The sequence below is a fragment of the Monodelphis domestica genome, chromosome 8, assembly GCF_027887165.1.
Source record: "Monodelphis domestica isolate mMonDom1 chromosome 8, mMonDom1.pri, whole genome shotgun sequence".
In the NCBI taxonomy this organism is placed as follows: domain Eukaryota; kingdom Metazoa; phylum Chordata; class Mammalia; order Didelphimorphia; family Didelphidae; genus Monodelphis; species Monodelphis domestica.
In genome coordinates, this window is record NC_077234.1 from 22709706 (window position 1) to 22781794 (window position 72089).

General features: G+C 37.2%; 2 long non-coding RNA genes across 3 annotated transcripts; both read left to right on the forward strand.

The window, feature by feature from the left end:
* Window positions 1-11353: 11353 nt before the first annotated feature.
* LOC130455988 (uncharacterized) lies at window positions 11354-16432 on the forward strand. The gene is made up of 3 exons (XR_008914273.1): window positions 11354-11392; window positions 12291-12347; window positions 16059-16432. It is a non-coding gene; the product is annotated as an uncharacterized LOC130455988 (long non-coding RNA).
* Window positions 16433-18104: 1672 nt separating this feature from the next.
* On the forward strand, window positions 18105-58420 carry LOC103096711 (uncharacterized). Of its 2 annotated transcripts, XR_001624469.2 has the most exons (6): window positions 18105-18436; window positions 23727-23812; window positions 32351-32400; window positions 39499-39554; window positions 53724-53903; window positions 58240-58420. It is a non-coding gene; the product is annotated as an uncharacterized LOC103096711 (long non-coding RNA). The 2 variants fall into 2 exon arrangements; XR_472057.3 differs by lacking the exon at window positions 23727-23812 and having other exon boundaries at window positions 18106-18436.
* Window positions 58421-72089: the final 13669 nt, after the last annotated feature.

A 72089-nucleotide genomic window follows, 5' to 3' on the forward strand; every position in this document is an offset into this window, starting at 1 on the left:
ATGAGAAGAGTTCTGAACTTGGAGTCAGTGGACCTGGTAAGCTCTATATTACCTGCAGGACATCAAGGGTAACCATAACCTCCATGAATGTCAATTTTGACATTTACAAAAAATCCTAGATAATTTCTGAGGTTCTCTTTATCTCAAGATCTATGATCACTTTGGATTTCATTCTGTATGAATGTTTTTCCTTAAGTCTGGCTCCCATTTCAGCACTTGATAATATCTTTGTTTATTTAACATCATCATGAAAATTCAAAATGGAGGAAAATGGCACAGTGGATAGAGAGCTCATTTTGGAATCAAGAAGATCTGGGTTCAAGTCCCAACAATTAGCCATGTAAATCTAGGAAATCATTTAAAACCCTGAATGCCCTAGGAAACCATATCTACAAGTTACAGAGAAACTGCTGTACTCTATTGGTAAGGAGAAATTTCTCAATGAGATGGTTTCTATATCAATGATGTCATAGCCACAGCTATGATCTTTCTAACCCTTAAAAACCTGAATCCTTGATTCCATGAATTCAGGCCTTAAAAAGCAAAGGGAGAATCCAAAAGGTATTTCTGGAACTCTTTCGCTGATTCTTTAATACAATTTCAATTGTTTCAATATTTGATTGAATGAACATTTAACTGCCTTATTGATGTCTTAGGAAACAAACTCAGTTATAGCCATACAGATCCCTCTGAGATATGATAATATTACATTCAACTTTTTTGATGCCAAACACTCCTAGGAAAAATGCTTCTGCTGTCTTCTAAGTATTGAATAAAAGCAGACTCTACCTTGGAAGAGTTCAAGAATGAAAGGTATAAGAGTGTGAAAAAATAATCTGTCATCTAATACTAATTAATTCACACATTCTTTTGAACCAATGTACCACACTTTATGGTCAGAATTAATTTTCCTGTGGGAAAAAAGGTAACTATCTCATTTTAAGAAGGTGTGGGTGATCCCTCCATCTGGCAAAGAATATTAAAAAAAAAACAACAACTTCTAAATTAGCATGAAATATATTTGAGAAAGTGTGTGTGTGTGATTCAATATGTACAAGAAAATGATTGATATTGCTTCAGAGAAGGTAGGGGCAGCTGTCCTTATTGATATAAAGGCATTTTGAATTCCTAATCTGGAAATGGGTTTTGGCAAACAGAGATAAAGGTCTAGTCAATCTCCACCTTGCTGGGCACCCTTCTGGGCTTTACATCATTAACATTTGTAAGACATGCATAAAACTTTATGTATTTCTTAAACCTATATAGATTGCTCTTTTAAAATATTCTCAATCATAAATTAAATTTGAAAGAATTTTACTTGTCTTGACTTGCCCATGCTGCTTCTCTATAATAGAGACACTCTAACTGGCAAGGAAGAATTTAGTTCAGCCTACTATCCAACTATTTTCTTTCAGGATTCTGTTATAAATGGAACCAGTAAGACTAGAGCCAACTGGAGCCAGTTTAAGAGACCTGATTGTTAAATTTTCTTTGTGAGTAATTCCACTTTGAATATTGCCGAATGATACAAATCAGGGCTTGAATTATTGTTTTGTTCATTGTCTAGACTTAAGAAAATGAAGGAGAAAATAGTAATAATATAGTAGTAGTAGTAGTAGTCTCTCGGTAACCGAGGATGATGATTGTCTTTGTGTGTTTTTGTGCACAAAGACACTTGTGCATGAAGATTTAAGTGGAAAAGCCGATGCACAGAGACAGTCCCACTCTCTCGGTGTTGGAAGCCTGGGTCCAGTGGCACAAAAAGTCGTTACGCCTGGAGACTTCCTCAGCTGCATTGGATGGCCGTGTTGTCTTTTGTGCTCCATTAAGCCCTAAGCACTCCACAGTGCTTTGCTGCATCGCCCTCTCAACCGTTCAACCTTCTTATTGGTTTCTTCCGCCTGTTCTGCCGAAACAAGTCTTCACATGCTGGGTGAGCAAAGCCCTGGTTCACCAGGGGTCGATGACCCGATGGCTACTCTCACAAGGTTTGGCCGGCTTGTCGAAGCCATTGCCCGGGGTGTGGCCGCTGCCTCATGCTGGCAGCTACTGGGAGCCACAAGTGAGAGCTGGGTGTCAGGTGAGGGTCAGAGGCTGGAGAGCTGCCCTAGGAGGGCACGACAAGCCCTCCATACCAAAGATATTACTCCTCCCTGAGCAACCCACACACCCCATTATTATTAGTAATAATATACTAATAATACATATAACTAGGGCAACTAGGTAACACAGTATCTAGAATGACAGATCTGGAGTCCAGAGGACCTGTGTTCAAATCTGACCTCCCTCAGATACTTCCTAGCTGTGTGATCCTGGGAAAGTCATTTAACCCCAATTTTGTAGCCCTTAGGATTGAGAGAAGGTAAGGGTTTTGAAAAAATAATACATGTAACTAATAAAAAGTCAATTGATATGGAATTCTCTCCTTATTGGTAGAAATGAAGATCCAGCCATTCATAAAGGGTGAGATAAGAATTTTAGTTCTCAAATTTACCTTTTGGGGAATCTGAATCTTCTTCAAGTCTTGTTGGCTGCCAGATTTGAGAGAGAAGATGGAAAAGGTCTACCCTACTTCAGGTGGCTGAAGGAAAGTCTTTGGGAAATCATAAGAGGATCCAGCACTCACCATCATGACCTTGTCTCCACCTTGGTACTTTAGAGACTTCATGGAGTTTCCCCTTGGGTGAGATTTAGGACATTTTTTCTTGGATGAGCTGTTAACTCACCCCCAATTACAGAGCTTCTTTATTCTGTATTGTCTGAAACATATTTTCCCATTTCTGATTTGCTATGATTTGGGCAAATGATCTTCATAATTGTTGGAAAGGGGTCAACCTTTGGATATTAAATTTGGGGTTCCCCTTTAACACTAAATGACAAAGTGATAAAAAGTTAGTAGTAAACTCATTCATATCTTCTGAACTAATAATATTTAAGGGAGAATATAGCCCAGTACCCCCTCTTTCTGAGGAGAGCACATAATTGGTCTGTGGTCCCAACCACAAAGCCTCCCTTGGAGAAGTATGGGGCAAGAAAATGCTAGCGATGTCCTCTTCTGCCTCCCTTCAAACTACACATAGGGGCAACCCCTTCACAACCTGTAGTCCTTTCTACATGTGGGCAACATCTCTCCAACTGAGAGCCCTCAATTACTATACATATTAAACTTAAAAGGGTCATTCATTCATTTTACTTTGGAGAGCTAGAAAGCATTTATCAGAATCCCATTGTAGATACTTCCTATGTTAGTATCAAATGAAGCATAACATGGAGAGACACACTTTCCAATTTTGTTCATCAGCACATGGATGTGAAACACATTTTCTTCCCTTTGGTTGAGTGAGGGACTATGAAGATTACAAATTGCCATATTATGGTGTAAGCACTATCTAATATGGCAGCTTTGTCTGCCATATTAGATAGTGTGTATGGTGTGCGAATATATTTTAAAAGACATTTATCCTTTTCCCTATCAATAAAAAGAACTTAGTATTAGAAGACTTTACATGGTTCTGAACTGATTTTTCTTGGGAAATCCCTGAACTTAAGTTTTATCATCATGAAACAGGGTTCAATTTATTAAATGTTTTTTCTCTTTGGTTCACAACTAGCCTTATTAGCACATGATATATATGTAAAACTAATTATTATGAATAAGAATAAGTAATAATGCTTGAACTATCTACTTCATAGGCATGAAAATATTTTGGAAACCATAAATTGCTATAGAAATTCTATTATATATTATGCCTTCCTTCTTTCCTTTGTTCCTTCCTTTGTTCCTTCGTTACTTCATTCTTTTTTTCCTTCCTTCCTCCCTCCCTCCCTCCCTCCCTCCCTCCCTCCCTTCCTCCCTCCCTCCCTTCCTCCCTCCCTCCCTTCCTTCCTTCCTCCCTCCCTCCCTCCCTTCCTTCCTCCCTCCCTCCCTCCCTCCCTTCCTTCCTTCCTTCCTTCCTTCCTTCCTTCCTTCCTTCCTTCCTTCCTTCCTTCCTTCCTTCCTTCCTTCCTTCCTTCCTTCCTTCCTTCCTTCCTTCCTTCCTTCCTTCCTTCCTTCCTTCCTTCTTTCCTCCCTTCCTTCCTTCCTTCCTTCCTTCCTTCCTTCCTTCCTTCCTTCCTTCCTTCCTTCCTTCCTTCCTTCTTCTTCTTCCTTCCTTCCTTCCTTCCTTCCTTCCTTCCTTCCTTCCTTCCTTCCTTCCTTCCTTCCTTCCTTCCTTCCTTCCTTCCTTCCTTCCTTCCTTCCTTCCTTCCTTCCTTCCTTCCTTCCTTCCTTCCTTCCTATTGTTTATGTGCCTCAGAGGTACTTCCTTAGAATATTCCTTCCCATTTGTAGTCAAAGATTATCATAGACCATGTATTGATTATGATTTGCTATGGGTGGAGAGATTTACATGTTAAATCTTGTGCTTATTAAATCATAGATCTTTTTCTATTCATATGACTCCATTTTGGTTATCAAAGAATATTATGCTTTCGATCTTCAGGAGAAAAAATAGAGAATGAAATAGGAAGAAAGAAATTTTCCCATACTGAAGTTCCAAAACTATGGTCTAATTTTTGTGAAGATATTATTGCTGAGAATCTATTTCAAAATTCACATGAGGGAATTATTTTTTTAAACCATTTCCTTCCATCTTAGAATCAGTAGCATATATTGGTTCCAAGGCAGAAGAGTGGTAAGGGCTAGGCAATGGGGTTCAAGTGACTTGCCCAGGGTCACACAGCTGGAAAGTGTCTGAGGCCAGATTTGAATCTAGTACCTCCCATCTCTAGACCTGGCTCTCAATCCACTGAGCTACCCAGCTTCCCCCTACATGTGGGAATTATTAAAGGCTAATTTTAGGCAAAAGAGTATTGGTATTTGGAAAACATGTTGTACATTATTACTTATCTAGTGATTTAATTTCAACTAAGTATTCAGTTTACCCAAAGAAGCTTATATACATATATTTGTTGTATATGTGTGTGTGTGTGTGTGTGTGTGTGTGTGTGTGTGTGTGTGTGTGTGTGTATTTAGAGTGCACCACCCTATGATTTATTTGATGTGGGGAACTCTTTGTGGGGAAGTTTTCTCTGTTGATGACATATTGACTATTCTCTGTGCTTTTGAATTATGGAGATCCCTCTAGGGCTTTGAGAGATCAGGTGACTTGTCTAAGGGAACGCAGATGAATTTTGTGTTAGAGGCAGGACTCCAACCTCATTCTTCCCGTCTCTAAGAAAACTCCATCTATCCATTGTGACATCTTCCTCTGAGATGGCTACATATATCTGTTCCTGGATGAATTCACACACCAGGGGGATTTATCTAATTTGGTCCCTCAGTGAAAAAATAAAAATGAAAGGGACCTATCATTACCAGGTTCCAAACTATATCTTGAAGCAATAATCATTAAAAACATTTTGTACTTATTTAAAAAATAACATATTGAGCAGAGTGATTAACCAAGACTCAGAAACAGTCAACTATAGTAGTATAGGGTTTGATAACCTCAAGGAACACAACTATTGGAGTAAGGAATGCCTATTGTAGAGGAAATACTGGGAAAAATAAGATCAGGTTGCTGAAAAGTTGATCTAGGCCAGCATTTTATACCATATAGCATGATAAAGCCCAGATATGCACAAGACCAAAATACAAAAAGTCATATGGAAAACTAAAAAAAATTCAGAGAATGAAAAGAGAGACCCTGTATGACTATGACTAGGAAGAAGAATTCATGAATAAGCAAAAGAGAAACATAATCTTAAATTATAAAATAAATAATTTATATTATATAATGTTAACAAGTTTTCTACAAAATCCCTTTAGTTGGAGTAAAAAGAAATGCAATAAATTAGAAATATAGATGAATAATCGCCCTTCCTTAAGAGGTAAGTGATCAAAGACTATGAAAAGGCAATTTTCAAAAGAAGAAATGAAAACTTTCAACATCTATTTAAAAAATCTTTTGGATCATTATTAATAAGAGCCAGGAGATTTCAGTTCACACCTGTGAGATTGGCAGTGACAGAAGATGAACATGCTAAATGGTCGATGGCTTGTGAGAAGATAGGAACACTAATACACTTTTGGCAGCACTGTGAATTTGTCTCCTCACTCTAGCAAATGATATGGAATTTTAATAAGTAGCATTTATATAGAGCTTAAGGTTTCCAAAGTGCTTTATGTATATTATCTAATATGATCCTCACAAGAAGACTGTGATGTTGGTGCTATTTGTTGTCCTTGCTTTATACACAAGGAAACTGAAGTTAAGATAGGTTATTTGACTTGCCTCTGGTCACATAGATAATAATAAGTGTATAAATCAAGATAGGAACTCAATTTTCCCAGTCCCACATCCAGTACTCTCTCTATTGCACAACTTAGCTGCCTACCATTTTATGCTACTAGTCTACATGCATACACAAACTTATATATCTGAAGTCATATTTTTGGCTTACTTATGTGTGTATGGATATAGGGTGGATGCATAAGTACACACACACTATATAGAGTGTTTATAGTGAATATATTATACACAAATACACATGGAGCCACTCTTCTGTCAGCAACACAAAATGGGAAGGAAAGTCAATGTCTATAAATTGGGCAATAGTTGAACAAATTGTGGGATATGGATACAAGAGCAGATTCCTCTCCTTTAAGAGACAAAGGAAACATTCAGAGGGATTTGGTAATACTTGCACAATGCACAATAAACAAAGTTGAACCAGGAGAATGTTTATATGGCGACCACAAAGACTACATTGAAGGGTTTCTGAACTCTGATTAATGCAGTGAACAGCTGTTCCATCAGAAAACTGGGGCTATAGCAGTTCACCTGCATATCACCAGATGGGTGGTGGACAATGCACACCAAATGACAAATAATCAGACTTGGCTGTTGTGTTGCCTTATTTTGCTTGATTCTTTTTGTGTTATAAGGAAGGGTTCTTTGGAGGGTGGTAATGAGCAGAGAGGAAACCATTGGGGAAATAAATCACAGCTGTATAATGACAAAGGACAGTTTTTTGGTCAACTTTCATTCATCAAACATGTACTATGTGCCAGATATTATGTTAAGTGCTGAAAATAGAAAGAGAGACAAAGAAAACCTAACAAAACAACCCCTGATCCCAAGTGTATCTAGTGATATTATAGTACATATATATGTATATATAAACATATATTAAACAAAATTATACTAGGTTTAGAGTGAACAGAGCAGGGGTTTAACTGCAGCTCTAATTCTTATTACCCACATACTAAATCCTTCCTAAGGAATTACTTAACCTCCATTTACTCTTTTAAAATGGGGAATTTGACTAGATGATCCTTAAGGTGCCTTTCATATCTAAACCCCATAATCAATTATAATGTATGATCCATGTCTTGAAAATTGTAATCTGACCGTGAAAATAAGATTTATTGTAATGGAGCTCCTGGGAGACCCTGGGAGAATGTGCTCTGCTAATAAAGAGGTATTTTGATACACAAAGTTCCAAGCATTCTGACAGCCAAAGCATCTCATCACTGGCAATCTGAGTCCCCTGCAATAAGGGGAAATGCTAGGTATCCTTCCCCAGAGTCTTTCCCTGGGCTTGGGATTATGACTTGTGCTTGTAGCATATGTGCTTAAGTCAGGCTGAAGATACAGCTCACATCTTTTCTCCATTTGCCTCTCCAAGTCCTACTTTGTTATTTATATTCCTTTTGCCTTAAATATTCTTTGAGTTTCCATGAAGCTGGAGATATCCAAGACAGCCCCGGCCTTCTGCTCCTCTAGTTACCACGTAAGGATAGGGCTGATGTACTTGACACTTACTCATAGAAAACTGTTAGAGAGGAGTACAAGACAGTCCATGATCATGTGCTTGGTTACAAGGTGTGTGTTTAAAGTTCAAAGGGAGAGCAGCCAAAGGAAAGGTTGATATAGGTCATAGAAGTTGGAAAAGATTCCAGGGAGATTTTCACTAAATTCTTATACTATTGTATCTATGGCATGGTACTGACCTTGGGCTCTCAAAGGATGTTCAGAAGGTTCGGCAGATATTCTGGAGGTTTTTTTAAGATCATACCCAGTTATTATTCATTTCAGGTCTATTTTTTGGGAGATTCAAATCACTAAAATGGCCCCAGAGTGATTATTTTTTGTTTTACCATGAAAGTAGAACAATGAGTTATAGACACATGATGGCCCAGATTAGTTGCTAATATAGCCACACCGGTGAAATTATAGATAAATGAAAAATCCTACTCTTGAGGTCAAAAAATGAACACCAAAATATGAGGAAAGAATAGTTAAATAGAAACTCCAATGATCCCAAAATGAAAAGCTCTGGAGTTAATGGACTGCAAGCTTCATATGAGTAACCAAAACAATATGACAACCCCCAAACTGAAAGTGATTTGAGATTGAATTAAGGGATATGTAGTGTCAGAGAGAAGGGAATGCAGTATTATATTTTACTCTGATCTTATATTCATTCATGAGCAAAAACCAAAACTGATTGTTGTAGGTTTGTAAATAGGGAAATAATCTAAGGTAAATAATCTCTGAAAAGGTGCATCTAGAGAGCCATCTCAGTAGTATAAGATATGGCAGGTCAGCAAGTTGATTCAGTTGCTAGAGAGCTAGGCATAGAGATGAGAGATCCTTGGTTCAAATCTAGCACCAGACACTTTTAGCAATGTGTCCCTGGACAAATCACTTAACCCCTATTTCCTACTCCTTACCATTCCTTCTGCCTTAGAATCAATACTTAGTATTCATGCTAAGATAGAAAGTAAGAGTTTTTTAAAGAAAGTTGCATTTAGTGTGATTTATTAGGACCAATATAATTGGACTAGAAAACTCCAAGACATGATTTCCCAATTACTAGTCGAAGAAAATAAGTTTTGTTGACCTATATATCAAAAACTTTAATAATAAGCTTCCTTATTATTTGGTACATATAAACTAAAATAAATACACTTCTCCAAGTGTCCTTTTCATCCTCTTCAAAGTCCTCATCCTAAAATACTCAGAAAGTTCATAGGAACATTATTCATCTGTTTATACATATTATATAATGTTATATAATATAATAAATATTATTATATTTATACATGTGCTATTGTAATAAATGATATTGGAGAGTATATTTGATGGATACTAGATAACTAATGGATCAGCTTCTGTGCTTTGTATGCATGCCTCTTCCACAGTTATACATAAAAATCTATATATTTACATAGAAATCAGCTATTTTACTGTCTCATGATGTTAGTTAGTTTAGGAAACCCAGCCCTGAGCTCATGTGGTCATTCTTGCTTTTGGCCATGAAGACAGACTCATTATAAACCTCATTAAAACAGAGAATGTTTTGGTGATGTGTAATTCTGGTATTGTTCTACAGATATCCAAATTGAGAAATGAAGAAGAGAAGCAATGTCTCCCTATCTGGAATAGTGGAAGGATGTTTCGGGGTTTGAAATGTTTCACAGAAGGGTAGAAGGTCTAGATTCAAGTTCCAGATCTGGCACTCACCACTTTTTTGACCTTGGGCAAATCAAATGACCACCTTGACCCTCATTATCCTTCTCTGCAAAATATACCTTAGGAGTTCTCCTCAACCCTTCACTATCTGTGACTTTTCTTATACAAGTTGTTGCTGAGGTCTTGAGTTTCACCTCTGGAACATCTCTCCTATGATTCCTCTTCTCTCTAATACTGGGTGCAGAACCTTGTTGCTACACACTTGGATTATTGAAATATCCTCCTCATGTTTCAGGCTTCAAGTTTCTCCAGGCAGCTACTAAACTGATTTTTCCTAAAATGTAGACCCAATCTTGTCACTTCCTTCTTCATTGATGGAGAGTGCCTCCCTATAGCATCTAGGAGCAAATGGAAAATGCTCTCTTTGGCATTCAAAGCCCTTTCAAAACCTTTCCTTCCTATGTTTTGAGGCTTTCTACTCTTGACAGGTACTCTTCCGTCCAATGACACTGGTCTTCTGACTGACTGTTCCATGAACTCCATCTCTCAGTTCCAGGAAAAGGTTCTTCTCCATACCTGGAATGTCCTCCCTCTTCAGCTCTGCCTACTGACCTCCCTAGCAAAAATCCCACCTTCCTTAGGAAGCCTTTCCCAATACCCCTTAATTATTCCCTCTGTTAACTGTCCCCTATTTTTCCTGGGTATAGCTTGTTTGATAGAGATTTGTTTTCTTATTATCTCCTCCATTAGAATGTAAGCTCCTTGAAGTCAGAGCCTATTTTTTGCTCCTTTTTGTATCTTGTCTCAAAACAGTGCCCAAAACATTGTTGTTCAGTTGTTTCAGTTCTATCTGACTCTTGACCCCTTTTGATGTTTTCTTGGCAAAGATACCAGAGTGGCTTGACATTTTCCAACTCATTTTACAGATGAAGAAACTGAGGCAAACAAGCTTAACTCACTTGCCCAGGATCACACAACTTATAAGTGTCTGATGATACATTTGAATTCAGAACGATGAGTCCTCTTGACTCCAGGACCAGCATTCTATCCACTTAGCCATCTAACTGTTCTCCTTGGAACATAGTGGGTGTCTAATGAGTGTTTATTGATGGTCATTATTTGTACTACCTACCTTACCAGGTTACTGTGGAGAAAATGCTTTGCAAACCATTAAGTATCATACAAATATGAACCATATAAACAATTATTAGAAGGAAAAATTATCATAATCAACTGGTTATTTTCTTTCCGTAATAATCACAGCAATAACATATTTAGAGAAAACTGGGACATTTGCTATCTAATTTGATTTGAAGATGAAAACACTGCTCTCTGGCTTGGGCAGTTGGGTAGATATATCCAAAATATACTTTTCATTAGTCTTGCATATTTTTCAGCTCATCTTTCCTTTGGAGGTCGGACTTTCTGACTGCTCTCCCTTCCCTACCTCTGTGACACCTAGTATATGCCATGAGGGGAGGTATTAAGGTCAAATCCTGACTCTGTCTCTGACTATACCTGCCTGACTTTGACCAAGGCAGTTTACCTATTGAGGCCTCAGTTTCTTCATCTATAATATGGGTGGGGAGGAAGCACTGACTAACCACTAAGCTCCCTTCTGGCTCTAAAACCATGATCTTGTGATTCCTTGTGTATAATAGATATGCGGCTACTACATGGTGATAGAAGGAAAGAGCATAACAGAGAGAAAGGAAGAAAAAGAAATTTGATGACACTCTTGTTGCAAAGAAAATAATTTTGTTTTAATATAGTGAGGCAGATGATTACATTAGGCTCGTAGCAATTGGCAGAAAATGTGCTGGTATGTTATAATTCTATGGCAGAGCTTTATATCTACGATGTCACGAGTGCTCCATACTCTTTTGTGGACGGGCCAAGATTCTCCAGGCATAATTAATTCTCATGGGAAGGTACAGCTTTGAAGTGATTGAAGGTTTTGTGAAGTACGAGGAGAGATTGTGGTCACTCTCCCTCAGCGTGGGCTCCAATGAGAGTTGCTGAGAACAGTTTTAACATCAAATTCCATAAATGCTTAGGCAAAACCATCAGTAATGTTGATATGCCTGACAACTCTGTATGTGATTGCCCATTTCTTTTCCCCTATGATGATCGGTGCTTTTAACTGCCACACGTCTTGTTTTATCCCCCCAAATGGCAGGTTTATGAATATACAGATTTTGATCTTGCCTCTGATGACATCTAGCTTCTATAGCCCCTTTTGGAAATGATGCTAGCTTTAATTTCATTTGTGCTCACATAATTTAATCTTTCTATGTTCTGGAGACTTGGGCAGGATTTAAGTGATCTTTTATGTATATCTCTTCATAGCCTTTCATTGATTTCCTTTGGGCTTTACCTACTTTGCAGCAGATAACATTTTTCCATGTGTCTGTGTGTATTGGGGGGATTTTTTAAAAATATAAAAGTAAAAAAAATCAAATTCATGTTATATGACTGAACAACAGCTGTCTTTAGCTGGGATGAATAACTAGCAAATTCATGAAACTAGAGTATTTCTACTTCTCTATAGAAGATTATCCATCTACTAGCTTAAGTTGATCATTTGCCTCATGGACAGGTATCAGCATATAAAAATATTGATTGAGAATAGGTCTCTGACATAAAATTGTGATATTGTCTTAAGCCTGAAATTCATATGTACTTTTGGATATTTTACCATCTATTGATGGGGATTAATGACTTTTAAATAAGATAAAACTTAAATAGATGGCAACTTAACAATAGAAGTATTGTCTAGTATTAACAATATTGACAATAGAATAGCATCTCTTTTTTGTTTCTCTTCAGCTATTAATTTCAAGGGATATCACCACTATGACATTGCTCTTCTTGGCCTGAGAGGATGTAAGTAAGAAAAATGGAAAGAAATTTCAGAGAGCTACATTGAGGTTACATGTTAGTAACAACTTCCTAATAATTAGAACCTTTCAAAATTAAATGATCTGTCTCAAGAGGCATTGGGTTCCCTTTCACAGGGGATCTTTCATCAAAGTCTGAAATATCCCATGTTGGGAAGGTTGGAAAAGGAATTTTTACTTATGTATCTCATGGATTAAATGGCTCTTGAGTTACCTTTCCACTTTGATATTTTGACATTTTGGGAATTGTCAATTTTTCTTCCTTGTCATAAATGTTAGTGGCTATGCATTTTTTAACTTGAGATGGATGGCCATGTAAATGGTTACAACTCTCTGGGTGATATGTTTCCTCCATAATCTTTCTTATCTTCTAAAACAGTTTCCTGAAATGATGTGTATGGCTTTCATACCTTAATTTAACATGTAGGGTCCAAGTATAGTCCACTGAATATAGCAGTATATGTATACAATGTAAGCTCTGTGAAGGTTTTCATTGTGTTGTGGCATTTTTAGCAACTATCATAATGTAATAATAGCTGTAATACCTAGGAATTTACCAGATGCAATAATTAAAAAGGGTGTTGTGTCAAATTGTAAGAGTTAAAAAAGTTGTGGTTGCCATTTATAATTAAAAATGAAACTATGAGTAGGTTAGTAGCTTTAGTAGCTTTATTATAGCAAAGTAGAGATAGTAAAGAGAGGGAAATGTAAGAAGGAGATAGGGAATTGTCTAGCCTACCATTCTAAGTTTGCTCTGAAGAAATCTAGCTTGATTCCCCCAACAAGGTTCTAATCTCTGGCCAGAAGAGTGGGAGAGTCTCAGCCTCCAGGTTCCAGTCTCTAGGTGGAAGTCTATGAAAGTCTCTTCAACCCAAGCAAGTCCCTGAAGCCAAACTCTTCTTTCAGCAAGAGCCACCATAGCAGACTGAATATTCAGCTCTCCAATTTCACCTTTTATAAGTCCTATTCCCACATCACTTCCTGTCTCTCTGGTTTCTACTTCTTTTCGGTGTGGACTATTCTATCAATGGTAGTAGTCTCTCAGTAACCGAGGATGACGATTGTCTTTGTGCATTTTCATCTATGTTGTATAGATGAGTGTGCACAAAGACACTTGTGCGTGAAGGAGATTTAAGTGGAAAAGTCGATGCACAGAGACAGTCCCACTCTCGGCGTTGGAAGCCTGGGTCCATTGGCATGAAAAATCGTTACACCTGGAGACTTCCTCAGCTGCATTGGATGGCCGTGTTGTCCTTTGTGCTCCAACACGCCCTAAGCACTCCACAGTGCTTTGCTGTGTTGCCATCTCAGCCGTTGAACCTTCTTGTTGGTTTCTTCCACCTGTTCCGCCGAAGCAGTCTTCACATGCTGGGTGAGCAAAGCCCTGGTTCACCAGGGGTCGACGATCCGATGGCTACCCTCACAAGGTTTAGCCGGCCTGTTGAAGCCATTGCCCGGGGTGTGGCCGCTGCCCCATGCTAGCAGCTACTGGAAGCCACAAGTGAGAGCTGGGTATCAGGTGAGGGTCAGAGTCTGGAAAGCTGCCCTAGGAGGGCACGACAAGCCCTCCATACCAGAGATACTACCCCTCCCTGAGCACCCCATACACCCCACTGTTCTATCTCTGCACATCTAAATGGTAAAAAAGACCTCCAGGTCCTTGATTAATTAAATTAAAAGAGAGGGAGGAGAAGTCAAGTCCCTGATTGATTAAGTTAAAAAGAACACAGGAAGTTTAAATTCCCTTTCATATTGAATTGAATTAAATAACAAGAAATCACTAGAATCTTCCTTTTCATTCCCCAATGCAAATAGTCAACTGCACTGAAACCTCTATTGTAGGTTGGAAACAAACTTTAATTCCCAATTTCTACTCTCATATAGTATGTAGTAAGGCAGATTAAAAAAATTCATCAGTCAGGCAACAGGCATCTATTATTTTTGAAGTGACTACCATGTGCCAGATATCATGCTGAATATTGAGGATAATCAGAAAGAAAAAAACACAAGTCTAACCTCCCCCAAATAATGAATAAACCCCCGGTTCCTACTCTCAACTTGCTCAAAGTCTCATAGTGGAGACAATACAAAACAACTGTGTACAAATAAAATAGAAACAGAATAAAAATTGAGGATTATCTCATAGATAAGACATTGAAGTTAAGGATAACTGGGAAAGACTTCTTGCTGAAAATGGGACTAGTTGAGACTTGAAAGAATCCAGCGAAACCAGCTGGTGGATATGAGAAGGGAGAGAGGTCCAGATATGGAGAAGAGCCAGTGAAAATGGTTAGAATTGGGAGATGGAGCTATGTATGAAGTATAGCAGTGAAGCCAGTATCACTGTATCACAGAGAATGTGGAAGGAAGCAGAGTTTCAAACTGGAAATGTGGGGAAATGGCAGGTTGTGACAAACAGAAGATTTCATATTTGATTTTGATGCAAATAGGGAGATGCTCATGTTTATTGAATGTGTGTATAGGTCCTCGTCAGACTTGCTTAAGGAAAATTATTTGATTGATGGGTGGGAGATGAATTGGAGTAGGGAGAGACTTGAGGTAGGGCAACCAAACAGCAGGTTATTGCAATTATCCAGGTATAACATGTTAAGGGTGAACATCAGAATGATGCCATTGTTAGAGGAAAGAAGGAGAAGTATCAGAGAAATATTCCAAAGGTAGAACTGACAGGACTTGACAACTGATTGTATTTAGAAGGTGAGAACTGGGAGCTGAAGTCTTGCATTAAAAACATGGGTGAAGCATCTGACACATAGTATGTGTTTAATTAGTTCATTTTGTTGTTATTGTTGTGTGTGTGTGTGTGTGTGTGTGTGTGTGTGTGTGTGTGTGTGTGTGAGTTAGGGGGATGTCACTCACACTGGAAGGATAAAAAAAACTACTGGGAAACTACAGAATGGCTATGATCTGGAGAAGGGTGCTTTGTCAATGGTTACCCTAAAGAAATCATCTTGAGAAGTGTGGCTTCAATTAGAAGCTGAATGGCACATTAACTGCTGCTAAATCAAGGCATCTCCATCATCTTGATGTTGCTAAGAATGCAGCATGAGGCAGCCAGAAGTGATCTTCTCATTAGGCTTGGCACTGGACAGACATTTATTAATGAGGCTCATTTGGGACTCCCCAACTGTGGAGAACAGGGGAGAACATATGGAGATAGTCTCAGGGGGTATCATGAAAGCAATTAATGAGTTGGGGAAAAAAGGGACCTATATATAGAGGATAGAGAGAATCAATGCATTTATAGTGAGAGATAGTATGGTATAGTGAAAAGGAAGTTGATATTAATCTCAGAATGACCTGAGTTCAAGTCCTATCTCTGGCATATACTTTTGTGTGACCTTGGGCAAGTAAGTCAGTTAACATCTTGGGCATTTTGGCAACTCTAAAACTACAAATTGCAAAAAAGATGCTGACCTACATTGGAAGAGTGGATTCCATAAACCAAAGAAATAATTCATTCAAGTCCCTTTTCTAACCTCTATAATAAAGGCAATTATCATGGGTTATTACCTAGAGGAAATGCTTTACTGGGGTCAGATCAAAGAATGTTAGTTGCATTAGTTGAGATTCAGGGCTGTGCATCAAGTGATATGGGAAAAGTTAATTACAAACTAGAAAGCTTTAAAGTTACCTTTAGTTGCATCTACCATCATTTTCTGTTATTTGGTCATAGGGTTCTGAGCTAGAGGTTAGCTACTAAGAGGTCATTTGGCTCATTACTTCCCTCATCATGAAGAAACTGAGACCCAGGAAGCTTAGCCAATGAAAATGATCAATGGTAAGTGCCCAAGGGAGATGGAAAGGGATAGTATCAAAAGACTAACTTAAGGCTATTATTATCCTTGGCAATGGAATGGGTTACTTTTTCTTAAAAGACTGGAGCAAAGGAAGAAAGATAAGGTAAAAGTAAGGTGTTGGTTTTGAGGTATGTACTGAGTAGAAATGATGAGGGAGCTCCTGATTTAAGGTCTTGGTTTTCTCAGCAAAGTAGAAATCATATGGTAAGAGAGAGAGGTATAGTAACAATTATGTTAGAAGTTTGAGGAGCCAGGGGAAAATCTGGAAAAGAAAACAGAATAATGACAGGGATCCGGTCATATAAGAGTAAAAAGGATTGTGTTGTGATGAAACTTTGAGATGAAAACCAACATGAGCTAATTTAATGTGATGGATTCTCCCTGGAACCTCCACTTTGAGGAATAGACCAGAGTAGTCTTCCTTTATTCTCTATACTTCAACATCATGCCTTGACTGCCTTCTCTTTTGGACTCTCTTCAGCCATTGGTCAGTTCTGCCTGATATCTCCACTTTGAGGAAAGGCCAGATCATCAATGCACCATACTAATACCTGCTGACCCTTTCTTCCATTGTTGAGGTTTTCTGGTAAGCCTCTTTTTGAGGAGTGATCCAGATAAGCCATCCTTAATTCCCTGGTCTTTGACACTAGGAACTTTGCATAACTCTCCACAGTTTTCAATTTCTTTTTATATGCTGTATACATTTAAATTCATTGAGATTAGGGATTTTCTTTCTTATTGCTTGTATTCATATCCTCAGTACCATAATACAGTGCCTGGCACATAGTCAGTGCTTAATAAACATTTATTGCTTTGATTTGGCATGAATTGGTAATGGACCCAGTCAGTAAAGTTGTACATCTTTCCCAAGTGGCATTTAACAGTTTTGAAATTGAAGAGTGAAAGTCAGATATTAGGGGATGCAGGGTTGAGGGTTGGCAGGAGGGAAATCACAGGAGAGTAAGGGGTCAAGGGATTCAAGTGCAGAACTGTGCAAAGTTGAAGAGGTTACCTATTGGTAACTTGTATTATGAGGATTTTGATGCAAATTAAATGAGACTAGAGCAGATGTGATAGATTGGGGGTTGGAGGTGGGAAGGGAAGTAGTAATTAAAGGTCTCAATGTTTATATAAGATGAAAAACAAATTATTCAAGAGGGAATGATGGAAAGGTAGGTTCACTTTTATCTTTGTATTATTAATGCCTAGCACAACAGTGGGCACATAGTAAGAGCTGAACAATTCCTCAGGAAATGACTGAATGATTATCTCTATAGATGTCCAAGGTAGAGGAGAAACACAGAAATTTAGAATCTTGCAGGACAATTCTGAGGGACTTATGAAAAAGAACACTATCCACATTCAGAGGAAGAACTGTGGGAGCAGAAACCCAGAAGAAAAACAACTGCTTGATCACATGGATTGATGGGGATATGACTGGGGATGTAGACTCTGAATGATCAACCTAGTGCAAATATCAATGATAGGGATGTGGGTCTTGATCAATGACACATGTAAAACCCAGTGGAATTGCACATAGGCTATGGGAGGTGATGGAGAGAGGGGAGGGAAAGAGCATGAATCTTGTAACCATGGAAAAATATTCTAAATTAATTAATTAAATAAAGATCCCCCCCGAAAAAAAAGAAATTTAGGATCTTGATGAGCTAGAAGGCCATGTTATTTGAAGGGGGATGTATTTAGGTGGATACTGAAGACTTCCAATAAGACACCAGGAATTAGAGAGAAGACTATGAGGTATTGATAATCAAGGAGAATGATGAGCTGTTTTAGTAAGTAACTTCAACAAGAATATGAATAAAACATCATGAACCTCGAAGGAAGTGAAATTGCTAAATCCTAATGGAAGAGGGAAGGTCTGGGAATGAAGTAGGATATAAAAAAATATGGCGACTCCTCTTCTTAGTTCCATGTTTGGAGTCATGTGAGACAGGACAGACAACACTAGAAAGGGAAGATAGAGCAGAAACATCTTCCAGAGGAATCTAGGTTTCCTTGAGAAGAATAAAATGGAAAGAGTGCATGAAATCTAGGACAAAGGAGAACTTGTGAGGAGGAATAGAAGGGATGTCAAGACTATGAGAAAGCAGAGGTTGATAGTGATGTCACAAAGGTCTAGAGATGATGTTGATAAGAATGGAATATATAGAGGTGAAGGTAAGGGAGCAAGAGGAGGAACGTGGATAAAAAGAGTGAAGCAGTTCCTTACTTTCATGAAGATTATATTCTAATGGTAAAGATGACAAGTCCATATGAGTAGATACAGAACAATTATAAATCAAATGAACACAAATGAATATAAATAAGTACAAGACAATCTTAGAGGAAAGGCACAATCATTTGGGGGAGATCAAGAAAGGAGTTCTAGAATAGCTGATATTTGAAATAGATCTGAAAAGAAGAGAGGTATTCTATGAGGTAGATATGCAGAGAGGATGGAGTACATTCCATACATTGGGTATGGTCAGGGCAAAGGTAAGGAGATGGGAAATAGAGTATCAATAGATGAGAAACAGAGAAGGCCAGTTTAGTTGGATCATAAAGTGAGGGAGGAAGAAAAAGATAAAATGAGGCTGGGAATTTAAGTTGAGACTAGATCATGAAGGTTTTTAAAAGTTAAAGAGAAATTTTTCAATTTTATCCTAGAAGCATTAGGAAGCAACTGGAGTTTATTAAAAAGCAGAGTGATGTGCTCAGTTTTAGGTCTAAAGAATATTTCTTTGGCAAATGAGTGAAAAATGAACTGTGGTGCAGAGAGACTTGAGACAGGGAGACCAGTTAGGAGATTGTGGTGAGAGGTGCCAAAGACATAAACTAAAGTGGCAGTTACGTGAGTAGAGAAAAGGATTTGGATGTGAGAGATCATGTGAAAGTAAAAATGGTATGGTTTGGCAATGGATTAGATATGCAGGGTAAAAGAGAATAAGGAGCTGAGGATACTACCTAAGTTACAAACACAGGAGACTTCTGAAGAAATAGGGAAGGTAAGTAAAATAAAAGAGTTTGGCGGGAGAGAAAAAGAGTTCTGTTTTGGACATTTTGAGTTTGAGGTGTTCCTGGAATATTTAATTTGAGATTTCTAATAGGCAATTGGAGATGAAGAACTGAAGTTAAGGTGAGATAACTGGCACTGGGTACATATATCTATGAGTCATCTCCAGACATATGATAGTTAAACCCAGGGGAGCTGATGAGATTACTGGGGGAAAGATGATAGAGAGAGAAGAAAAGAAAGACTAGGAAAGGAGCTTGGAGAATACTCTATAATTAGGGGGTATTATATGAGTCATGAGTCAAGAAGGGAGACTAAGAAGGAGCAGTCAGACAAGTAGGAAGAGAACTAGGAAAGAACAATGCCACAATAAGCCTAGAGAAGAGAGAGTATCTAGAAGGACAGGGTGGTCAACAGAGTCAAATGCATCAGGTCAATAAAAATGGCTGAGAAGAGGGGGAAGCTGGGTAGCTCAATGGATGGAGAACCAGGCCTAGAGACAGGAGGTCCTAGGTTCAAATCTGGCCTCAGACACTTCCCAGTTGTGTGACCCTGAGCAAGTCACTTAACCCCCATTGCCTAGCCCTTACCACTCTTCTGCCTTGGAACCAGTGCACAGTATTGACTCCAAGATGAAAGGTAAGGGTTTAAAATTAAAAAATAAATGGCCGAGGACTGAGAAAATACCATCAGATTTGGCAACTAAGGAATCATTTTAGGTGGTAGGTGTCAAGGTGGTAAAATGAATAGAGCATTGGACTTGGAACCAGGAAAGTCTGAGATCAAATTTGAACTTAGTCATTTAATAACTGTATCATCCTGGGTAAGTCTCTTAACATCTAGTTTCTTCATCTGTAAAATGGGGGAGGATCAAATGAGGTAACACACGAAATGTTCTTTGAAAACCTTATAGTGCTACATATTAGTTATCATGGTTACTTTGGAGAAAGCACATATTTTATCTTTCCAATAAATTGGAAGAGATTTAAGGGCAGAGAATGTTTCTTTAGCTTTATGTCCCAGCACCTAGGACAGCTCCACAAACATGGATCATTTAAATCACTTTTTTTAAACCCTTCCCTTCAATCTTAGAAACAATATTAAATATTGGTTCCAAAACAAAAAAGTAATAAAAATTAGACAATCGAAGTCAAGTGATTTGCCCAGAGTCACGCAGCTAGGAAGTGTCTGAGGCTAGTTTTGAACCTAGGATTTCTGGTCACTGAGCCTGGCTCTCTATCTATTGAGCAACCCAGCAACCTCTTAAATCACTCTTACCACTGCATAGTTGTTATTGGTCCTTTGATCAAGCATTCTCAATCTCAGTCTCATAAAATAACTTTACAAAAGTTTGGTATGTGGTTTTTTAATATAAACTATACAAAATAATTGAAAAAAGCTTGACTCCACTGGGCAAGGAAATCTTACAGAATAATTTTGCACTGAAATTACAATAACAAATTCAAGAGGACAGAAAAGGAATATTTAAATTTCTATCTTGAGACAGTTGAGTTAGTGTTGTTTTCACACAGTGTCCCAGTCCTTGCCGGCATGTCTCAGTGTGAGATATTTGATCATTTTACAGCTGGCAAAATGATTCTTATCCTTAATTTTCTGCTGGCTATTTCTAATCATAGCCCATGTCTTGATGAATGTCTCATGCCACTGCCTACAGAACAAAATTGGGAGACTGCGTAGTGATATCACATTGCAGCAATATGCATGATATGCAGGGGCAGAAGAGGGAAGTGGCATTTTGTTGCTGGACCAAGACATAAAAGGGAAATTTTACTAGGATGAAGTGGCTTGAGTAAAATCTAGAATCATGTTTATTTCCTAGGGTGGGGTAGGGGGTAAGGCCCCCCTGAACGAATATAGAGAACAACACATGGCTTTACTTTGGTATTCTCCCTGATGTGGGTCAATGAGGAAATCAGGGTCCAGGAATGGGAAAGCAATGGGGTTCACTGGTCAAATAGTTCAGGAGGAAGAAGCCTGCTTCATCTTCCTTTACAGCTTTACCTGTAGTTGAATTTTCTACCTTGTTCTCTCCTTCTTGTCCTCTGGAGGTACATCTAACCTCTTTAGATGATAATATTAGATACATTACCAATGGAAATTAATAGCGCTTTGCCTAGTTATACTTGAATTTATGATATATATTTGTGATGTTATATTTACATATTAGCTCTTTTGAACTTTACAAATAACATGTGAGTTAAAAGTATTATTATCCTCTTTATTTTTTTCTCAGAAGATGAGGTTTAGAGTATTTAAGTGATTTGTCCAGGTAGTTAAATATCATGTTTATAATTCAATCCTACATCTTCCCAATATTAAGTCTGGGACTCAATCTGCAATTTCCCTGTTATGTGACTGAATCACAGCTACTTCTTCATATACCAAATTTGATTCTCTGCAAATAGCATCCCATGGAAAGACATAATGAGGGATAATGGTCATCTCTGGATGGCTTGCCAAACCCCAACAGTGCATAGTAGTATAAAAAAGAGCACACTGAGGTACTAGGTTGAAATAGTGGCTCTCATACTAACTGTTTGATCCTCTACAAACCACTTACCATCTTTGTGCCTCAATTTCCTTAAATATAAAAGAATGGATAGTAATACCTATTTCACAGATTTTTCATGAGGATTGAACAAAACAATGTAAGTAAAGCCCTTTGTAATACATCAAAACCCTAGAAAATGTTGACTTTTATTTCATTAGAAACATCAAATAGGTAATTCATAGGTTTGTGTATGTTACCTATTAAAAAAGTTCTAGTGTCTTTCCATTTTTTCTAGAATGGGACACAAAATCTCCTATAGATATATAAAGTCCCATAAAAGTCCATTTTCACCTACCTGTCTGGGCTTATCTCTTTCATATATTTTAAGTTCCAGAGAAATTGATCCACTTGGTATTTACTTTATACAGCATACCTTTGCTTATCCCCCCATGCCTGGAATGTTTTCCCTCCTGGTGGAATGGATTCCTATATATCTTCTAAGATTAATTCAAATATTAACTTCTATATGAAGGCCATCTTTCTTCCAGCTTTCCTAACGAAACAGAATTATTTTATATTTCTTTTGCATTTATATTGCATGTGTATGATGGAATGTAAAATCCTTAGGTACAAAGACTCTTTGGAACTTGTCTCTTTATTCTCCTAAGCATAACACAATGTCTTGTACACAATTGGTGCTTAGTAATTGCTTTTCAAGAAAAGGGATAAATGAGAAGATATTGACTTTTCTTTTTCTTATTTGAATAAGCATTGTCATCAATACCAATAACCTAAACTCCCATGTCCAAACTGAAGGAGGCTAGACTATAATATATTCTAGCCCAGACCTATTCACTTTTTATGTAACTCAACTACCAATTATCCCCAGAAACCTATACTAAAGCATAAGATCAAATAAAACATGTTTTATATCACCTTCAGCTACCATGCTGATAACAAAATTTCTTGCCATGTAATTTTATAGCACTATATAAGCTATCAAGTTCCTACGATCCCCATATACAGTGATAGGAGTTTGAACTTTGTGGTCCTTTCAATCCCAGAATCCCCATTCCACCAGTATAAGTGGGGATGGGCCCCCTGCTTCTTTATACCTACTGATTCATTGCCACCATTGATGAAATTAAATAAAATCTGTCATTCCGGGAGGTCTAGAATTAAATGAGAAATTTCATGCCGATTCTAGCCTAGGTCTAAAGGTTGATGGCTTTGCTTTGCATTCCACAAGGAAAAGGGAAAAAAAAAACTTTTGCCTACAATAGCTAAGGACTGGCAAGCCAAACTCTTTACCTATTTCATATCTTTTGCAGGACTTTTCAGAGCAAATGACCTGATCATTCAGAGTGTGTGTGTGTGTGTGTGTGTGTGTGTGTGTGTGTGTGTGTGAGAGAGAGAGAGAGAGAGAGAGAGAGAGAGAGAGAGAGAGAGAGAGAGAGAGACAAACAGACAGAAAGAGAGAGAGATGTGAATGAGGGAGGAAAGAGAGAGAGAGAAGCAGAGGCTTGCTGTTAAGAACTTTGCATGGGATGTTTGTCTTTGAAAAACATAACCAAGCAGATGCAACTTAATTTCAAAGAACAAAACTTTCCAGAGGTAAGGATAATTTTTTTCCATTCAGAACTAAGCTTATGACAATCAATACCTGTCATAATTTAATTTATGACCAGATTGCAGAATCTGAGACTTGAAACAGCTATCAAAGGGATGAGGATTTACCTGTTTGGTCTTAACATGTTAAGACTTTCCCTAATGGAATGAGTTCATGAGAACAATTTCTTCCAGTGGCCATGAAGGCAACTCAAGTAGCCATTTAGTACTTGGTCAGACATTGAAGAAGCCAAGGTCATCCACTGTATCACAGGCTATCACCAATCTTGACTTTTGTTTTGCCACTGGACTTCAATGACCGGAAGAGAGTGAAGTTCATGACTTTGTGTAATTATGTCTTATTTCAATCCAATTCAACCTCGATGTCATTGATCTTCTTTGAAAATAAAGGATGAACAATAAACAAGCATGCCTGATGATTGATCCAGCAGCTTCACAGGACAATTTCTAAGCTCACTTATTCACCCTCCAAGGAAGTAAGTTATAAGAATTTCTTAAGTACTTTCTATATGTTGAGAATTTTGCTATATTCTGGGGACAAAAAAAAAACCAAAAAGAACAACAGTCTCCATCCTCAAGGAGGAGAAATGAAAAAAGACAACACGTTAAAGAAGACTGAATGGGATGGAGAAAGAGTGTGCTTATGTAGGGCTTTGAAGGTGAAATCTGGAAGGTGACAGGGATAGGAATAAAATATGGTCAGCTTGGGTCTTACTCAAAATGGAGGGTGCCAGAATCAATTAATCAATGAGATCAGTGCTCAGCTTTCTCTTCTTTCCAAATCCTGACCTCCTATGAGGGGACATCTATATATATATATATACATATACACATACTATATATTGATAGTGCCACACATAATCTAACTTCTCAGGTCCTCAGCATACTATTTTCCCATTACCTAAGCCTCCACCCCACCCCCAGTTACACACAGAAATGGCAATACCATTGACCTTGCAATCACCCACATGTATCCCACATTCATGTGCATTAACTCAGAAATTCCTTCATCTGGTCACAATCTGTTAGTCTACTTCTGTTGTTGTTTCATTGCTGGTTGCTATATTTGTAAATTGCTAATATTTGTAAGTGCATACTTAGTAAAATACCTGGCGTACAGTAAGTGCCACTTAAATGCTTATTCCCTTTCCTTCTCCCTCTGCCTTTCAATCCCCAAATCTGGTCTTTATTCTCACCATAATCTCCATTTACTCCACCCTATTCTTTCCTAAATTATCAACCTTGCCCTTGCCATTGTGTCTTCAAAGTCTTCCTTGGTTGTGAAATGACATGAGAATTATATATTCCATTCATTTATTTATCAGTTACTACTTAAACTCATCATGTCTACAACAAAACTGACCATATTTCCCTCAAACCCTCTCCCTTCCTACTTTCCCCATTACTGTAGAAAGCAACACCTTCCTTTAACTCCCTCAAACTCACACTCTAGATGTCTTGGACTCCTCACTCTCTCTCACCCCCCATGTACAATATGGTGCCACAGACTTTGCAACATCTCTTAATCATCTCCCTTCTCTTCTCTTCTCTGACACTGCTTCCACTCTGTGTAGGTCCTTATCACTTAACACCTGCATTGCTGCTATAGCCTGCTTAGGGATCTGGCTGCCGTAAGTATCTTCATCTCCAATCATCTACCATTTAGCCAATTGAAGTGATTTTCTAAAGTGCAGGTCTATTCATGTTAACCCCCTGTTCAATCAACTCTAGTGACTCCCTGTCACCTTTAATAAATTCTCTATTTGAATTTGGAAGCCTTTGATAGCCTGGTCCCTACCTATCTTTTCAGTTTTCTTATACCTTACTCTTTTCACATCTTCTTTGATCTGGTGACAAGGACATCATTATTTTTTCCTCCATTTCTTGTCCCTGACCATTTCATGGTTGGCTCCCTATTCTTGGGACTCTCTCCCTTATCTCCACCTACAGATAGACATTACTATTTTGTTTATCCTGTTTCATGGCCTCTAGTTCTTCACTTTATTTGATTCATTCTGAACATGGAGACCCAGTGAATTTCTCATAAAGGATCTTTCGTCAAGCATTTTGCTTCCTTATTCCCAAAACTTTAGTAAATATTTTAGTAAATAGGATAATGTACAAACTTTGTTACTTTCTCTTCTCTTAGGGTTCAAATAAGTAAAATCTTTTCCCTAAACAATTTAGCTAAAAGATAATGGAAAAATGACAGCACAAGTAAATTGGCCTGAGGATTGGAGTTCAAATTCTGCCTCTGTTTCAATTAATCAATACATATTTATTATGTCCCTACTATGTTCCAGGATAGGTATCTTCTTGTAACTCTTCATTGGGGTCAAGCTTATTCTTTTTAACTTAATCATTTGTGTTTGTTATTTGGATTTATATTCTTATGGTCTTTATATTTAATTTTCTATCTTCATTGACATGTTTTGTGTCATTGTAAAAAAAGCCAATGGTATTTTCCACCAAGAGTTAAATAGTAAATGCTGTGGAATCCTAGTCCTAGTTCAATGGGAAAAGATATAATTTGGGATGATGATTTTTATCTATAATTACATTTCTCTCTGGCTGTCAAAGTGTATGAGCCTTATATAAAATGTATTGTTGCTTCTGTGATAAATTACTTAGGGAGGGGAAACCTTTGTTTATGGTTGGAGGGGAACTTTGTAATTACTGCATGAAGATACTTGAAACTTTTGCCACATTGAAAGGCACCGGATGTTCTAAGAAAATCAATATGCCATATTCCTCTCTGAACCTAAAGGGAACACAGTTATTGAGGTCTGAAATAGCTTCCCCCCAAATCATAATTCCTGCACCACAGGGATTTGTGAGTGCTCTGTGCGGCTAACAGCTAATCATACTGTACTTGGTGAATTACTTTCATTATGCAGAATAAACTTAGTCATTGCACATTACAAGGAATTCTGAAATCATTCCATTAAATAAGCAATGCTAGGCAGGCTATTCATTTTCAAGATCTATTGCCAAAAGGTTCATGAATATTAAGTGAACACTTGTTTTATTCTTTTTAAATTCAATTGTGGTTTGGGCAGAGACTGTGTAAAACAGAGGGCAGAAGATCTAAATATCAGCAATAATCATCCTAAGAATTGAGTCCCTTCAAAGATTAGAACAATCTCCAGTCATTTATGAAGCTCGGCACATCTGTAAAGGAATGTGTTAGGAGCTGTTATTCATTGATTTCTAGCTCCAGATAAGCCTTTCTTGTTATTTTGTGGCTTAACAGATTGCAAAGTCCTGGGTTTGCTAACTGGTGGGTTGTATTTCAAAATCAACCCTTAAAATATAAAGAATGTCTTCAATCTAAAAACTGTGAGCATCAAGATCAGCAACAGTAAGGTTGTAAAAATAAGAAGAAAAATACACATAACATATCTTGGGAAAATTCAAAAAGGATGTAATTTTTAGTTACTGACTACTGGATTTGGCATGAACATCAATAGTTCTTTTTAACAAAATGAAAGGTCATTTTCCAGGGATATATATAGTGTTCCTTCTTGACTTGAATTCTCAGCCCTTTTCATAGTGCTTGATGCACAGTAATCACTTAATAAATACTTTCAAAAAAATCCAGTATTTGATAAAAACTTCTGGGAAAATTGGAAGACTGTGGGAGAGATTAAGTTTGGATCAACACCTCACACCCTACACCAAGATAAACTAAGAATGGGTGAATGACTTGAATATAAAAAGGAAACTATAAGTAAATTAGGTGAACACAGAATAGTATACATGTCAGACCTTTGGGAAGGGAAAGATTTTAAAACCAAGCAAGACTTAGAAAGAGTTACAAAATGCAAAATAAATAATTTTGACTACATCAAATTAAAAAGTTTTTGTACAAACAAAACCAATATAACTAAAATTAGAAGGAAAGCAACAAATTGGGAAACAATCTTCACAACAAAAGCTCTGACAAAGGTCCAATTACTCAAATTTATAAAGAGCTAAACCAGTTATACAAAAAATCAAGCCATTCTCCAATTGAAAAATGGGCAAGGGACATGAATAGGCAGTTCTCAGCCAAAGAAATCGAAACTATTAACAAGCACATGAAGAAGTGCTCTACATCTATTATAATCAGAGAGATGCAAATCAAAACAACTCTGAGGTATCACCTCACACATAGCAGACTGGTCAACGTGACAGCAAAGGAAAGTAATGAATGCTGGAGGGGATGCGGCAAAGTGGGGACACTAATTCATTGCTGGTGGAGTTGTGAATTGATCCAACCATTCTGGAGGGCAATTTGGAACTATGCCCAAAGGGTGATAAAAGACTGTCTGCCCTTTGACCCAGCCATAGCACTGCTGGGTTTGTACCCCAAAGAGATCATAAGGAAAAAGACTTGTACAAGAATATTCAAAGCTGCACTCTTTGTGGTGGCCAAAAATTGGAAAATGAAGGGATGCCCTTCAATTGGGGAATGGCTGAAAAAATTGTGGTATATGTTGGTGATGGGATACTCTTGTGCTAAAAGGAATAATAAAGTGGAGGAATTCCATGGAGACTGGAACGACCTCCAGGAAGTGATGCAGAGTGAAAGGAGCAGAACCAGGAAAACATTGTACACAGAGACAAACACACTGTGGTACAAGAGAACATAATGGACGTCTCCATTAATGGCTTTACAATGTCCCTGAACAATCTGCAGGGATCTATGAGGAAAAAAAAAAACTATCCTCAAGCAGAGGACAAACTGAGGGAGTAAAAACACCGAGGAAAAGCAACTGCTTGACTACAGAGATTGAGGGGACATGATGGAGGAAAGATGCTAAATGAGCACTCTAATGCAAATACCAACAGCAAGGAAATGGGTTCAGAGCAAGGACACATGTGATACCCAGACGAATCACGTGTTAGCTAGGGGAGGAATGGCGGGGGGAGGGAGGGAGGAAAAGAAAATGATCTGTTTCCAATGAATAATGTATGAAAATGACCAAATAAAATAATGTTTTAAAAACAAAAAACATACTTTCCATTCACTCATTTATTCATTCAACAGATCCCTTCAGTTGCATGGTGGCAGGGGGACTACCCATCAACAGTCTATAGTTCTGGGTGAAACTACACAGATCCTCTATTCTACCTGAACCATGGAAAATCCCCAAACCAAGATTCTGATCCTTGATTTCTGAGTAGGGATTTACTCCCTGAATCTTCCAAAGTAGTACTTATCCATCATCTGCTGTGTTGGCCCTGTATGGAATGTCTTGATACAAGAGAGAAATTTAAGACATTTATTTCACTTAATGAGCTTGAAATCTACTTAGACTGGCATGATTTAGTCATATTAAAAGATAAATAGCCACCCAAAATGGCATGCCATAAGTGCTCAATGTGGTACATTGATTATAGTAAGGATAACAATTTAAAAAAATTCTTCTTTGTGATAGAGAAAAACAACATTAAGGGCTCTGCTTCATTAAGGGATTTCCAGTGCAAATGCTAAGATAATCTGTTTCTTCATTAGATCCAAGAAAAAGAGATAACTGTCAAGAATCCAGTATTTCTCATCTCTTGTGATATTCCTCCTTTGATAGTTAACAGGTAACAAGTCCTGAAGAATAGTCTCAGCTTTTCTGTTTGGGAGTAGACTCATAGTCAGTCATATATCCTCAAAATAAGATGCATCAAATGGTATTAACCAATGACCCTCCAGGAAAATGTAAGTTTTTTCAAGAACAAAGGCTATGTAATTTATTTACCTTCATACCACTGGTTTACCAGAGGACTTATGATTTAATTAAATTTAATAAGATTTTATAAAATGTCTACTACATTCAATGGCAAGTAGGTGACTAAGTGGATTGAGAGCCATCCTTAGAGATGGGAGGTCTTGGATTCAAATCTGATACTTCAGATACTTCTTAGCTGTGTGACCCTGAGCAAGTCATGCAACCCCACATTGCCTAGCCCTTATCACTCTTCTGTCTTGAAACTAATTCTTAGTATTGATCCTAAGGCAGAAGGTAAGGTTTTTTTTTAAATACATATAAATTTTTAATAATGTCTACTATATTCCAGGCACTGTGCTAGGTTCTAGGTCTGTCTGCTTACCTACCTATCTCTCTATTACCTGAACTACTACTAATCCAATGCTTTAAAATCTGCATAGTGCTTTATAAATATCATCTCATTTATCTTCACAACAACACTGGGAGTAGGTGCTGTTATTGTCTGCATTTTGTAGATGAGGAACTTGAGGCAGACATTTGAAATGATATCACAGCTACTAAATGTCTAAGTCTGGATTTGAACTCCTATCACCCTGATTCTAGGTGTAGTGCTCTACCCATTATGCTGCCATAATACATAGCTGCAATATTTAGACCTCAAGCTTTTCCTCTTCTTCATCTCTCTCTCAGACTTATCATCACTTAATATATGAACACACACACATATATTACAATATTTCATGTGGAACATTTATGAATTGGTTGTATTTATAAAAGCAAATATAAGAAGCAGTGTGGAGTTTTAGTTAAAAGACTGGACTCACAATGCAGAAGACTTGGGTTCAAAACCTATCTGTGATGAATACTATCTCTGTGACTCTTAGCAGTTCATTTAAGTTCTCACTATCCAAGGCAAATCTCTAAGACTATAAAATGCAGAAAAAGATGCTGATCTTCGTTGGGAGAAGATGTTATTTACTAGGAGCTTCCTATGCCAATAAAATCATAGGTTGACCTCAGAAAACAAAATAAACACAAAATAATGTTAGACATAGTAGATATTTAAATACAGCTTGATTTGAAGTGCCAAAGTTAGGTTAAATTTTTTTCTCTGTAGAACCTGATATCATTTTATTTTACAGTAACTCATTAAAGATAGTAGAAAGGGTACCAGAGATGCAAAGAGATTGGGTGAGCATCCTCAAGTCATATAACTAGTGGCAGAGCCTACTTTGCTATAGCCTTTCCCTCTCACGCTAGGACTTTTCCCACTAGAAAGATTACATGACCACCCAGAAGGAAATTTTCAAAGCTACCCTCAAGGTAAGATTCAATCTTTACAACGAGTCTGGAATTGCATGGAAAGATTTTACAACATACTTATTAGAAGCACAATTTTAAGAGACTTGGAGTAGTTCCTGAAGCAATCCATCCACAGTAGAATAGATGTCTGTTCACTTGAGCAAAGTGGAAAAAAAAATTGGAGTTGGTTCCCACCTGCAGTACCTGCATGACAATAAAGGAAGATAACTGTTAACAAAGAAATAGCTTTCATCCATCATCAAAGGAGTAAATGGTACCTCTCTCCGATCAGCTACTGATTTTCACCTTCTATCATCCATCTTACTAATGGTAGATTCCATGATGTTTTAGAGGCTTGGCTGAGATTGGTTGATGATTAGCAATCTTTGGGTCTCCCTTCAAGTTTTTGAAATTTTAAAAGGTCAAACAAAAAGAGACTTGGATATTTTTTCATGGTGGTGATGGTGATGAAGTACACAGTGTGGAAAGCCTATTCAGTTATAGAAAATCAAGTCTCTTTATCTATGCCATTCATTAATCTTAATTTTTTTTGTTTCTTAAATCATACATGTTTCTTAAATCATACATCTTGCTTAATGATTGTGGGAAATCAAGGGGGAGGGGCAATTATGAAGGTGTGATACCTTACACACAATGTACCATGAGGCTTTCTTTCTTTTTCTTCCTTCCTTCCTTCCTTCCTTCCTTCCTTCCTTCCTTCCTTCCTTCCTTCCTTCCTTCCTTCCTTCCTTCCTTCCTTCCTTCCTTCCTTCCTTCCTTCCTTCCTTCCTTCCTTCCTTCCTTCCTTTAAACCCTTATCTTCTGTCTTGGAGTCAATATTGACTCCAAGGCAGAAGAGTGGTAAGGGCTAGGCAATGGAGATTAAGTGACTTGTCCAGAGTCACACAGCTGGGAAGTGTCTGAGGCCAGATTTGAACCTAGGACCTCCAATCTCTAGGCCTGACTCTCAATCCACTGAGCTACCCAGCTGCCCTTCTTTCTTTTTAAAGTTTTTTCCCATGGTTACATGATTCTTATTGTCTTCCTCCCCTCTCCCCCACCCAGTTGACAAGCTATTTCATTGTGTTATACACATATTATCACTCAAATCCTATTTCCATATTATTAATTTTTAAAGAGAATAATCTTATACAACCAAAACCCTAAATCATATCCATATAAACAAGTGATAAATCATATGTTTTCATCTGCATTTCTACTCCTATGGTTCTTTCTCCAGATGTGAAGAGCATTTTTTTCTCCTAAAGTGCCTCAGCATTGTCTTGGATCATTGCATTGCTTTTGGTAGCAAAGTCTATCATATTTGATCATTCCACAATGTTTCAGTTAATGTATACAATGGTCTCCTGGCTCTGCTTATTTCACTCTGCGTCAATTCATGAAGGTCTTTCCAGTTCTCTCTGACATCATCCTGTTCATCATTCCTTATAGCCCAATAGTATTTCATCACCACCATACACCACAATTTGTTCAACCATTCCCCAATCCAGGGATACTCCCTAATTTTCCAATTTTTTGCCAGCACAAAAAGTGCAGCTATAAATATTTTTGTACAAACAACTTTTCCCATTTTTTCTCTTTGGGATACAAACCTAGTAGAGGTATTGCTGGATCAAAGGATATGTATTCTTTTAAAGTCATGGGGATTTCTTCAGAAATCTGGCAAAATATCACTTTGTTCATCTTGAAGTTTTATATGAAATAATTGGTATGTCAGAATATGACCATGAGGTACAAGCGGCAGAGTAATTTGGTTAGTACCTTTAAACTCTTCTAGGTCTATCATTTTCATCTCATGGTACTCCCTTCATTTGAGCAGGTCATGCATTTGTCCTCAGCTTGAGCATTTCTGCTTCAGATGAATAGAATTCAATAACTAAATTATGAAATGAAAAAAAAATTAAAATGCAAATGATCTTGATGGGAAAGAAAGAAAGTGCCCCAAGAAAATTGGTGTAGATTAATCTATCATCTTATATTTTTCAGAGACAATCGAGAAGATGAAAGTGAAATCAGATAACTAAGAATGGACACAGGTATAAGAATAATGATAAGAGCACTAAACCCAGAGGAAACCAATGATTGCAATGAGTATGAAGGACCATCAAAAGAACAAAAGAACATGTTTAACTATACTGTAGGCAAGCTCAAATTCAAAAGGGGAATAGGTGGTGGGGCAGCAAGGTGGCTTAGTGGATAAGAAGCAAGACCTGGCTTGGAGAGGTCTTGGGTTCAAATCTGACCTCAGATACTTCATGGCTGAGTGACCCTAGGTAAGTTACTTGGTCCCCATTGCTTAACTTTTACTGGTCCTCTGCCTTGGAACCAATATACAGGATTGATTTTAAGACAGAAGGTAAGTTTATTTTTGTTTATTTGTTTGTTTTGTTTTGTTTCTAAGGGGAATAGCTCTGTAATTGTGAGTGCATTGAATGAGGTAGAAGACAGTGGTATAATAAACAGAACCTTCAGACTTGTGACTGGATTTTGAATCAAGAACCTGACCTTCAAATCTTCAGTCTCTGCCCCTTGCTGTCTGTGTGACTAAGAAGGAGTTGTTAATCTCATGATCCTCAATTCCTTAATCAGCAAAATGAGATAGGCTGAGAGAGAAAATAAGAGAGAAAGAGAAAAAGAGAGAGAAAGAGAGAGAGAAATAGAGAATGAGAAAGAGACAGAGACAGAGTCAGAGACAGACAGACAGATAGACACAGAGATCCAAAGAGATGGTGAGCAGGGCAGGAATCCAAGATTCTAAGATAACTTTTGGGGTATAAATCTGAGGCACTGGCAAGGAGAAGTCTGGAAAATTTATTATAGTACACTGTCTAGAAAATTAGAATTATTATTAAGAAGACATTCAAATCCTTTCTCATATCTTTATTAGCTCTGTGATTTTGGGTAAGTTACTTTACCTCGACCAGCCTTGATTTCCTCTTCTGTAAAATGGTAATAGTAATGTTACTCAACTTTTGAGGTTTTTAGAAAATGAAATGCAATAAAGTTTGTACAGCACTTTGAAAACTGCAAAAGTGCTGCATAAATAGAAGGCTGATTGGATGCCTTATTGAGCAAGTCTTTCAGAAGCAATATGGAGATCTTTGGATTGCTGGCTCTTTATGAAACAAATTGTCCTTTGCTTTCTAATGGACAAGAATGAATCCAATGTCTAAGCCTCAGCAGAATCACATATCAAATTCCTACACTTATCATGTTAAATATTTAACCAATTTTAATTTTTTTTTTTGCTGGTGACAATTTAATGTAAGGCATGAAAGGATGCCTTTCCAATTTTTCACTCTAATACATAAGAAAATGAAATGTTCCATTAAAAAAATAATTGAACAACTTCTATGTGATTTTGTCACTCTTGTTACTGGCTACAGCAAAAGCTCAGTGACTAGCATCTGTTGAACCCTTTGGAACACTGGAATTAGAGTCAAAAGGCAAATAAATGAATATGGATTTTACTTTTTTGGCAAGATCTGGCAACATTCATGGGGCTGATATTTTTGATGCATGAAATGAATAGCTCTCCTGAAGGATTGCCTCCCATTTACATGCTGAGTTCCCTTCTCTCTCTGTCTGCCTTTCTTTTTCTCTTTGGGAGCCAGGTGGGAAATCAAAACCTCATCTCATGAGATCTAACTCCCATTAAGAAACTAAGCCCGTATCTGTTTGTGATTCCCACAGTTTCACTACTCCTGGAATTAGATTAAAAATGTCTGAGACAAAAGGAAAAGAATGAGTCTTGTTTATTCCACAGGAGTCAACCCATATTACCATAATTGAACAGAAGATACAGATCACTTGATATTCTATGAAGCACAAGCAGGTTTAGGTTATTTATTACAAAAATAGCAAATTAAAATAAAACTCTTTCCCTACATCTTTATTTGATTTGACTTCAAGGTAGATTTTAAAAATATGATACTTTTTAAAGATAAGAAATATATATTATACACATGATATATATATGTATATATTTGCCTTAGAAGTATAGCTTATTACTGTAGAAGTAAAATGGATAAAGCTGTCTATAATAGGAATGCCATTAATTATATACATTTCAAATATGTATATGTAATTTGTAAAGGGATGTTAATCTATGATTTCACTGGTCTCTCTACCAAATGAAAATATGAAATTTATAGTCTTAGAGCATCACCTGGCTCAGTGAAAGGTGATGTGACTTTGCCATGATATATATCACAGGCAGGCTATGTCATAGGCTAGACTTGAATTCATATCTTTTAGACTATAAGATTGTTTCCCCTTCATTCCAAATCACTTTTTTGTAAGGAAAGATGGTGGTCCAGGGTTGTGAATTCATTGGCATAGGAAATTCCATATGCTAATGAAGATATATAATTATTGATCATGAAGAGAAAAGGGAAGGGGAAAAGCAATAAATATTGTATAGTATCTGTTATGTGCCAGGCAATGGGCTAAGTAGTTTTTATGAATATTATCTCATTTGATCTGTACCACAACCCTGCAAGGTAGTTACTATTATGATCCATATTTTATAGTTGAGGAAACTGAGCCAAACAATGACTTGCTAGGGTAATACAACTAGAAAAATATCCAAGACGGAATTTTAACTAGTCTTTCTAACTTCAGACCCAACTTTCTATCTCGTGTGCCACTAACTACTTCTACCCTGACCTTGTCAGTACCCAGGGAACTAAGTGTTTAAATGTTCAGAACTGTAGTATGTGCATGAGAGGAGATTAGAATAGAAACCCCACTCTTAAGAATTTTAGGCTTGAGTAAGGTGAATATTGCTAGGAATTAGACCTAACTCTGTCTGGTGCATCTTGATTTCACAGACTTGAATCTGGCAGGATACACAGCATCCTCTTTCCTTCACAATAACTTCTTATCATTAAGGAAAATCCATAACTTCTGTTTAATTAGTTTTTGTATAGCTGCTAGATGAACTGGCTTATATAGGAAAAGAAAGAATATTTGCAAGGCAGTGCCAGAAGAAAGAGACATTTGATAAGACAACAAGGACATCCAAAACCTTATCATTTCTGCATTTCACAAAAAATGGAGGTTTCCAAAATGTTCCCCAAATTTCAGCATTTCTTGTCACCTGAGTTCATAAATCCTAATCTAATATTTCATTGTACCGTGGACATAGCCTTGGGTTCCTTGAATCTGTGTCAAGAAAGTGCAAGTTTTGAGAGGTTATGCCATCTTGGCCAAGTTTCAAAGACAGACCTAGATACATAATGAATCTGTTGGCCAAAGACCATCTTGGTCAAGCAGTAGGATTCTACCAATATACTGGCTGGCCAGTTACTTGGTGAAGCTATTTTTTGGTCTTGGTAACCCTAGAAACAAAAAAAAAATCCAAATCAGCCTTTAATGCTACATGACCTTTTTTCTACTTTAGCAGTTACTATGGCTGAGTTATAGAAGAAGAGGCAAAAAGTGCTAAAAATCACAGCTTTTAGATGGTCCAAGAACATGAACTTTTTGGTACACTAAGTGTGAGATGTTTGACTCATGGTCAAAGAGTGGAGGAATGGAAGCATATCAAACTTGATATTCAAGGATGACTCAGGTCCTTCTTAGAGAGGAAAGTAACAAAGGCTAATGCAACCAATGAAACATGGACTAATGCTCATTATAGGTGATGAGTAGGTAGAGATATTCGAGCACAAATTTGATCAGACCTTCCAAATTAAAACAATCATATATTTTAATGTAGATGATTTCATTCATTCATTCATTCATTCTGGAGATATGCATTTCAGTGCAAAAGTGAAAAAACATGAGAACACATGCCCTAGAAGTAAGACATAAAAGGGGCCAAAGATCTGGAGACTACAGAGAAATCTCAAATCTATATTATGAATATTTTCTTTTGATAGTAGTCTGGGAGTTGTTCAAAATAGAACCCTGGGGTTAGGGTCAGGAAGACCTGAATTCAAATCCTGCCTGAGATACTAACTGTGGGGCTGTGGGCTAATCTAAATCTCTTTTAGTTTCAGCTTCGTTATTTACAAAACAAGGACATTCATAGCTCTGACCTCTCAGGGGATTGTTAGGATGGATGATATAATATATGTAAAGTACTTTGCAGACCCTAAAGTGACATACACATACTAACCATTATTATTTTTAACAATGAAATTGGTTTTCATGGTCAGCAAATGAGCAATGACCTATGTTGGAGTCATTTACGAATTTGGTGACTGTTAATAGTCATGACTGATTTTCAATAACAAATATGCAAATCAGAACTAAATCAAAAGAAAGAATGAATAGAGGAAGGAGATATATAATGCATTTGAGATAATACTTACTTTATCTAACAATTATAATAATGCTTTTGATGATGATTCTAATGATAACATTTCTATAAGATGATGGGAAATGTACAAAAGAATGGATATTGACAGATATTATTACCATTGCATAAGAAAATTTAAAAGAAAAAATCAGTCTTGATAAGGAGGACAAAAAAGAACAGAGAAACTACTTAGAGGAAAATAACTAAATCAAAACTGTAGACCTTAGCAAATGAATATGGAAGGCAAGACTTTAAATATAAAGGCATTTGGAAAATCTTTTAGCAGAAAAGACTGGAGAATTATAACAATATTGTCTCATAAAACAGTGAGAAGGAAAGGGAAAAGAAACTAGTCCTCCCTCCCCCGACCTGATGAGATACTCAATTAAGTCAAATTATTTTAAGAATATTTAATGAAGAAACTGGATGTAAAAAATAATGGGATGGAAAATTCAAAATAATTGTCAAAATTCCTATGGCAAAATAATTTTTAAGTCAATATTTAGAGAGTTTTCACAAATAAACTCTAATATTGAAGGATTGAATATCTTCAAGGGAAATTAAAAGTGGGACTAATGTAAACAGTAATGAGAAGGATGTCTAGTCTAGGCCAAATATAAAAGAACCTTTATGTCAGAAACAGCATATTTTTGAGGATGTTGGGGAATTTGGTTATTAAGTTGTTGAAAAGAATAGAGGTTTTCAAATTCATAAAACATTATTTTTCCTTTAAAAATATAGTGCAATAGATACCAAAAAATTACTGTCCCCTGTGCTTGCTTTCCCATTTCTGCAAAAATGTTAGAATAACTTATGTATATTTCAAGGACTACATGGTGGAATTAACAAGCAGCTTTATAGACATGTAATTGACTCAAATTGTACAGAATACAAAATCCCTCTATTAATTGCTAAATAGTGATTTGGTAGTAAAACCCAAACCATCTCAGATGTTCTCCTTTGATGAGGTTCTAGAAGAAGTAGGTAGACTGTTGCATTTAGAGTCAGGAAGATCTGAGTTCAAAATCTGGTTTAGACTACATTACATTACTAGTAATGTAATCCTGGGAAATAATTTGACCTCTCAGTGCCTAGGATTGTGCAAATGTAAATTAAGTATAACAATAGTATCTTCCTTCCGTAGCTGTCATGAGGATCCAATGAGATAATTAAAAAAAAAATTTAGCACAGTTTCTGGAACAAAGTTGGTATTTAATAACAGTTTGTGCCTTCCCTTCCCTTCTCTTCCCTTCCCTTCTTTTCCCTTCCCTTCCCTTCCCTTCCCTTCCCTTCCCTTCCCTTCCCTTCCCTTCCCTTCCCTTCCCTTCCCTTCCCTTCCCTTCCCTTCCCTTCCCTTCTCTTCCCTTCCCTTCCCTTCCTCTCTCCTTTCCTTTCTGTTCCTTTCTTTCCCATTCTACTTCTTTCCTCTCCCACTTTCTCTCTCACTTGGTTGCTTCTTCCTTTCAATACTTGAGGACTAAGTCTCAAATAATCACCTTCTGCCTAAGAAAAATATCAATTCATTCCAGAAAAAGAAAGAGAAAAAGTGAGGAACTTTGAAGACAAATGAAATAAAGATTCCTAATGCCATCGTTATTCAGACATGGTTAGTTTGATCTGACCTCTGTTTAGAGCATCAGATTGTTAATGCTATTGAAGATCCTGAGAAACAGTAAGTCACGAACACTAAGCCTCCTCCTCTGTCTGGGAGAACAGTAATGACTTTCAAAGTCTGACCAAGCATTAAGGGATACTAGCAAATAAGATAGCCCTGAATAGAGCTTACTTCCCCCCACCCCATAGTTTTCACTCAATTTTAATACATGTTTAACAAAATAAAGGTATAAAACTCTCTTTACATGCAATATATATATATATATACATAATGTTATTTTTGTTTGTTTGTTTTTTAGTCAATATTTGGCCAGCAGTGGCTCAATTCTATTAGAATTTGATCCCTCTGGTATAGAGATTAGCCTTGGCATTGAGAAGAACTGAATTCAAATTCTGCTTCCTATCACACTGATTTATGTGACCATGTAGAAATCACTTAGCTTCTCAATAAAATGCAATGGGGAGGAAGCTTCTACACTGGGAGTTGCCCATGATAATGAAATTGAGGTGAGAAACAAGTAAAACAAAGGATATATCACACTTCTCATCTGGGTATCTCACCTTATTTCTCATATTTTACAATAGCAATTATCAGTTTTTTAAGGCAAAACAGCATTCTCACTGATAACAGATATTAGCAGCTTCCTTTTTAATTGTCAGAACTTTATTCATATTGAGGAAGATAGTGAGATATGATAGAAGAAAACGCATTGTCTCTGCAGTCTGAGGACAGTGGCTCCCATTCAATCTTTGATGATTATTGTATCTTTTGGGATGGTACCTCAATCCTCTGGGACCTGTTTCCTCAACTATAAAGGGAGTGTATTGGACAAAAACATCTCCGTAGTTCTTTCTAGATCTGGTTTTATGACTGTAAGATCTCAAACAACTTACTAAGGTAGAGAGCTTACGGTTTGTTTGTTCTGAACTTCTCCCAAAGAGTTATGCTGATCACAATTTAGCCAGTCATTACTTGGATCTGATCCAACTGTAATTAATGTTCTATTCTTTAACAAGTATATTTCATATCAAATATGTATAAATGCATAATGTATATATACATATATATGTATATATATACATGTATATACATATACATATACATATATATATATATATAATGAATCCATGGATAGGTCCATTTTCTTTATGTTTGTTTTTCCCAAGTAAAAAAGTGATTTTCAAACAATTTTGTTTTACTTTTTGAAAACAGAAATTAACCAGTAATGGGCATCTGTACTGTGACAGAAAACATCTAATGTTATAAAGGTAAGAACAACACATTTTGAACTTCCTTGGAGAAAAGGAAAGGATCACCTCCAGCTCCTGTTTACTGGTTCCTACTAACAATTTTTGTTGACAAATTCCCTTCTCCCTCTAATGCACTTGTTTCATCTAGGGTGTTCCCTCCTAATGGGATTTTGCCACAGGATTCCTGGCTACAGATGCATTTCCCTATGGTCATTAGTGAGTTAAGATACAGATGGCATATTGCTCCATGAGAAACCAGCATCATCGTGCATCTCTGCATCTGATCTGTGACATAGAAATGTCAAAATTAAGACAACTGAAGACTCCTTTCAAAATCAACCCAAGGGAATCAGAGGTGCTAAAAGAAAATGATATTCTCTGAAACCAAACCAAACACTTCTTGGCGAGATTTGTAGGGAAACTGTGTTTCTCTCTGTCTTCATTTGAACTGAATGGTCATCCATGTGTGAGAAAATCAATTTGAAAGCTAACTGAAATCTCTGGTCCATCATTCCCTGTGTGTATCTCCTACATTGGTGAGACTCTCAAATTTATTCCATCACACATGGATGGCTGGGCTCTCCAAATAAAATTGGCAAGCCACAATCTCTTCATGTGTGTGTGTAAAACTCACCTCCCTGAGAGGCAGCTGATTTTTGCAGTGAACTTCACAGCTGTTGCTAGATGTGTGTGTTTCAGGGCTACCATCTTCCCTTGTTGCTCATTCTTGGCTGCAATTATGGTGCTTATCCAGTACTTTCTGCTCCATTGTGAAAAGCATGCTAACGATTAGACTTAGCAGGAGCAGAAAAGTGATGTGCAGATATACTCACACATAGTGATATGCAGAACTTTGATATCCTCATTGCCTCAGTTTCCAAGGCAGGCATTCTGTCCACTAAAGCAGATCTCAACTCATTAATAGATTATGTAGTAGATAAGTCCTAGGGTGTTGCCTAGATGCATGTTGAGGTTAAATGACTTGTTCAAAAGTCATACAAGTAGTAAATGCTAGAAGCTGACTGTGAAGTCAGTTTTCCTGACTCCAAGTTCAGTCCTCTAAACTGTTACACCTCGCTGCCTCAACATATGATAATAACTTTCAAAATACCTTGTAGAAAGGCATCTTCCCCATACCCAAACCTTCAACCCTGATGTCCCTGTTGGATATTTGGATCTTTGGATCTTTTCCCCTTTAAAAATGTATTGTTCTATGCTGTATATCTCATGTAATACACCAGAATTTAAAACTAGAATCATTAAGTTCCACCCCCATATTTTATGGGTGAGGATAAGACTTATAAAGCTGAAAGGACTTGACCAAGGTCACGCAGGTAGTAATGGTGGTAAACAGAAACCTTTCACATTATGAAAAATTGAAAGCTCCTTGAAACTATTTTGTCTAAATACATCTGCAAATTCTCTTTGTTTTCTCCATTAACTGTGTGTAATTTAAAAATTATTTAATTAGCAGATTCTTTCAATATCTATTAAGTAGGACATTGGACCATTCATTTTATTTGTCTTTGTCAGTTTTGCTTGTCTCTTCTATGAAATAGTCTTTGAAAGAAAAGTAGCTTTTAGGGTTCCTAGAATAATTACTATGTTTAGATCAATCCCAATAATTTCCATGAGTAAAAATATTAATTTTGTTGCCCCATCTCTGTCTTTTGTAGCTTTTAACCCTATAAACCATCCTTATCTCCTCAGTACTATCTGCTCCTTCAACCTCAATGATTTTTTTTTCTTTTTGTTCTCTCACCTGTCTGCTTATCTGTTCTCAGTTCCCTATGCTAGATCATTAATTTTCTCTTGGTTATTGTGGGACCCTTTCCTTCCCTCCACATTTTTCTGTCCATGATTCTTCTCATCTGACAATCCCTTTAGCTTTTTGGGGTTGATTTATCATGTCTCATGCATATTTTTTCCTGGCATTCCCTTATTCAAATATCTCAATTGGCTACCTACTGCCTTGAAGATGAAACACACAATCCTCAACCACCACATTATAACTCCCAACTACATTTCCAATTTTATTTTATAGTATATTCTTTTACACACTCAGTCTTAGTCAAACTAGTTTGGTAGTGCGTCTCCATATACATCATTCTTCCTAACGTCCACCAGATAAAATATATAGTTTCCTCAAAACACAAGTAAGAATCATATTAGAGGATTGCCAGTGAAGGATGACTCCTGACTCTTGCCAGAAATGTGATGGGCTATAATTAGGAAAGGAGTCACCCCTTTCAGACATATCTAGTGTTACTGGAGAGTGTAGAGCATGGACCTAATGTGCCAGCAAGCCAGAGAAAGTTTCTATTGGCTCTTCCTCTTCTCCTTACTGCCTAATGAAAATGCTCTTTCAGGGTATGCCAAGACGCCTGGGCCACATTTGATATATTATTTTAAAAATTAATTAATTTGTTTGTTACATTTAAATACACAGCTTACTCCTTCCCTTCCTCTACTTCCTCCATTAGAGAAAGCACCTTTTGACAAAAAGAAACATGCACATATAAACTAGATCTTATTTATTTCTATTTATTGGTCCATTCTCTGGAGGTGGACATTTCCAAACAATATTTCTGTTGCTGTATATAATGTTCTCTTGGCTTTTGCTCATTTCACTCTTCATGATTTCATGTAGGTCTTTCCAGGTTTCCCCCAAATCAACCTGCCTGTCATTTCTTATGTATTTCATCACAGTTATTTGCCACAACTTGTTTAGCCATTCTATACATTCGCATTTCCAAAGTATTCCTTTGTCTTTGCCACATTATACTTTGTTATAGGCCAGCTAATGGATAGATAGACATGGAGTCAGGAGGATCTGAGTTCAGGACTGGAGAAGGAAATTACAAATCATCCAGTGTCTCTGCCAAGGACTCACAAAGAGTCAGACCGGACTGAAATACCTGAAGAACAACAATATTAACAACAACAATTTGTTTAAGGAGAACATTAAATTAAAGTTAGGAGCTGAGAGGGAGTCAGTGGAAGTAACACAAAGTGAACATAGATACTAGTCATGAGACTTTGGCTAATTCACTTAATCTTTTGGAGCCTCAGTTTCTTCATCAGTAAAAAATGAAAGGATTAAACGATGATTTCTAAGGTCCTGATTCTATGAAAACAATAATAATTTAGACCAACCAAAGAGCACATGTGCCACGTAGGACCTTTCCCACTCTTCCCTCTGTTTAATGATCTCTACTACTTCAATTACTTTCTATTTCCTTTACACAGCAGTAGCATTTACTTATTTGTGTACATATTATAATGCTCTGAGAGAATTTAAGTTCTTTGAGGGCAAGAACTGTTTGATTCTTGTCTTTTTGTCCCCAATGTGCATCATAGGTGAAATGTGCTTAATATAGATTTGGAAAATTGAATTGAATAGAATTTGTGACTATGAGAAAAATAGTGAATTTCTGATAATGAATAAACTGGAAATTGGTCAACCTAATCACCTTAGGCTGCTATAAAATTATTACTTGCATTGTGTCTATTGTACCAAAGAGGGAGAAAAAAATAAGCTTTCTTAGCATTGAAATTATAACTTAATAAATTCAGTATACGGCCTCAGATGTTTTGAGTGCTTGAAAAATAGAGATCCATTTACTGGAATAACAAGAGGAAGCAAGTTCATGCTGGGACACCAGACTTTCTGATGAAAGATAATCCAGTCAGCTCAGATTGGAAGGGGAGTTAGGTCTTAACTCTACATTAAATCGATCTTCACAAAATCATTCTGGGTTCCCATTTGAAATCCTTTAGACCTCTGCTCATCTTTCTGTCTTAAAAAATGAGCTTCTGATATCTTGACTAAGCAGTTATCATAAATAGGAGGAAGGTCTGTCCTCCCTGGAGGGCAGGGACAGCTTCTTATTTTTGTCTTTACAATTCCAGCATCCAACACAGTGCCTGGCATAGAGAAACAATATCAGGTAGCATTTAAGCACATTAAGGTTTTCAAAGGATTTTCTATAAATTATGACATGTTGTTGTTAAGTCATTTGGATGTGGGAGAAACACACTCAAGTTTGTAGCAGGGTCTTGCCCCAAGAAGGAGATACTCAAACTCCATTCAATCTAGAAGTAAGAAAAGAATTTTATTTGAAGAAGAGGGGGTTTATGGTGGCATAATAGCTGGTGGAATAGTCGAGGAGTTAACCAGGTAGTCTTAGGACTGATAGATGAGCCCAGGGGATAGTAGAGTAGCCTCTTTGGAGCTGAAAGTATGGAGTGGCAGCTTCCACTGTAGAATGGCAGCTTCAACACCCTGTGGATCAGGGTAGGCTTATTTATTGGGGTTTAGTGGCAAAGCATCTCCTTTTCCAAACTCAAGTGGAAGCATGTTTTGGGGTTTGTTGCCACAGGGAATAAGGAGCATGCCTAGGTTCCATGTTCCTCCATTGTCTACCTTGTCATCATTTGTCAATGCAGAAGAGGTCTTGCTTCCCTTCTAGAGTGGAAACATGGCGGGAACTGGGGACGTGGGTATGAGGTACATTGGAGGACCACTAGAGGTAATTAATTATTTCTAAGAACACAAAGCTGATACCTAATATAGAATGTTGCAGGTCCAGTACACAGAATGGATAATTGAACAATCTACAATTCATGCTTGACTAATGCTGAAACTATAGGTTTTGCAGTTGCTGTTTAATGAGTGCTAACTAGTGAGAAATTCCAGATTTCAGAATATGAGGGTCTTGTTGCCTTACTTGTACTTACTCACACTTAGTAGGAGGGTCCATTGCCACCTCTTACTGCCCACTGTCAGCCCACATCATTTTTAGTTGTGTCTGACTCTTTATGACCCCATTTGGGGTTTTCTTGGCAAAGATACTGGAGTGACTTGTCATTTATTTCTCCATTTCATTGGACAGATGAGGAAATCGAAGCCTACAGGGATAAATGACTTGTCCAGGGTCATTCAGCTAGGAATACTCTGAGGCCAGATTTCTTCCCTATTCCAAATGCAGTGCTCTATCCACTGTACTACCTAGCTGCCCCAAGTTATCTCATAAAATGTGTTTAATGAATATCTGTGGAATCTAACAGAGTTAGACTGTTCAGAGATGAGAAGACTGGGAAGGGGGGGAGCATGGCCTGAAAGTTCTCTTTCAGTTGCTGAAGGATGGTCATATGGAGAAGAGATGAGACTTGTTCTGTTTGGCAGATCCAGGAATCTGAGGAGGAAACTGAATAACAATATTTGGGCTTGACTGCAGCAAGGAACATCCTAGCAATTGAAGCTACCCTAAAGTTGAAAGGACTGCCTTGGAGAATGGTGGACTCCCCCTTATATAAAAAGCCGGTGCCCCCTTATTGGGTAGGTAGTAAACGACATTCCTTTTCTGGCCCGCATTCATCTAGATGGTCACTTTTGCTCACATTCAAAGTACTCGATTACAATCTGGAGAGTCCTGAAGTGCCTCTTGTCTAAAGGGACAAGAAATCCATCTCTGAGCCTTCAGCTCTGGCCCAGAGTCTACTGGGCAGGCAAATCAGCCCTCTGCTTAAGTAGCCTTGTCAAAATATTGCATCGAGGTCGACTGTGATGAATGATTCTCTGCTAGGATCAACCAGGATGTAGAATTCTATTGATAAACATTTTTCTAACAAGTGGCATCATATGGAGTACCAGCCATTCCCATTTCCCTGAAAACATTTTTATTTTCCCATTGACTTTAAATTGCATTTTCCCCCAAAGAACTGTGAGAGACAATGTCAGTATAATTATGATCCCTAACGCATGTGTGAAATTACAAGGGCCGGGCAGAAAGAACTCAAGGTATTACATTTCTCCATCATTCCCCAGCAATGAAAGCATTTTTCCCCATCACCAAGTACTACCTCATATTTTCATTTTCCTAATTTTTTATTTTGTTTTTTTATTTTATTTTTTAAGGACCATCTTATCCTTTTTGGTTATTTTTTATCCCTTCTTTCATATTTTGTTCAGAACAAGCTAAGTGTTATTTCAGGATGGGGAGATGACATCCTGAACTATGTGCAGGGAGAAGCGGATAATGTACCTTTTTCTTCCTTGTCAGCTGATGTAGGAACTTGGAAATAGGCACCGCAAATCATTTGCAAAATGCCATAGAAGATACCTGCAAGTTACACTCCAGAAAAACCAGGGTTTGTCATTTATAATAGAGCTAGTGTCCAAGGTGCACTGACACAGAAATGTGCCTTTGAATCATTTCCTAGGACCTCTGTCTTCTCACGTAGCCATCACTCTAGTTCAACTCTCATCATTTCTCACATGGGCTATTGAGATTGCTTTTTTCTTTTTTTTCTTTTTAAACCCTCACCTTCCATTGTATATCAATACTGTGTATTGACAAGGGATAAATAATGGGGATTAAGTGACTTGCCCAGGGTCACATGGCTAGGAAGTGTCTGAGGCTTGATTTTTTTTCTTTTTAATTTGGAAATTTTTATTTAATTAAGAATATTTCTGAGGCTAGATTTGAACCTAAGACCTCTCATCTCTAGACCTAGCTCTCAATCTACAGAACCATGTGGCTGCTCCAGAGATTGCTTCTTAATGGATCTCCTGACCTCAAAGTTCTCCCCTCTCCAATTTATTCTCCACACAACTTCCAAAAGGATTTTCCTAAAGTCTTGGATTTTTGGGGTCACTGGCCTACTCAAGAAGCCACAGGAGCTTTTGATTCTCTTAGAGAGAGCATTCAGACTCCATTTTGGCATCCACATCCTTCCACAGTCGGGTTCTAGCCTAGCTTTCCACACAAGTCCCATCAATCTGCTCCATGCAGCACAGCAGTTTTCCTTTCAGAGAAACTGGCTTATTTGCCAGTCACTGAACTAGGCGTTCCCCTTTCTGACTCTGACTGAACAAGTCATCCCCTGTCTTTCTTTGCCTCTGTTTCTGAGAATAAAGTTTCTTTCAAGGCTCCAGTCAGTTGTCAAATCCGAGGAAAACTTTCCTTAATGAGCCTGCTATCATTACCAGGATGGGTGGAGTATTCAGGGAGGACCAGCACTTTCTGTGTGGCAGAGCTTGCCTCACGAGCCCTTTCCAGGCTGCTCATCTACTTTTCCTGTCCACCTTTCTCCCAACTCTCACCTGTGGCCATGGGAAACCCAACTTGGCAGAGAGGCTAAAGCAGGTAGAGGGGGTCTAATTGGTGGGTCTCCACCCCATTGGGGAGTTAGAGGATGTCTACTCCAATTCCACAGGAAGGTTTACCCCAGCACAATGGGTGGATGACAACAGTTTGGTCCTGTGGCCATGAAGGTGGCTCAAGCAAGCACTATGGAGTTGTTTAGAACTTGGTCACCTGCAGTAGAAGCTGAGGCCATCTAGTTCATCCCAGGCCATTGCCAGCCACATTGACTTTTGTCCTGTGGCTGGACATTGGCGAGTCTGGATGAGAGAGTGAGGCTGATGACTTTGTGCATCTCAGCCTAACTCACTGGCAAGTCATCACCTGGTGAAGTCATTGGTTCTCTTCAAAAAATGAAGGATGAACAACCACCATCGCCATCACCACTGTTGCTACTGCTCCTACCTCACTATGAAGTTGACAAAGTGCTTTACATATATGCCAATTCATTTGACTTTCATAACAGCCCTGTAGGGTAGGTGCTAATATTATGGCCAATTCACAGATGAGGAAACTGAGGTAGAGTGGTAAAGTGACTTTCCTTGGGTTAAATAACTAGAGAGTGACTGGGCAATGCATGCCATTGTGTCTGAATAGCATAGTCTCTGGAAAGTCTTTTTTTTTTTAATGGTTACCTTCTGTCTTGGAACTGATATGTCTTAGAACTGATTTAAGAATCTGTTCCAAGACAAAAGACTGGTAAAGGATGGGCAACTGGGGGTGCTGAGTGACTTGCCCAGGGTCATGCAGCTAGGAAGTGCAGTGTCTGAGTCCAGATTTGAACCCAGGTCCTACCACCAGGCTTAGTTCTCTGTTCACTGAGCCACTTAGCTGCCAGGAGCAGAGAAGAGACAAGGGAGCCAGAAGATCAATCAATGCAGTTAGTAGGACTGGATCTGTGTGCAAATCTCTTGATGAGGGAACTTCCTCTACTAGTACAGATTGGCACCTTTTCTGCAACTTTGAGAATTCCTGAGAGCAGTGGTGTCAAACTCATATAGAAAAAGGGGCCCTAACCTGTATGTTGGGATTCCTGATGGTCCCAGATTCACTTAGAAAATCACATTTATATAATTTCTTTTTAAAAATTAATATCTCACCCCATTAGAAGCAGATAAGAATTACATTTTGATCTTGCTCAGTCCCTACTCAGGAGTGTGGCAGACCACAAATGGTTTGACACGTTGAGTCTAGAACAGTTTAAGTAACTTCCTCGTGTCACCCAGTCAGTGTATATCAAAGGCAAGATTTGAACTCATATTTTTCTGGCCTTGAGATCAGTTCTTTATTCATACACTGTGTTGGTTCTCAAAATGCCGAAACAGGTCCTTTTAAACAAAGGACCACATCTGTCTGGCCTTGGAAAATGATTCCCTTCTATGACTGTTTTAATTTCAATACTGCCTTTTGCATATATGCAGCCATCATTTATGCTCTTGATGAAACCAATGATGCTGTGTGTGTGTCTGGAGTTTGAAATGAAATGAAGACAGAAGGGTCAACTTGGTGGCAGGGAAATAGGGAGTTACCATAGCAACTTCCTTGTCATATGACAAATCTGAGGAGGGTCATCATGCCCCTTCTGGAGGCCACTTAAGCTTTTCCAGTCTCACTATCAAACAGCAAATTCTTTAATGTGCTCAGTTCTGCGGAGGTAAGGGGGCCATTAAGAAGCTGGGTGTTACAGATGCTGCCCGGACACTCCACCAATGGTGGGCTCTCCACGCTGTAATTTCTTTTAGTAACTTCCATTTCCGGGATCAGTTGATTTCCAGTATTTACTTGATGATTGTTCTTCGGAGGGGGCTTATTTGCTTTATATAATTGTGTCTCCTTGGTTGCCTTGGCAACATAATACGCATTTTAAATTTAGAAACTCATTTATTTTCTGTCACTTTGCGTTCTACTGTTAAGGAGACAAGCTGTTTTCTGTTAAATAAAAAAAAATTTAAAAAGGATTCTATTATAATGGATGAATTGTCTGGTACTGCTCTTTGTCTCACTGGATGCTGGAGGTGAAGGGAGCAGGCAATAGGGACAGAAATTGAAACACTTAAAAATATATATGTGGGTGGGTTCGAAGCAGGAGATGTAAATCCAGGGAAGAATCGAGCTATCCATGGCATCTTTCTAATCATGGTGGTGGGGAAGGAGGTGCAGAATCAGGATGGATCCAGTCTCAAGAGATGTCCACATTGGCCTCTGTCAAAGACAGATGAGATTCCTTCTCAGTTGCCTCTACTCTTATCCTTTCCCCTCTCCCTCGGCTCAGGAAGAAGGTGAATAGAATTGAGGTCATCATCATAAAAATCCTCAATTCCAGAGGATTTATGATGAAACTTTACCCCTACTTCAGATATAGAGGAACTGAACTTTGGGTGTGGAATGAAGAATATGCAATTGGATGTGGTCAATGTACCCATTTTATTTCATCTAATTTTATTTCATGCTTCTTTACCATAAGAGAGGTATTTATTGCTGAGGGCAGGAGATAGTTGGGAAAGTACAACAGTATAAATACAAAAACAAAAAAAAAGCCTTCCCACAGGAACAAAGAAACAAAATCAATACAAACCATTTAAAAATAATTAAGTTGGTTTGTTGTTGTCCTTTGTACTTGAAGAGGACTGAAATGACATCACTATGTTGAGTCAAAGTACAGTGTGTCCTAGTGTGGCTGATCAGACCAATTTGAGCTCAGAACAACCAGGGCAGAAGTAGCCCATGTGAAAAAGAAAGAGAAAGAACTGATAAATAGAAATAAGCAATATATAGTCTTATTTATTTCAAATGATACCTTCTCTAATGGGGTCACAGGAAGAAGGAAGCGATGGATTTAGCTGACTATTTTAATGTAACAAACAAATCAATTAAATAATTTAAAATAGTTCTATGAACATTTGAGATAGAAATGTGTCTAAATTTGTGCATTTCAACATTTTTTGGAACTAAGGAAATTCTGCTTTGCTTAAAAAACATAGTACCTTCTTTGATGAGGGCACACCAGACTGGATGGTCCTGTGCCAGTGTCTCCCATGTCCCAGAATCAGTAGCAAAGTTCTTCAGAGAGAGCTTGAGAATGTTCTTTCCTGGTTTCTGCTGATATTCATGTGAGCACTTGCCTTGCTTGAAGTCTCTGTAAAATAGCCTGATAGGCACACATGTTTGGCATGCAAACAATGTGGCTAGCCTTTTGGAGTTGTGCTCTCTGTAGTAGAGGTTAAATGCTTGACAGTTCAGATCAAGAAAGGACTCCAGTGTCTGCTACCTCATCTTGCCAGATGATCTTCAGAATCTTTCTAAAACAATTTTAATAGAAGTGACTCAATTTCCTGTCATGGAGCTGGTAGTGTGTCCAGATTTCACAGGCATATAAAAATGAGGTTGGCACAATGGTTCTGTAGACCTTCAGTTTGGTAGGCAGTCTAAAAATTCTTCTTTCACATTTTCCTTTGGAGCCTCCCAAACACTGAGCTGGGTCAACATTTTGTACATCAACCTCATTATCGATGTGTACATCCTTGGAAAGTATTCCACCAAAGTAAATGAATTTATCCACAACATTCAAAATTCCTCCATTTGCTGTAATTGATGGTTCCATGTATGGATGGTGCAATGCTGCCTGGTAGAGAACCTATGAATTTTTTGTTTGTTTTATATTTTGTTAATCCAAAATATTACTTCATTTTATTTATCCATTTCTTATAATTTTTAAAATGTTTATTATTTACTTTTTAGATTTATTTTTATTGTCATACAAATCATGCTTCCGTATCAGTCATTGTTGTAAGAACACACTCATACATCACCAAAACCCCAAAATATAACCATAAATAAACTGATGTGAAAGACAGCTCCAATCATTCTTTTTCTCGAGGTAGATAGTTTTCCCCATCATAGGTCTTTCAGGATTGTCCCAGATCATTGCATTGAGAGTAGCCAAGTTTTCAAAGATAACCATCACACAATATTGCTGTTATTGTGTACAATGTCTCCCAATTGTTTATTTTGCTTTGCATCAGTTCCTGTTGATCTTTCCAGCTTTTTCTGAAATCATCTTGCTTATCATTTCTTATAGCTTGTACCACAATTTGTTAGTCATTCCCTAATTGATGGAAATCTCCTCCATTTCCAATTCCAAATATTTTTGTACAAGTAGGTTCTATACCCCTTTTTTATTATTCCAGATCAAAGGGTTTGCAGTTTTATAGCCCATTGGGCACAACTCCAAATTGATCTCTGGAATGATTGGATAAGTTCACAAATCCACCAACAATGCATTAATGTCTCAATTTTGCCTCATCCCCTCCAACATTTGCCACTTTCCTTTATTGCCATATTGGTCAATCTGAAAGGTGGGAGGTGGTACCTCAAAGTTGTTTTAATTTGCATTTCTCTAATCAAGAGTAATTTAGAACATTTTTCAAATGATTATTGATGGCTTTGATTTCTTTATCTGAAAATTGCTTGTTTATATATCCTTTGACCATTTATCAACTGAGTAATAGCATATTTTCTAATAAATTTGACTTAGTTCTTCATAAATTTAGAAAATTAGATTTTTATCAGAGATTTTTTCCCAATCCATTGTTTCCCTTCTAATCTTGCCTTGCTTGTACAAAACCCTTTTAATTTATATAATCAAAATTATCCATTTTACATATCACAATACTCTCTATCTCTTGTTTGGTCACAAATCCTTCCCTTCTCCAAAGATATTCCAAGTAAACTATTTTGCATTTCCCTAATTAAGTTGTAGTATCACTTTTTATTTCTATATAATATATCCATTTTGACCTTATCTCGGTAAAGGGTGAGGGATATTGATCTATTTGTAACTTCTGTCATACTGTTTTCCAATTTTCCCAGCAGGTTTTGTTAAAAAGTGAGTTCTTATTCTAAGAGCTGGGATATTTGAGTTTATCACACTAGGTTGCTAAGGCCATTTTCCCCTAGTATATTATGTATCTAATCTACTCCATTGATCTACCAATTCTATTTCTTAGCTAGCACCAGATTGTTGTGATGATTTCTGCTATAGTACAATTTGAGATCTGTACCGCTAGGCCACCTTCCTTCACATTTTCCCTTCACATTTTCCCCTCATTAGTTCTTTAACCTTTTGTTCTTCCAGATAAAATTTGTTATTATTTTTCTAGTTCTATAAAATAGTTATTTGGTAGTTTGATTAATAAGGCACTGAATAAATAAATTTAGATAGGATTGCCATTTTTCTTATGTTAGCTCAGTCTGCCCATTAGCAGCAACTAGTATTTTTTCAGTTTTTTAGAACTGACTTTGTGTGAAAATATTTGTAATTGTGTTCATATAATTATCATGTTTTCCTTGGCAAGTAGATTCACAGGTATTTTATGTTGTATAGAGTGATTTTGAATGGAATCTCTATTTCTTTTGTTGCTGGACTTTGTTGGTAATGTATAAAACTGATTATAATTTGTGTGATTTATTTTGTATCCTGCAAATTTACTAAAGTTATTAATTATTTTAACAAGTTTTTTAGTTGATTCTTTAAGATTCTCTAGGTATACCATCATATCATGTGCAAAGAGTGATGGGTTAGTTTCCTTATTGCCTATTTTAATCCCTTCAAATTTCTTTTTCTTCTCTATTTGTTAAAACTAGCACATCTAGTACAATATTAAATAACAGAGGTGATGATGGGCATCCTTACTTTACTCCTGATCTTACTGGGAAGGCTTCTAACTTGCTCTATTGCAAATGATACTTCCTTAAGGTTTAGGTAAATATTACTTATCATTGTAAGTAACAAGCCATTTATTTCTATGCTTTCTAGTGTTTCTAATAAGAATGGGTGTTGTATTTTGTTGAAGGCTTTTTCTGCATCTATTGAGATTATCATGTTATTCCTGTTAGTTTGGTTACTGATATGGTCAATTATATGGATAATTTCCCCAATATTAAACCATCCTTGCATTCTTGTTATAAATCTCACCTGGTCATAGTGAATGATCCTTATGATATGTTGCTGTAGTCTCCTTGCTAGTATTTTATTAAAAAAATTTGCATCTAAATTCATTAATGAAATTGGTTCGTATTTTTCTTTCTCTGTTTTTGCTCTTCTTGGCTTAGATAACAATGCCATGTTTGTCTCATAAAAATAATTTGGTAGGATTCCTTCTCTGTCTATTTTTCCAAAAAAATGTATGTAGTATTGAGTCTGTTCTTTAAATTTTTGATAGAATTCACTTGTGAATCCATCTGGCACTTGGGATTTTTTTCTTATGGAGTTCATTGATGCCTTTTTCAATTCCTTTTTCTGAGATGGGATTATTTAAGGATTCTATCTCCTCTTTTGTTAAGATTTTGTTAAGCAATCTGTATTTTTGTAAATATTCATCCACTTAATTTAGATTGTCAGGTTTATTGGCACATAATTGGACAAAGTAGCTCCTAATGATTGCTTTAATTTCCTCTTCCTTGGTGGTGAATTCACTTTTATCATTTTTGATACTGATTATTTGATTTTTTCTTTATTTTTAAAAAATCAAATTAACCAATTCTTTGTCTTTTTTATTTATTCCACCCCCCCTGCCCCACAAAAAACAACTCCTAGTCTTATAGAACCTATGTTTTCTTGGTATTAAATCATCTGACCAAAATTAGCAGAAGCAGCAGTGAATTGATCCATTCTCTGTTTCACCTCAGTAGCAGAGGCTGCATTGAGTGTACAATCATCTGGGAACAGAAAATTGTGCATTAATTCTCCCTCCACTTTAGTTCTGGCTAATAGCCTTTCCAAATTAAATAATTTACCATCAGTGCAATCACTGACCATGATGCCATTTTCATTATCATTGAAGGCATTTGTCATCACTGAAAACATCATGCTAAAAAGCATTGTGAAACTAGCAGACAGACCTGCTTCACTACAATTAAATAGACAACCCTAGGAAACAAAGTCCTAATCAATCAATCACTAACAAATATTTATTTATTGTCTACTGTGTGCCAGACACTGAGGATAGAAACACAATAATGGAATATTCTCTGCTTTCAGAAAGTGCACAAAATGAAGCAGGAATGGCGAACCAGGCATCAAGATAACCATCTGATTGTCTGTGATTTGACCCCTCCATGGCACTTCTTCTCTGCTGTCATCCATATCCTAAAGCAAACATACTCTTGACTTAATTGGAGACTGAAGACATCCCTAGGACAGGGTGGGACAGGCCAAAAGGTAGGAATTCATTAGGTAGGAATGTTGAAGTTCATCATGTTTTCTTCCCTGTTTACTCTGTAGAAATCATTTGGTTTACAGTTTAAATCACTGGCTGTCAGACTTGGAAGATTTTTTTTCCCATTTTTCTATTATATATTATATAAGGATTTTATACATTTATTTAAATATTTTATTTTACCAATTACATGTAATAACAATTTTCAACATAGAGTTTCCAAAATTGTAAGATCCAAATCGGATCCTTACCCCACTTTCTTTCCTCCTACCTGAGATGGTAAGCAATTTGATCTAAATTATACATATATTATCCAGCAAAACACAGTCTGGAAGGGATTTTAGATCAATTGGTCTTACCCCATTTGGGGGGGGGTCTTAATTTTATGGAAAGAGTCCTAGATTTGGAAATAGATAACCAGATTCATATCCTGCCTTGGATTCCTTAGTGTTGATGTGACTTTGGGCAATTGTCTTCATTTCCCTGAGTCTCAATTTCCTCATTCTACAAAATGAGACTGTTGGACTTTTTCAATTCCTTCCAGTCTCACAAATGTGCATATATGTATAAAGAAACTGAGACTTAGAAATGAAATGACTTATTCAAAGTCACACAGCTAATTAAGAAGAGCTAGGAGTAAGAACTGAGTTTCTCCTAACTTCAAGTTTGGTGCTCTTTCCTTCGTTAAGTAGTGTTTCCTATTAATTCTTTTTTGATGACTTGAACATGACATAATGAATTGAATCAGGTGCTTACAAATGGAACTTAGTGCCCTGAAATGATCATCATATCTTTTGCCAGTCCTATCTAGTTATGAGTAGTAGTACACTGGAGTATACTGGAAGAAGCTGGCTCAGCAGAGTGTTGTGATTGATTTTCTCAAAGTGAATTGGTGTCTTTCATGCATTCCCATTGAACTTCATGCTAGGATGGGTAGACTCCTGAAGAGAAAGCTGTCCCAATGGACAGCATACCACTTATCACAGTGCCTGGTCCATAGCAGGCACTTAATAAATCTTTGTCAAAAGATTGATTCAAGAATAGTGCCAGCAGTGGACTGTAGGACTGTCATCTGAGAAGCAATCTTACTTCTCATCATCACAAGATAGATGATCAATAATGATTCTGGAGGGCAACATAGATGCTACTTTTCTGTTTTTGTATAGTGGTGAGATTGTTAGATCCAAAGTGCAAAAAAGTGGGTTCAAAAATCTGTCCTGGCCATTATATTACTAAGTCACTTACTCTCCTCATATAAAAAAAAAGACTTATTCTAGGTGACTTTTGGCTATAAATTTATTATCACAGGAATACTTAGTCCATGCCTTTGCCATAAGAAATAGATTGAAGCACTGGTTGTCACTCTTTTTCTCCTTCAAAATGAGGAGGCATGGGTTCCTGGACTGTATATAGTGATAATCCCTCGGTGACAGAGAATGACTATTGTCTTTGTGCATTATCATCTATTGATGTACCCTCATGTGGCTTTGAAGTCCAAAGCCTGAGGCTCAAAGTTTGTGGCACATGGGGCATGGGACTCCAGTTGTTACGGGAGGTGCGGTTGTGGCCTGGTGTCAGCGTTCCTAGACTGTAGGTAACTGAAAATAGGGGAGGGGTTGGACTGGTTGAGTTGTAGTTTTACGGAGTAACTATCTAATATGAAGCTGTTGTGACAATTTTAGATGGATGGCAGAAAGGAGAAAAAACATATTTTAATCAATTTCTAATGGGAATACTTCAAAGTAGGAGTCATTCTTAGAAGGAGTTGGAGAATTCTCTTTCATCTTGTCATTTTTTTTTTGGTGAGCCTAGGTTAGAAAATTCAATAAATGAAGATGCTGTTTAGCTTCCTAGTCATAGCCCCAAAGATTAAAATGACTGTATTATTCACAAAGAGACAAAGATGCATATGTTTTATTATGTAATATGCTGGACCTGATCCTTTTTTGAGGTTCTGTAGAAATAAAGGAGCCTAGATTGAGCAGAAAATGAATGTAAAATATTAATGTTGCTTTTATATAAAAAGAATCTGAGAGATTTCATTTTAAGAGACAAAATAACAGCTTAGCTCAAATGATTCAGGAAAGTGAGTTAAAAATGGGCTTAATGACCCTGTGTAAAGAATGAGTGAGGAGGTCATCACCAAAAGACCCACTTCCTTCTGACCTGCTAGTTTGAAGACTTTTTTTTATATTTATTTCAATTTATTTTACATGATTATCTTTCTGGCTAACCTGAAATGGCATTGGACATCTACACTTTTATAAAAATTCTTTTTTTTTCAAGTGCAGATTATGAGGTACATCTTTAGCTCCATGGTTTCTGAGTGACTTACTGCTGTGTGCTCTACTCAATTACAAGTGATTAAAACCATTTAAGACCCAATCCTTTATCCTTATGGAGTAGGAATTACTATTGAAGAGAATTAGTTCCCTACAGAGGGGGGATGATCATTTGTAACACATTATTCTGTACTTCCCAATAGGCTGTCTCCATGCCTTTGTTCAGGATGTCTTCCAAACTTGGGATGCTCACCCTCCTCATTTCCATCTTTAAGAACACCTAGTTTTCTTTAAACCACACCTCAATTACTACCTCCTACACCAAGCCTTTCATGACCCCTCCAGTTGGATTCTGCCTTATAACAGGATGTGCTCTACCATTTATAATACTAAGGGACCCAGGTAGCTCTTTAAGATTCTAAATGCCAATTTGGAACTATGCCCAAAGGGCTTTAAAAGACAAGGAGTGTCCTTTGATCCATCCATAGAACTGCTGGGTTTATACCCCCAAAGAGATAATAAGGAAAATGTACAAGAATATTCATAGCTGTACTCTTTGTGATGGCAAAAATTAGAAAATGAGGGGATGCCCTTCAATTGGGGAATGGCTGAACACATTGTAGTATGGGAGGGTGATGGAATACTATTGTGCTCAAAGAAACAATGAACTGGAGGAATTCTATGTGAACTGGAATGACCTCCAGGAAGTGATGCAGAGTGAAAGGAGCAGAACCAGGAGAACATTATATACAGAGACTGATAGATACACTGTGGTACATTCAATTGTGATGGACTTCTCTATGAGTAGCAATGCAATGATCCAGGACAATTTTGAAGGACTTATGAGAAAGAATATTATCTACATTCAGAGAAAGAACTGTGGGAGTAGAAACACAGAAGAAAAACAACTGCTTGATCACATGGTTCAATGGGGATATGATTGGGGTTATAGACCTTAAATGATCAACCTAGTGCAAATATCAATAATATGGAAATAGGTGTTAATCAAGGACTCATGTAAAATCCAGTGGAATTGCATGTTGGCTGTGGGAGGGAGTGGGGGGAAGGGAGGGAAAGAACATGATTTTTGTAATCCTGGAAAAATACTCTAAATTAATCAATTAAATAAAATTTTAAAAAGATTCTAAATGCCAAATCAGAATTGATTTTTTAAAAAGGATTAATAGAGGGAGTTTCCTCACTGAAAGTTTCATTTCACAATGAAGAAATACCTCTGGATTTCATTTTACTCCACACAAGTTGTATCCCTGTAGTCAAAATATACAGGCTTGGCAACTGTTCATTTTTTTCCTTTGAATCTTCAGCACCTAGGACAGTGGCTGGCACACAATAGATGGTTACTAAGTGCTTGTTGAATGGAATTGAAGGAATTATGTTAATCTAGTGAGGGAATCACTAAAACACACTCTTTGACAATTGTTAGCTTTTCCAGCTGCCCATAATGGAAGACAAATAGTGTATAGGATGAGGAAAGTGAGGCCAGTGATTTAGAGATGATATTAAGATGCCTGAATTGAGCTCTTTGTGCTTTCAGTACAAGATAGAATGAACATCTTGTGGATTATACTTGATAAACAACACAGTAAAAGACTTCTGGACTTTTCCACCATGTTCCAGCAGACTTCTGTCCCTAGAATATCCCTCTGCTCCTGCAGTTCCCTACTCTGATTAGTGACTTCCTTCTGGAGTTTCCATTTTGAGAAAATGTCCGAGCCAGCCAGTTTTACTCTTTTACTCCCTTCTATGCTCTACTCCTAATTATCTAAGCTTCTTTCATGTGGGCACCTTTTTGAGCCTCTTTTTATAGATTGTCTTCTTTATTAGAATGTAATCCTCAGGGCAAGGACTTTCTTTTTTCTTGTATTTGTATTTACAGCCTTCATTCAGAGCCTGGCCTTGATAGACATAGCATATGCTAAATACATGCTTGTTAATTTTGCATGGTTTGAGTTATGCAAAAATTAACATGACAATCTTTGTCATTTTTCATTTATTCATTTTTACAATTTATTTATTTTATTTATTCATTTTGTAGAGTCCACTCATTTTCTGCTGAGGATCAAGATTTGTACTTCATTCAATGAATACTACTAAGTACCCATAAAGTACACAGAAGTATACATACCCCTTGTCATTAGGGGATGCATTCAAGTAAGTCTTATCCTTCAGTTCCTGGCTCCTTCGATTAAATCAGAGCAAATCCTTGCTTCCAGAAATAGCTTCCAGGACTCCTTACCGCTCCAGCCAAAGTGGTCTCATTGTAGACATTCTACAGATTTTGCAGGTAGGCTCCCAGCCTCAGTATTTTGGATCAGTCTATGATCAATCAACAAATGATGATTAGGCATCTGCCATGTGCCAGGCATTGTGCTAAGTGTTGTAGATGCAAGGATGAAAAATGACACACTCTTTATTCCTCATTTCAAATGGGGTGATGGGAAATGCACATAAACTACACAGATAATGAATAGAAAGTTGACAAATACAAAAATATAGAAAGCTGTTAAAATCAAAGTGATTTGGAGGGCACAGGTAGTCCAGATGATTTCAGGACAGGCATTATGCAGAGGATAACTCCTGAGCTGCATCTAAAGGAAGGATGGAATTCCAAGATGTATAGATATGAAGGAAATACCTTCTAGGAAAGGGGGAGAGAAATAGGATAAAGGCATGAAGAAGGGAGATTGGGTGTCATACATGAGGATCACAGATTTAAATCTGGAAGAGACCTTAGAATAACTTCTTAATTTTAAAGATGAGGAAACACACTGGGTTTAACTGACTTGATTAAGGTCTCACAAGTGATTTTGCCACACTAGGTTTTCTCTCACCTTTGTTCATGTTGTTTTCCTTACTTCACATGCCCAAGGTGCCATAGTACAATGGGGATCACATGTTTTAGTTACAATCTCACTTTCTACAGGAAGTCAGGAAAACAGTATTAAATGACTTGTCCAGAGTGACATAGATAGTCAGTGTCTGAGGTCAGATTTGTACTCAAGAAGATGAGTTTTGTTTTGGCTCCAGGCCTGGCATTGGATCCACACTGTGTCACCTAGTTGTCATAGTATTCTCTTGAGGGAAGACCACATATTCAAAGGAGCTGACAAAGGGTGGGGGTCAAGGATCTAGAAGGAACTCCTGTGTAGGGGGTATGGGGATAAAGTCCTAAGAGTCATAGGACAGCTGGGGGGGGAATGATGGCTATTTTGGGTCCATCCCCAATATGGATGTCTCTAGAAGGAACTCATCAATGGAAAAAGGGGCTGGTATGGAGATTCAGAATGAGGCTAGAGGTTCTATTCCATCTCAAATTTTAAAAAATGGATTGGAGGCCTTTATTCCCTGGCTGTTGTCACCAAGGACAGAGCACTCTCCTAAAGGGGAATTTTTTTTTCAGCAATTGATGATATGGGGAGCAGAGGGTAGGAATGAACATTGCCCAAAGGCACTGTTGCTTGTGTTTAGCTATTAGTTTATTAGTAGTTTAGGGCATAAATGCCCCAAAGTACTTATACTAGGTTTAGAATTGGGGAAGTCTGGAGTCAGCATAGCTAGGAAGAATGGATAGAATGGAAGAGTTTGGGGTTGTTGTGTTGGAGAAAAGTCCTGCAATTCTGAGTATGGGATATGACCTTCTTTCTACACTCCTTCCTCCTCCATTGCTCAATCACACAGCTCTTGTGGTTAGTACACTGATACTGTTTCTGTGAGTGTGTGTGTGTGTGTGTGTGTGTGTGTGTATGGGGGGGTACCACAGTTTCCCAGAATGTTCTGACTCATTGAAATATTTGCCTTGACCTTTCCACCTACAGCCTTACTGGAATGACTGAGAGAAAGGGTCATGGAAGACCTAGTTTGGAATTACCCTCCTGATTAGTGCAGGGAAGGGGTAAGAAATGATTGAAAAGAGATGAAGCATTGTAGGCAATGCTTGAGTAGGGCAAATAAATGATCATGTCCTATATGTGCCTTGTGTCTTGTCACCTGAGCCAGTCCTGATCTCCTGCCCAGTATTCCCCATTAGAATGTAAGCCCTTTGAGGTCAGTAACTATCTCTCTGTTTTCTGGTATTTATATAACCCACTGTCTAGACATAGTAAGCCTTTAGGAAATGCTTAGCTATTTGAAGAAATCTCTATTCCTGGCAAACATTTTTTGACTTCTGTCTTAAGCCTTTAAATGTTGGCACCTCAAAGAAATCTTGATGTTGACTTGATCTAGACTTTTGGTTTAGCTTGCTCAGATCCTCCAAGATAATCCATCATATTTTTGTCCAGTTTTCATGATTGTCCTGGTACAAAGACAGGAAAAGATGGTAACAGGATCTAATCCAAATGAGCCAGGCAAGCAAGATATTACCAAATGCTTTAGGAGTCAAATTACAAGAAAATAAGATAAAACCTTCTGTCTGAGAATCAATTCTATGTATTGGTTCCAAGGTAGAAGAGAAACAAGGGTTAGGCAGTGGGGATTAAGTGATTTACCCAGGGTCACATAGTAATTAGGAAGTATATGAATTCAGATTTGAATCCAGGACCTCCCAACTATTCACCTGACTTTTAATCCACTGAGCCACCTAACTGCCTCTCAAAACAAGATTATTGAGAGATAGGCAGTGTAGAATAGCAGAGTGCTTAACTTCAAAATAAGAAGACTTGGTTTCAAATTCTGCTCTATACACCCAGTAGCTGACTGTCCTTTGTTTCTTTGGGCCTCAATTTCTTCATCTTAATAGGGAAATAGAAAAGTACATGCTCCATGAGTTTGGTGGTTACACCTTGCTTTCCAACACTTATTTTCAGATCTAGTGATATTAGCTTCCTGGATGTCTTGCAGACAAGACACTCTGGGCATTATCTCTGCTGACCCACATACCAGGAGCAGTCAACCTCCTATTCTCAGATTGCTAATCTCCTTGGCTTCCTTTAAATCCCAACTAAAATCCTACCCTCTATAGGAAACTTTCCCCGTTCTCTTCATTCTAGTGCCTTCTCTCTATTAATGATTTCCTGTTTATCTTATATATATATATATATATATATATATATATATATATATAAATTTGTATATTTGTTTGTCTGTTGTCTCCTCCATTAGATCATAAACTTCTTGAGGGCAGGGATTGTCTTTGTTCTTTTTTTGTATCCCCAAAACTTTGTATAGTGCCTTACACATTATAGGGACTTAATTAATACTCATTGATTTGTTGAAATGAGATAATAAATGTAAAGTGCTTTGGGAACCTTAAAAGACCTAAATAGATCAGAACTGTCATTTTTATAATTGTTATGGTTGTATTATTCTCTGGCATATTCCAGGGTACTATGCCATCTGCCTGTCTAGTAAAGTGAAAAAACTAGCTCTCAAATAACGGGATCTGAATTCAAATTTCATCTTTCACACTGCCTGTGTGATCTTGGGCAATGTATTTAACCACCCTGTAACTCCATTCTTCATATTCAAACTGAAGGGTTGGATTAGATAGCCTTTAATCTCTTAATAAACTAATTAATTAATCTTTTTTAAATAGCCTCCTCTCTCTTAATCTATGATCTTTTATCTTCTGGACTTTACTCTTGTAAATGATGAGGTACAAGGGGATATGACAGATAGTGAGGTGACCCCTAAAGATGTTTCTGATCTGCTCCTGTGGATGGAGTTCCATAATGAGAGTCTTCTACTCTGCAAGGAATCACTGGGAGGAGTTGGGTGGAATTCAAGGAAGGTTTGAATTATGTCCTGAGAATATTGTAAGCAAATCAGAAGTAAACAAAATCAGAAGTAAAATTAGAATGTTATTTTGGATGAGTTGTTTAATTTCTCTAGACTTTGCTTTCTTCACCATGAAAAGGGGGGTGGAGGGAAGACTTGACTAAATTTGTCTCAAGCTCTTGTTTCAAGTTTTATGATTCTTTACAGATTCAGTTTCTGACTTTAAGAGGAAGATTCAGTTAGCTAGCATAAACCATTCGAGCAGCATCATGGTTAATCAACACAATTTTCATTCTTATTGAAGGAAATAAACATTCATTAAGTACCTACTAAATACGAAGCATTTTGCAAATATATCATCTGATCATCCCAACAACTCTGGAAGGTGTGTGCTCTTGTTATCCCCATGTTACAGTGAGTAAAACTGAAACAAACAGAAATAAAGTGATTTGCTTAGGGTCACACATGTAGAAAGTATCTGAGGCCAGAACTGAACTCAAATCTGCCTGATGGCAGGCAGGAACAACATTCTATGTATTATATCATCTCGCTGCCTTATTATTGATTCTATCTCATTTGTGGTCCTGGTTTCTTCCTTTGCAAGTATGTTCATGATGAGCAACTGGGAGAGAGACATTTTACAATATTTTCAGGAGATGGAGGATAGAATGACAAAGAAACCAAGCCGCCAATGATGTCAATAGCAACAATTTCAGCATAAATACTTTTCTTCCCCCAGGGGAAAACCATATTTCCTTTTAAGACATGGGGTGGTAGTTGTGGCAGCTTCCACACTGAGCTATAAATAAGGCTACTGCTAATAGAATTTCATACCTGTAAGTATTGCATTGTCTGATATTAGGAGCTAGTCTGTCATTATCACCCAGGTTGGTTATCATTGGTGGCAGGAAACTGATGGATAAGAATGGGAAGGGAAGAATTATCAACCAGAGTATGTGTGTTTGTTATTTGAGTTTGTGACAGAGGTAAGATGTCCTAGGAAACGAGATATTGTTGTGTGGTCAATAGAACTCATATTTGACTTATTGCTCTATCAGAAAATTACTAGATAATATTTATCTAAAGCAGTTTTTAGATCATTACCTCCTCACTCACTCTACCCAGCTCTCCCCCCAAAATACAAGGAGAAAGAAAACAATATATTCTTAGAAGGCAATTATAGCTTGAGCCATTGCATTACATTTGATTCATCATTCTTATTAATTAATTTTGGAATTCCAGAATTGGAGAATATAAGAATCAGAAGGGATCCTCCTCTCCTGTTACAAAGCAGGAAATTGAAATCCTGAGAAATTGTGTTAAGTCAAGATGCCAACATGGCAGAACTGGAATTAGAATAGAGGTGTCATGGTTCCTAAACTTGGTATCTTTTTATCTTAGCCGCTGAATTTATAATGCCCTCACTTCTTAATACATTCTTGTTGATTGATTCCATAACATTACTATATCTGGGGCTTATAGGGTATTCAGAGAAGACTAGTAACTCTTGTGGGAGGGCTTGGTGAGCCCTTTGCAGGGATGGTCATCCTCCTTTGGTATCCACCTGCCATCCACTTCTCACCTGTGGCTCCCAGAAGTCATAACATGTGCAATGGCCATACCTTGGTAAGCCATCTCAGCAAACAGGCTAAAAGAATTTGAGAGTAACCAAGAGGTCTCAGACCTATCAGTGAGCTAGGGGAATGTCTACCCCAAATCTGTAAAGACTTCCCCCTGTAAAAGGGGTAGATGAGAATCATTTGTTCCCATGGTCATGAAAGTGCTGAAAGAAGGGACTGTGGAATACTTAGAGTTAGGCAGACATTGAAGAAGCCAAGGTCAGCCACTGCATCCCAGGCATCACCAGTTATCCTGAATTTTGTCACATCATTGGACTTTGGTGACTCTAGAAGAGAGGGTGATGTTGTGGACTTTGTGCAACTCTGCCTCACTTTATGTATGAGTCAAAAGGCATCAGCAGTGGTGTCAGTTAGGTCCTCTTTGAGTACAAAGGACCACACCAACCATTTCTATATATTTATTAGGGGTACTTATTATATTTCAGTATACTATGCAGTGACATAAATCTGAATTATTCATTTCATAATCTTCATTACAGACAAATGATTGTTGCTTCAAGAAACATTATTCTAAGTGCTATGGATTCACCAAATCAGATTTGTAAGCATTTATTAATCATCCATTATATATCAGGCACTGTGCTAAGCTCTGGGGATATACATACAGAAGGTTCAAAGAGAGTCGCTGCTGGACCTGACTTCAAATAATACCTCCGACACTTGTTAGTAGTTGTATGACTCTAGGAAAGTCACTTACCCTCCTTTGCCTCAGTTACCTCATCTGTAAAATTAGCAGAAGAAAATAGCAAATAACTACAGTACTTTTGCAAAAAAAAAGGCAGTCTTTGCCCTCAAAGATCTCCCTATATAATGAGCAAGACAACATGCAAACAGCTCCTTAAACAAAAGACTAAATATGGACTAGATTGGAGAAGATCACCGAAAGAAGATATAGCCATTAAGAGGGATTTTTTTTCTATATTATGCCCCACATAACAGATAGCAATGATTTCATCAGCAACACTTTCAGTGTAGACACCTTTCTTCCTGTCAGAGAAAATCATATTTAGTTTTGGGAGTTGTGGCATCCAACATCTGAAAACTGCCAGCGATTGGGAACCCATGATTTTCTGAAGTGCTTTGAATCACTTTTGGAAAACTAATTCTTGCGGAGTTTCCCACCTTTTCTCTGTATGCCATCTTGGGCCAAGCAAGTTAAAGTGAATTTCTTTTTTGATAGATATCTTTGGATAGGTAAAAGTAGCAACAGAATCCTAATTTTCTATCTTCTGGTTTAAAATGTTAATAATAATAACTAACATTTGCATAGTAATTTAATGATTGTAAAGCATTACAAAAATTTTTTCTCATTTAAACCTCACAACAATCCTGGGAGATAATTGTTCTCATTTTATAATTGAAGAAATTGAGGCTAATGTAAGTTAAGCAACTTGCCCAAGGACACCTTGTTAGTAAGTATGTGAGGCCAAATTTGGATTCAGCTCTTCCTAAACACAAGTCTACTACTCTATCCACTGTTCCACCTACTTTTTTATAAGTCCTCAATTCTCTCAACCTATTCTCATATGGCTAGGTGGCTCAGTAGATAAAGTACTGGGCTTGCAGTTGTGAAGATATGGGTTAAAATCCAGCCTCAGACACTAAATATGTGTTCCCAAGGAAGTCATTTATCAGCTGCATGCCTCAGTTTCCTCATTTGTAAAATGGTAATAATAATAGTACTGACTTCCCACAATTGTTTTAAACAAGTGAGATAACCATAGTAAAGTCCTTAGCACAGTATCTTATTACAATCTACAATTATCTACAATAATAATTTTTATTATTATAGTTAAGCCCTTTCCCATCCTGCCAGACCTTCTCTAGAAAGTTGTATCCATCACCATGCACACAGTTTCAGATGTTATCTGACCATGTCAGAGAATATATGATTTTGTCTTCTGTGGCTTTAGGTACTAATCTTCTAATGCAGCCTAATAGTATTATATTTAATATACAACTCTTATTATTGTATTATAAATATATATTTTATATACTTATTTAATACTTATTATTTTTGAGCCATCTAATATTGTGAACTCACATTCACCGTGTGGTCCACAAAATTCCCCAGATTTTTTCATATGAACAAATGCCTCCCCACCCCTCCCCACCTTGTACTTATGAATTAATTTTTTTTGAATCCAAGCACAAAACTTTACAATCATTCAATCATTCCAAAAAATGATGATCTCAAAAATGTGGATCTTCCTCTCGACAAGGTGACAGTTCATGTGTGCCTACCTATCCTGGATGACCTTTGTCTCTACTTTTCTAAGGTAACATTTTCTTCACTGTGCTAGACTTTCTTGGTTATCTTATTACCCATACTTAGTGTCATTGTCTACAGACATTTGAGATGAAGGGTGCCATTGCTGACTTCTCTGCACTATTTTCGCCTACGATTTTCTGGGTTATTCGACATCTGTTCATCTTCCTCTTTCTAGTTACTTTCTATGGTATCTAGCTTGGTGAAATTTATGCATTCTTTCATTCTCCATTTTGAAGACCTTTTGATTAGAATTACAAAACAGGGACAGTCAAATATATCTTGCCAGTCCTCATTAGATACACTCTCCCCCGGTTAAGAGCCTGACATGCAGATATTTTGAGCCATGGTTAAGAATTCCAAAGCCCATTCTTAGACCCCATCTTTTAAATCAGATGTTCACATCCTGGAGGCAGGGATTCTGCATTCCTGATATTCTTTTTATCTCCTTTACAGCCTCGGGCATAATTTATGGCTATTGAGAACTTTGGGGTGAATAAATTTGTATGGCACTTTGGACCTGGTGAAGGTTCATGAGTCTAAATCCTCATTAATTAATTGTATTTGGAACATATCAATAATGTTTTGCAAACTTTAAAGCAGTATAAAATATGTGTGATTATTATTTTGATTATTTTAGTTATTTTTTATTTAATGGAATTTAGACAGAAAGAGCTCTAGGATAGCTCACTCTCCCATTATTATTCTATTGCTTTTAATATGTGGTAGACCATTGAGCACATGGATATAACTGGTTCTAATAATGGACAAAGCATCATGATACAAGCCATCATCATCATCACCACCATCATCATACCTTCTACTTTATCATCATCATCACCATCACCATCACTGTGCTCTAATGTTAACATAGCATTTTTGCATCATAGCCTGATGGGGGTAGGCAGTGCCCTTATTAGGATACTAGATTTTCAGATGAATAAGCCAAAGCTCAAAGAAAATGAATGACTTACCCAAGGTAGTATAGCTATTATCTGAACAGACACTAGGGTCATTTTTCGAAAAATCCAATTATAATGCTCTCTCTACAAAAGATGACATTATAGTACTTAAAAACCTGCAAACATTATCTCATCTAATTCTTATAGCATTATGGGATATAACATTACGGGAATTATTATCATTATCTTACAGATGAGGAAAGGAAAGTTCGGAAAGGTTAATTGACTGATCCATAATCACATTCGTGAGTGTGGTTGGCAGGACTCAACCCAAGTCTCTCAGGACTCCAAATTGAGCCGACTTTCTACTATGCCTCTTTGCCTCCCCTATTGCTACCCTTATGGAAAAATGATGAAACTCTAAATATGGAAAATTTATAATCTGTGTTGGAGGAGCAGTGGGAGCTACAGCATCTGACACTGACAATACTGAATGTGGATAATGATGATTTAAGACAAGATGTTATTGCATCTGACATTGACCATAATGAGTGGTGGATCATGACAGTTTAAGAGAAATAGAGTTCACGTGACTCTAAGTACTTAAATATTTGATTTTTATGGCTGAGGGAAAGGTAGATTAAGATCCTGAAATCCATTAACTCTAGGGGTGAAAGAGGAACACAATGAGATTAAGACACATTATTTTAAAAACCATGATTGCCTATTGTTAGCAAGATGTTTACTTAGCCACTCAAGGTAAAATTTAATTTTAAATTTCATGAAATATGGTGACAGGCCAATAAGAGAACTTAGAGAACTTTAGGGAATGTATAGATTTGCATTCCCTGTGGTGGAAATGGAGCTAGTCAGTCAATCAATGATTACTATGTGGCAAGTGCAGGGCTAAGTGCCAGAGTTACTGTTTAGAGTTTCAAAGTTCTCCCATAGAGCAACAACAGAGAAGGCAAGAAAGGTAAAAACAGAAGCCATATCCTCTAGGAGCTCACATATAAAAACGAGGGAGACAACATGCTCAGAACAATGGACAAAGACGAAAATGCAAATAAGAGGTTATCTTAGAGGGAAGGTACTAGCATAAAATGAGTGAAATGTTTTCTGCATGCCACTGACCAAGTCTGCAATTTCAGAAGCTGATTTTGACCATGATGACTCAGGATTAATACTTTGTGATGATGAAAAAGTCTTCTTGACTTCACAACTGGAAGGGCTGATGATTAATGAATCAGAACTATGTGAACATATATACAAAAATTTCAAGCAGCCTCTCTCTGTCTTTGTATCTCTCTGACTCTGTTTCTCTGTCTTTCTTTTTGTTTCTCTCTTGTCTCAGTCTCTCCCTGTTTCTGTTTCTCTGTCTGTCTCACTAGCTCTGTCTCTGTCTCACTCCCCCTCTCATTCCTCTTAGGGTTGTGGGGAGGAGAATGGGTGTGAATAATTGCATAGAAGAAGGGTATCTGAAGTCCTCTCTCCCCACTTGGACTCCCACGTATCCAGAAGCTATGTGAACCAGGTAACTCCCTCTTCTTAAAGCTAGTGCCTCCCTTATCTTCATTATCTCTGTTTTTTCCCTGCATATCACTTATTTCCACATAATTATTTGTTTATAGCATTAGTTTATTAGAGATCCTGGGTTGTCTTTTGCCTTTCTTTGCATGTCCAGTGCTTGAAGCAGTATCTAGAAAATTGTAGATGCTTAACAAATGCTTTCATTTGATCAGACTCAAGCTTTGTAGTCCAATGAATCTGTGATCTCATAGATATGATAATTCTCTCCCCTTAAACAGATTGCATGCTGTTTAAATCTGTCCATTCTCTGGGACTCTGATCCAAAACCCCCCATGAATCCATCTACTGGGGACCCACTCAGCATATCAGGCAACTTTCTAAGAATACTCCTAGGATCCCCCCAATACTAATTTAACTCCTCAGCATGTCAAGGTAAATTTTAGTGAAATATAATTCACACATTTCAGATCTATTTAAGCTAAATGAACTTGAATATGTATTTGGCTAAGAACTCTTTGAAGCCCAAGGAACTTTCAGATTTTTCTCTTCAAATTCCTTTTAAGCTTTTTATATGCTCAAAAATGGAAAGGAACTGGGATTTCCCAGGAATAAATTAACAAGGGGGAAGAACATTTTGAATCATGGGCTTTAAATACCGCCCTATAGTTTCTTATCCTTAATTGAACTAGCATAGTCTTGAAAAGCTGACTTGAAAAGTTAGCATATGGCAATACCAATAATTCTCTCAGGATATTTCTTCAGCAGATATATACGTACATTTCCCCCAAAAGAGAGAAATAGTAAATGGAGATGGAAAGTCATTTTGTGGCTTAAGACACAAGACTTATTGGTTCTTGTTTACATGGGCTTCTCTCTTCCTAGAAATTTTGCTTGGAATGATACTTTAAATGTGTCACAATACAAAATAAATCTTCCCTTCAGTCAGAGACTCTGTAGACACATTTATGTACATATGAACACATACAAAATGTACATATGCATCCATACATACACATGTATATATGGATATACACATATATGAGGATACATAAATCCCACTATATATATACACATATACACACATACATACATATATATATATATATATATATATGTACTTGTATGCATGCAATTCTTTCTCTTCATTCTTGCACTCAATGAACCTTCAAGAGCCTTTTTTGGGGGTTGTTCTCGAATTGTTTTCAAGTCCCTACCAAACAATTTTTATTGCTTCTTAGGTCATTTCTCCTCATCCTACCAGGTTAATGCTTGGAGGCTAGGGATGGCTTTAGTTCCAGTAGCTTTCCACACAATGAATATTTAAGAACTCTTGGCTGAATTACACTGTATGCACTTAAAAATATGATCTTAGCCCATTGAAGAACCCTTGCATTTTGGTCTATTTAAATAATATTAAACTTGACTGGAACTTTGATTTCATGAATAACATTTTGGTTAGTGGGGTAGCAAGGTGGTTCATTGGATTGAGAACTAAGCCTAGAGACAGGAGTATGGGGCTCAAATCAGACTAAGACATTTCCTGGCTAAGTGACCCTTGGTAAATCACTTAACCACCATTGTTTAGCCCTTACTACTCTTCTGCCTTGGAATCAATACACAATATTGATCCTAAGAATGAAGATAATGGTTTAAAAAATCTCATTGCTCTCTTCAATTGAATAGCTTTCAATACAGCTTCTTATCCATATCTACACTTGTCCAGTTCCTCCCAGAAATTCACAATAAAGTTCTGCCTCATGTCCTGGCTACTTTCTTTGAGGTGAATCACATGGATACCAGTAGAGTCAGTGGGATGTCAATAGGTTATCTCTTGTTCTCACAACATGGCTGCCCCCTTTCTGATCTGATTTAAAAAAAATCTTTCCAGCTAATTCTTTTAATTCTTCATGGGTAATATCCACCAACCTTCTCATTATATCTATATTTAATTTGATATATCTATATCTATATCTATATCTATATACATATATACACATTGGCTATAGCTTTAAGCCATCAAACACTTTGGAATCCTCTTTTGTAGACCTAAACAATCAGTCAAAGAGCACTGGGAATTTTTTATAAGAACTGTCATCTGTTTTGTCTACTAACTTGGAATTGTACTAAAAAAATGTAATTAAAATAGGCATGGACCTTTTTACCACCAATATAGACTATTAGGCACATACCTTAAGGAGGTTAAAGACAGAAAGAAATGTCTCATATCTTTGAAAATATATGGAGAAGAAAAAAAATGATAACAAAGTAGTTGCCTTTCATTTGGGCAAAAGGCTAAAGAAATTGTGGCATATTAATGTCATGGAATATTACTGCTTTATAAGGAATGATGATATGAAGAATTCAGAGGAGCATGGGAAGACATGAAGTGATGCAAATTAATATCAGCAGGTCTAGGATAAAAAATTCATGACAATATAAATGGAAAGGCCAAGGGCTACAACAACAAAGTGAGCATTGTGTAATTATAAACAGATAATAACAATAATAAGAAACAACTAGCATTTAAATAACACTTTAAAATTTGCAAAGCACTTTATATAGATTAACTCATTTTATGTGCACAACAACCCTGTAATATAAGCATTATTATATTATTATTTTAATTTATAGATGAGGACACTGAAGCATAAAAAGTTTAAGGGGCTTGCCCAAGGTTACAAGTCTAAGTATGTGTGTGAGGCAAGATTGGAACCTGGGTCTTCCTTGTTCTATGTCCTGTGTTCTATCCCCTGCACCATCTAGCTGCCTGTGGAAAAGTTTGGTCTTGAAGAGGAGACAAGAAAATAAACCCCACTTTACAACATGATGAACATGGAGACATGTATTATATATACATTTATGATCTATATTACTTCCTGCTGCATCTTGAGGAAAGGGGAAGGGTGAGAGGGAAGAAGAGAACATGGATCAAAAAATATAAAAAATAATTATTGAAATTTGTGATCCAGAAAAAATTTTGAACTTAAAAAGAAAAAAGAAACTTCCTTCTTTTTATTACAGAGGGGCACTATGGATGTAAGTCATTAAATATATTGTTGGATATAGTTAATATCCTGGTTTGTTTTACTCATCTGTTTTTTTTGTCTTATTTTTTAATATAGAGGATGATTTTCTGACCAGAGGAGGAAGAATTAATCTCTATATTTATCTCCCCCTATCTTCAACTATATTATCTCTCTATTTTCTCTTTCTCCAGTTTTTCTCTTTGTCTTTTTCTCTGTCTTTCTCAGTTTCTCTCCTTTTCCGTTTCCATTTCCATTCATATCAATATCTATATCTGTTTCTATGTATATCTATTTTGATATTGGGAAGATTGGATTTGGCTCTCCCCTGATTGTAACAATGAAGATACTTAACTCTTCCTTAATTGTGAAGATTAAATTGTAATACTCTGTCTATATTTATATTTTAATCCCCAAAGTGTAAACACTGTACTTAAAGTTGAGTATGGAGATCTACCCATTTTGGATTTTAACCACAAAAAGGTGTGAACACCCATTTCATACATTGAGTCTGAGATCTGTGACACATGTGTGAAAGAGTGGGCTCTCCTGGAGTGGAGTGTCCGCTGTGATTGGTAGATGTAAAATTTAGGGGAAAAGACACAAGAGAAAAAGGTCTTTAAAAGTTGAAACAGAGACACACTTGGGGGGGGTTGTATTTTAATGAAAATCCAAGATTTTGAAATTTTGTTTGAGAAAAGATCTTTAAGGAAGAAGCTTGTTAACTCCTAAATCCAGAGAATAAACTGTTGCAGAAAGATGTCAGAAAACCTACACTACATCAAGAAGATCAAGAATGAACTTTG